Source organism: Aquarana catesbeiana, linkage group LG04 (assembly GCF_042186555.1).
Source record: "Aquarana catesbeiana isolate 2022-GZ linkage group LG04, ASM4218655v1, whole genome shotgun sequence".
Taxonomy (NCBI): domain Eukaryota; kingdom Metazoa; phylum Chordata; class Amphibia; order Anura; family Ranidae; genus Aquarana; species Aquarana catesbeiana.
The window spans coordinates 236,437,478-236,498,425 of record NC_133327.1 but is presented as its reverse complement, the minus strand read 5'-3'; the positions used below and the strand labels follow the sequence as shown (position 1 = coordinate 236,498,425).

General features: G+C 43.8%; 1 protein-coding gene and 1 pseudogene across 2 annotated transcripts; both read right to left on the bottom strand.

The window, feature by feature from the left end:
* Nucleotides 1-648: 648 nt before the first annotated feature.
* TTC14 (tetratricopeptide repeat domain 14) lies at nucleotides 649-51,086 on the bottom strand. Of its 2 annotated transcripts, XM_073626276.1 has the most exons (12): nucleotides 50,816-51,078; nucleotides 31,704-31,828; nucleotides 29,854-30,053; nucleotides 29,685-29,769; nucleotides 27,926-28,055; nucleotides 24,026-24,178; nucleotides 20,143-20,214; nucleotides 19,929-20,048; nucleotides 14,019-14,141; nucleotides 6,484-6,601; nucleotides 5,346-5,455; nucleotides 649-1,479 (listed from the first exon to the last, which is right to left on the bottom strand). In XM_073626276.1, the coding sequence occupies exons 1-12, from the start codon at nucleotides 50,947-50,949 to the stop codon at nucleotides 669-671; spliced, it is 2,181 nt and encodes a 726-aa protein (XP_073482377.1). In that variant the 5' UTR covers nucleotides 50,950-51,078; the 3' UTR covers nucleotides 649-668. The 2 variants fall into 2 exon arrangements, with proteins under 2 accessions (XP_073482377.1, XP_073482378.1); XM_073626277.1 differs by lacking the exon at nucleotides 649-1,479 and having other exon boundaries at nucleotides 5,346-5,438; nucleotides 50,816-51,086.
* On the bottom strand, nucleotides 41,069-41,187 carry LOC141141696 (5S ribosomal RNA; annotated as a pseudogene).
* Nucleotides 51,087-60,948: the final 9,862 nt, after the last annotated feature.

Below are 60,948 nucleotides of genomic sequence, written 5' to 3'. Positions count from 1 at the left end.
GTGCTGATGAATATAATTTAAGCTCACTACACTTTAAAGCGGAGTTCCACCCAAAAAAGGAAGCTCCACTTATCTGCGAGGGGAGGGACCTCTGGTGCCCCATTTGGCACCTTTCGGGGGGAGGGAGGAATGAGCACCTGGTACCCATCCCCACTTCTGTGAAATCCCACCGTGGCGTGGTCCCTCGGAAACCAAGCCCCCCTCCTCCTTCCTCCGCTGCGCCAGTTAGAAAGCAAAGCGCACTTCGCACATGCGCAGTAGGGAACCGGCTATGAAGCCAAAAGGCTTCCCTTGCCAAGAATGGCGGCGGCAGCACCCGAGAGCCAATCCAAAAATCTGCTGGGGTGCCGACATTGCGGGATCCCTGGATCCCTGGACAGGTAAGTGTCCTAAATATTAAAAGTCAGCAGCTACAGTATTTGTGCAACTCTGCTTTAATTTAGCAGCCCCCTCCTCTTCTATGGATACAGCAGCATACTAGAAAAATAAATATTGAGTACATGCCCAATATAAGCCACACGTGTACAGGTTTTACAAAATACGCTAGACAGACAAAAATTACAAAAAAGTCCAAGTACTTAGGAGAGAAGTTGATTTGCTTATTTGTTTTCGAACAAAATAGATTTTTACATTTTAAAATAAAAGTCATTCTAAAAAAGCAAGAAATTTTATTTACATTTTTGTTTAACACCTTTTTCCTTCTCAAATTCAGAAATCTGATGGAGAATATTCAGTAAATTCCCAGGCAAAGCCTTGTTGGCAGCTGAATGAGTGTTCTGTGCTTTGTCATTCCCTTCTGTTCCATCTTGTTGAGATCTTCCGCTGACGTGGGCAGTTTGTAGAGAAGACCGACTGCTACTTGAACTATGCCTTCTTTCTGTGATGTCATGTTCTGATCGATACTTACTCTGAAAAGAGTCCGACTTGCTTCTGCAAGGTTTTTGTGTTTCTTCACGTCGATTAGAGGAATACATTTTCTCTTTCCCTTCTGGTCTTTTTTGGCACGAATCCGTAGAATCTCTCCTTTCAGACTTATACTTACTAACTGAAGCTGTACTGTAGGACAAGGCACTGCTGGCCTGAGTCTTTACACTGCTGTAAGAATCTCTTGAATCTTCAGACCTACCTCCCCCAGGATCCATACATTCCAAGGAAGAGGAGGACAAGGAACGATACCTAGTTTTGCCATCTATAGATCTACGTTGACTAGGTCTATCCCTTTCTTCATAACCTCTACGACTGTCTACTTTGAGAAATGAGGCAGAGGTGTCTGCAGGAGGGGTACATATTTCCTCTTGGTTTTGGGGTGGCACATTAGAAGAAGGCTTCTTTGAGTGACTGGATGATTTTGAATGCTTTCTACGTCTCTTCCTCTTTTTTTGTTTTTTATGGCTGTCAGAAGAAGTATCTGAGGAAGAAGAGTCTGAAGAAGAACTACTTGAAGACAAAGATGAAGATCTTCTTTTGCGTTTCTTCTTTCTATCACCAAAGCAATTAAAAAGCTTAGTAACCAACATTTTTTTTTTTTAAAACATGCTCAAACTTAAAAGATCCCCAGCTAAAAGACTAAGAATACCTCAGAAATACAAACATTGGATCTCTAAATATATAAACTACAGCTATCAACTCTGTATTTATTATTACTACTAGGTTTAAAAAAAAAAAAAAAAAACTTAAAATGTTAAAAGGGGAAAGTTTCAAAAAATAAAAAACACCACACACGTCATACCTGCAGCCCTGATCCTTCTTTTCTAGGCTGCCCTATAGCTCCTAGCCTCTCCCTCTTGCCAAGTGCCCCCACAGCTTGCTCTGGGGATACCAAAGCAGGCTCGCTCCCAAGCTGCTGCTCTGCAATGGCTCCCACTGCTGTCTCAGCCAAAGAGGGAGGGAGGGTCCCCTGAGAGCCGAGGCTCTCTTGCACATCGCTGGACTGCGATGGGGCTCAGGTAAGTATTGAGTAATGCATGAAGGTAAAAACTGAGTCTTTAGAACCACTTTAACATTAACCTTTAGAGGGAAGTATTTCTAAAAATAGCAATTCTTGTAAATATCAGACACCAACATTGCTTCTGTTTCCGGCTTTGCAGCTCCTTCCTAACAAGCTAGTAGGATAGCTAGTCTATCATGGAAATAGGCCAACATTGAAGCATGTCAGGAGGCAAAGGGTGTGACAACACCAGTAGTAAAAACTTTAGTCTGTAAACCGCTTTGCAGAGCACCCCAGGTTTTGGAGTTCTGGTATGCTCTTATTGGGTATGCATTTACACCAGATGCTACTGAAAGTGACTCTGTCACGGGGAAAGATATCTTAAATAATTACTTGCGTACACTTTAAAACGAAGGTGTCCCTACTGCCAGTAGCAGTAAAATGGAGGAGCATTTCAGTAATGGGAAGAGATCCCAGGGAAAGTTGGTATAGAGTGACCCCAGACAGTATTCTGTATAAACAAAACCTAATTTTATTGGACTCAAAGTATTAGTCAAAACAATGAAATGTTGCAACCCTCCAAACACCAAAATAATGTTAAAATTATACACACACACGGCCCATAGGCACGACATAAGTTGGAACACGTAAATTTGTCCTCTATTCAGGAAGGGATATTTAACTAATTGCTGTAGGGATTTGAATTGTGTAAATAAGTTCCGTACAGTTCCCCCTTTGGTGGTGTCGGGTGAGGGCATGCTGGTCTAACAAATAGATGAAGCGTGTAGCAGACACTTAGGGGGTTAATGTTGGGACTATGCATCTGATAATATAGAAGTTGGTTACTGGAGCCAAAAAGTTCAGTCTGCAGCTGTACTTGCTCTGGAGGAGCCCGAGTCATGCATGAATGTGTTCTGAGTTGGCCGGCTCAGACAGTGTGCGGAGTGAAGCTGGGCTACAGGTCTGTAGTAGGCACAAAGATGTCTGTTAGAGGGAGTGTATGAGTGTTAGTCGACTTAGTTGAGCATACACCGGTTGTGGAGGAGCTGCAGCCACTCTCAGTGAAATCTTTCTGGCTTCATGCACTGCCCATTGGCCCTGTGTTCCTAGATTACTGGGTTTGCCGCTGTGCACCCCCCATGGCCTCTGAAGCACAGCGTCTCACAGTGCGAGGGTGAAGGAACTCAGCAGCTCTAGGAAACAAGACTATTACAGGAGCGGAACCTGAAGCTGAGAACACTATGGATCAGGGGGAACCCAGTAATCTAGGAACACTGTGCTGACAGGCAGTGCATGCAGTCGGGAAGATTTCACTGAGAGCGGCCGTGGTTCCTCCACAACCTGCGTATGCTCAACTAACTGTAAGACATCTAACGCTCATGCACTGCCTCTAACAGGCTCAGACAGTCACTGTCTGAGCCGGCCAACTCAGCACACATTCATGCACGACTCTGGCTCCTCCAGAGTAAGTACAGCTGCAGACTGAACTTTTTGGCTCCAGTGACCAATTGCTATCTTATCAGATGCATAGTCCCAATAATAATCCTCTAAGTGTCTGCTACACGCTCCATCTAATTGTTAGACCAGCATCCCCTCACCCGACTAAACCGAAGGGGAAACTGTACGGAGCTTATTTACATTTAACTAAAGTGTTATTGTAATACTCATTCAAATAACCTCTGCAGCAATTAGTTCTAATTGAACAAGTTTGTCACTACTCCCTAGGGATACAAGATTGATACTGCTCAGTTGAGAAAATCTCTCGTCTGATACCCCTTCTTGAATAGAGGACAAATTTACTCGTTCAACTTATGTTGTGCCCATGGGCCGTGTGTGCATAATGTTATCTAATAACGTTATTTTGGTGTTAGGTGGAGGGTTGCAACATTTCTTTGTTTTGACCTTATTACTTTGAGTCCAATAAAATTAGATTTTTTTTTTGATACAGCATACTGTCTGGGGTCACTTTATACCAACTATCCCTGGGAACTCTTCCCACTATTCAAATGCATGCAATTTCACTGGTATGTATACCCACCCCCATTGTTACGGAAACAAATGTTTAAAGAAATCCCACTTTTATTCCCCTGAACTAAGGGTGAGTCTTCATTTCTTTGCTGATTATATGTAAAATAGAGGAGGGTTGCAGAGTTCTTAGATTTTACATGAGATGTAAGTTAATCTGAGGTTTTGTTCTTAACAAATCAGTTGGTGTGCCATATGCACATTTTTTATAGCAGGACTGACATACATACATACAATCTTTATTGTGTCGGAAATGTAAATAGAGCGACATTGGGAGTTTCTCACATAGATGCACAATTGGGTGGACACCAAGCAACTTAAGCAACACAGCTGGCACTGCCAGATTTTTTTGTATGTGGTGCATAGCTAATCACCTCATTTACAAGGGTGCAGATGCTCCTACAGCATTAAAGCGGTAGTAAAGTCTCTTGCTTCATTTCAAAAAAAAAAATGGTCCCCCGTGCAGGCTTAAGGTCATAATGTACTAGTATGCACTGCATACTAGTACATTATGACACACTTGCCTGCAGACGGGCCCTCTCGTGCTGTGCTGACACAGCTCTCCTTGGTCTCCGGCGGTTTCCATCTTAGCCCGATCTTCCTTCTGGGTTCCCAATCTTCAGGCGCTTGAATGGCCGGGCCGCAGGTGACACCCCTCCCGCGCATGTGCACGGGAGTCACATTGCCGCGGCTCACAGAGCGAGCTGTAAATGTGGTCTGAGTTACACATGTGCGGGGGGCATTTATGACAGAAGAGACCACTAAGGTCTCTTCTGCTATAAACAGCTTGCCTGTCAGCAGATTTTTAATTCCAAGAGTTTACTGCCACTTTAATGAGGCATTTGTTTTAGCATTCATCACTGTCTGGAGCTGCCTACAGGCAGCCTATGTATACACAGCTCGGAGCACAGAAAGTGTGCATTCAGGGCTGAACATCGCCTCTGCATACCCGTCAAACATTACTGTGGATGCAAGTCGGTACAGCAGCTGCATCTGTATACATTTACATAAGCTGCCAGCATGCAGCTCTGGGTGACAACAGGCACATAAACAAATGCCCCATTTATACCGTACAGGCCTCTGTGCCCATGTGAATGAGGCCCATAGATAGACTGATACCCTGGGTCTAACTAGTGTATATTAGACAACTTCACCTTTAGTACATTTTTAGTTAATTTCATTAAGCTTCAATAAAGTGAAAAACAAAAAACAAACCTGTAATAAAGTGCGTTTCGTTCAGAAAATGCTGATAGGTCAGTTTAGGGGAAATATACAGCCCAACAGCCACTTGGCTGCTACATTAGAATGAATGTCTAAAGGAAGATACACCATCAATAGGTGCTACAGACAAACCTTTGCTTGGACCCTCCGTACCAAGTTTAAATATCTGTACCTTTTCTCTTCTTTTAGAAGTTTACGCAGTTTTTCTGCACTCGTTTCTATTTTCTTTTCTTTGGCCTTCTCTTCCTTCTCATCAGATTTCTCTCTTTTATCCAAAGATTTCTTTTTTTAAATTCAATCATCAAAAACATATTATTGACATTAAAATATAACAGCCAATATTTACAAGTTCCCACAATTCATAAAATAAAAAAAGACAGTGTGTCATTGTTTAAACATGCAAAACACACAAAAAATATAGGATAGATGTAAGACAACATAGCGCATAATTTCATAAAGTGCGAGAGAGACCGATACATAAATTCCCAGTTAATAGTTAAGAAAACAATCAATTTTTTGCACCCATTGGCACGCAAGCATGAAAGTACACAAGTACCAGTGTGTGCAGACAGGGTAGCATCAGCAAACCCATAAGATTAACAGTTACAAAGTTTTATAGGTTGTCAACAGAAAATTGAAAGTAGAGATAATATATTTCATACAAACCAGTTTACATAATCCAGGTCCAATACAGTTGATAGTTTTGAAATCGCAGTCCAGTTGCAATAGGGTAGAGCAATAATGGATATTCACAGCACCAACAGTTCAGAGCAGAGGGAGACACATGCATAAAGACATATAATCAGTATTACAAGATAAAACATTCTTACATGATTAAGAAAAATCACATTTACAATTGATAGAATGAAAAGAATGGATTGAAAATGACATTAAAGCATCTGTCTATTGCCAGTTTAGTTTTGTCTACTGTACTGCTTACTGTATGTAGCAGTGTAGAATCCTTGAGTGTGCCATTTACCCTAGGTTCCAAAACTTAGCTGCATCCCATACCCCTGTGAATGGGGATATACGATTCAGCTTTATTTACACAGTTAGGAATTGAAGCAGCACATGGATGCGTACTATATGGGTGTAGTCTGCATGCCTGATGCCACTGAAGACAAGCTGTCCCTATATACAGATAAAGGATGCAGCTAAGGACACTGCCATTCCACTGCATTGTGTCTTCTTAATGGGTAAAATTAGGGTTAATTCTTTAAACTTCTGAATAAATGTCATGTAACAGCAGTGCAAATGGTGCACCTATTTGTCATTTGCTTGAAGAGAAAGAACAGAAAATAAAGGATCACCTGTATACACTGTCGCACTTTGTTCAATGCCTCCTCAGCGTCTGTAAAGGTATTGTCTATAGTCAAAGCTTTACTATAGTAACCCTCGGCATTCATAGGTTTATCTTCTTCTTCAAGCCTAAAGTTAAGATGTATCAAACGTTAATGTTTACACTGACTAAATGAGAAACGGATACAGCCAAATACACTTAATTTAAAACTTGGTATGCATAAAAATTTTCAGAATACACTCCGAACATGCCAGGAAAGAAATGTACCATTACATTTAAAATAACTCTTAGATTGCAAGCTCTAAGGAACAGGGCCCTCTGATTCCTACTGTATTAAAGTGTATTGTATTTGTACTGTCTAAGCTCTAGTTGTAAAGCGCTATGTAAAACTGTTGGCGCTATATAAATCCTGTATAATAATAATAACTATTATACCCACACTTTCTATGTGTATTTATAAAACATCTAGTAACGGTCAAGGGTGGAGAGAAAGGGGAGTGAACAGAATGTCAACTAATTCTTCTTGTTCTGGCTGTCCAGTTCTAGTCGACCCAATAGTAGCAAGGCCAATTAAAAATACAGAACAGTGGTACTCAACCTCCAATCCTTGAGTGCTACATACAAACCAGGATTTTGAAATAAGGGAAAAACATTTTTACTTTGTGAACCACACTTAATTCACTATTGTCCTAATAAGAGCCCAACAAGAGAAACCAAGACAAAAAGAAAACCTATAAGCATTACACAGCCAATCTGCAGAACCTTTAATCAAAGCTTAGAGAATATACACTATATTGTCAAAAGTATTGTGACGCCTGCCTTTACAAGCACATCAGCCTTAACGTCATCCTAGTCTTAGTCTGTAGGATTCAATATTGAGTTGGCCCACTCTTTGGAGCTATAACAGCTCCAACTCTTCTGGGAAGGCTGTCCACAAGGTTTAGGAGTGTGTCTATGGGAATGTTTGACCATTCTTCCAGAAGCGCATTTGTGAGGTCAGGCACTGATGTGGGCGAGGCCTATAATTCATCCCAAAGGTGTTCTATCGGGTTGAGGTCAGGACTCTGCACAGGCCAGTCAAGCTCCTCCACCCCTAACTCGCTCATCCATATCTTTATGGACCTTGCTTTGTGCACTGGTGCGCAGTCATGTCGGAACAGGAAGGGGCCATCCCCAAACTATTCCCACAATGTTGGGAGCATGAAATTGTCCAAAACATCTTAGTATGCCGATACTTTAAGGGTTCCCTTCACTGGAACTAAGGGGCCAAGGCCAACCCCTGAAAAACCAACCCCCACACCATAATCCTCCCTCCACCAAATGATTTGGACCAGTGTACAAAGCAAGGTCAATAAAGACATGGATGAGCGAGTTTGGGGTGGAGGAACTTGGCTAGCCTGCACCTCACCCCGATAGAACACCTTTGGGATAATTTAGAGAGGAGACTGCGAGCCAGACCTTCTTGTCCAACATCAGTGCCTGACCTCACAAATGCGCTTCTTGAAGAATGGTCAAACTTGACCATAGACACACTTCTAAACCTTGTGGACAGCCTTCCCAGAAGAGTTGAAGCCGTTATGGCTGCAAGGGGTGGGCCAACTGAGTATTGATCCCTAGGGAATAAGACTAGGATGCCACTAAAGTTCATGTGCGTGCAAAAAAGGCAGGCATCCCAATACTTTTGACAACTGCATTGCATCCTAGCACAATATGTGAAACTTACCTACAAACTGCAGCCATCCTCACCCGTCTTTAAGGGCCCGCGGACTCCAGCTGTGTGACTGACCGATGCAGCGGGACGTCACTCCCGCGCATGTGCGTGGGAGCCGCCGGTCACGGCACATGGCTCTGAAGAGACGGCATGGGCTGCCATTCCTTCAGAGCCCATGCGCCGATGAAGTCATCGGCGCAGTAGACAGTATATCCTAAACAGTGCACGTTTAGGAGATATTTACAGTACCTATAGGTAAGCCTTATCTATAGGTACAAACATTATAGGAAAGTTTACTTCCTCTTTAAAGCGGTATTAAACCTCAAACCAAAAGATGTATACATTGCGCCTTAAGAATCAGATGCATTCATTTTCTTTTAGGCTTTCCCCCCCCCCTCTCGGTTTTCACCTGGTGATCTGGTCAATAACACATTTCCTGTATTAGTGAGACACTACTCTGGATGAAGAAGCACAAGGGGCATATTCAGACAGCAGCATTGTCATTCTGGGGGAGGGGAGGGTTAGCTGTGCAAGTAGATTTAGATACACTAACAAATTGAAGCTGAACTCCAGCTAAGGCCCGGTTCACACTGGGGTGAGCACGTCGCATGCCCAGTTCACACTTCGGGAGCACATCCCGCATGATGTGTATATATATTAATAATAAAAAAAAAAAAAAAATTGGTTCCCTACGAGAGCCGTCTTAACTGGTCCGACATTGAAAAAGGTTCTTGCACTACTTTGGTCCTACTTCAGCCCATTTAATATCATAGAAGTCGGATCAAAGTCAGATCATCATCTTAACTGATCTGACTTTGGTATTGTGGCTTGTGCTCTATGGATCTGGAGGGGAAACCCCACGCCAAAATAATAAAACAAAAAACTGCGTGGGTTCCCAGGGGCAGGGGGTACGCGCGTACCTTGCACCTCCACTCATGTACACAAAAGAAAAAAAGTGTCAATAATGAATAAAAACCAGTGTCTTCTCCCTCCGGTTCTTCTCGCTGCACTGATGTTTTCTTCCTCTCCCGGTTCTTCCTCCAGTTCTTCTCCCAACGCTAGCTGCCTCTGTTTCATCTCCCAGCGTGTGCCATTACTTGTATAGCCATGGGGCGTGGCCACCCGGTGATGTCATTCGGAGGCCCACCACTTGTGACATTACCGCCCGGGCATGATGTGGCGTGACATCACAAGGGGCGGGGCCTCCGAATAACATCACCGGGTGGCCACGCCCCAGTGACTATATTAAGTAAGGGCACACGACTGGAGCCAATGCAACAGCGGGAGCTAGCATCAGAAGAACTAGAGGAAGAACCGGCAGGGGAAGAAGACAGCAGAGAGAGAAGAACCGGTAGAGGAAGAAGACAGCAGCGCAGCGAGAAGTATCGAAAGAAGAAGACGACAACATGCTGGAGCCACTTTCATAAAGGACTTTGTCAAAAACTTGTGTACTGGTTTTATTTATATTTTTGACATTTTTTTTGGGGTGAATGAGTAGGGGTATAGTCCCCACACATAGGGTGGGGGGACGGGGATCTGGGCCCCCCCCCCCCTTTGTTAAAGGGGGCCTCCAGATTCCGATAAGTCCCCCTGCCCGCAGACCCCGACAACCACCGCCCAGGGTTGTCGGGAAGAAGCCCTTGTCCCCAAGGTGCTTTGGCCTGGAGGGCAAGCCCCCCTGCACCAAAGCATCCACCCCCCCCTATGTTGAGGGCATGTGGCCTGGTATGGCCCAGGAGGGCCACGCTTACTCGTTCCCCCCCCCCCCCCTCCTGACCTGCGTCCTTGGATAAGGGTCTGTGGAACCCCACGTTTTTTGTTTTTTTTAATATAAGTTTGGCGTGGAGTCCCCTCCTCAAGATTCAGACCAGACTCAAAGGGCCTGGTATTGTCAGATCAAAGTCGGATCGCGTTTATTGAAGTCGGACATGAAGTCATACCAGTGTGAACCTGGCCTCTTTATAAGCAGTTACAGCAACAGTTTTCTTTTCTTTTGGGATAAAGGTTTTACATAAATAAAAGTTGTTCATTGCAAGAACCCCTGCTGGTGCTAAAGTGTTTGTCTCATCCCTGTAACCAAATCATCATTAGGAGAGCTTGTTATTTAGAAAAACAACAGACTTGCTGGCTGGATCACCAGATGAAAATAAGGAAGCCTAAAAAGAAAACTAAATTCAGCCACCACATCCAGGAATTGGTAAACTACTATATAATAAATGTTTGCTTTTGGGGTTAATACCACTTTAATTATCAAGCAGTAGTGTTTCTCAGTGGACTCTTAGGCTGGGTTCACACATAGGCGGCCACGGGTTCAGTGTGGGAGTCCCTTGCTGTTCTATTCACTGGTTCAGGTGCGATTCAGGTGCAAATTTTTTACCGGAAATGGCACCTGAACCGGACCCAAGATCGCACAGGACCCTTTTCAAAACTGCACCGCAGCCGTTCCGCACATGTGAACCGGCTCCATTGAAAGGCGGTCCGATTCACAGGTGCACACGAAATGGATGCGGTTTAAAATGCATCCAATTTGCATATATGTGAACCGAGCCTTATAAAAGAATTTTATGGTAATAACTAAAATCATCTTTTTGCAAAACCTCCGCTTCAGCATTTCTTTAACCGCTTCCGGATCAGCCGCCGCAGTTATACTGTGGCAGGTTGGCTCCCCCGCGCGAGCTGTCGTAGCTGTAAGTCAACTCTTTAAGATGCTTTAGAAGGCGCGCACAAAACCGCTGGGCACCCGCGATCGCTCACGACAAAGCGAGAACCGGGATCTCCCCTAGTATGTCCCATCCCCCCCCCCCCCCCCCAGTTAGAACACACCCAGGGAACACAGTTAACCCCTTGATCACCCCCTAGTAGGGGTACTGAAATGAATCCCTGCATCGTATTTCGGGTGTTCCCGATGCGGCATCAATGCATACGACCAGAAAAACAGATTGCCGGGTGACGTCATCCCGACTTGCCCCGCCCCTCCCGGGACAGCGCTCCGAGTGTATAGTTGTTAAAATTTCTGTGTTTTAATAAATCCGTGTTACAATCAATGAAGTGACCCGCTGTATGTGCTTTTTAAAAAAATATGCAACTTCATACCTCATTTCTCAGTGTGTTTACAATACATGCCGCTCATGTGACTGCCCGGCCCGCCTCTCCTCTCACGTCTCACCTGACGTCAGCAGGGAATTCTCAGCCCCGCCCGCCTCTCTTCTGATAGCTACAGCCAGCGGGCGGGGCTGAGGACTCTCCAATGACATCAGGAGAGACGTGAGAGGAGAAAGGTGGGCTGGGCGGTCACATGAGCAGCATGTATTGTGCACACACTGAGAAATGAGGTATGAAGCTGAATATTTTTTTTAAAAACACATACAGCGGGGCACTTGATTGTAACATGGGATTTATTAAAGCACAGTAATTTTAACAGTGAGTACAAATGTGTTTGTACTCTTACACCTCATATACGCCCCCTGCTGACAGTTCTCCGGCTTCCCTTTGCACATTCCACTGTGTTAACTCCTAGTACGGGGAAGCCAGGGAACTGTCCGCACAGAGACAGTACAGGGAACTTAACAGGGCTGTTTGTCAGCTGTGGATTGTAATCCCTCCTGACCTTCCAGCAGCAATGTGTGTGAATGCCTATACCCTGTAGTGCACTTTTTAAGGGAGTGAGGTTATTTTTAATTCAAAGCGGAGTTCCAGTCAATTTTGAAGTGGTTAATCCTCTAAAAAAAATTTACCTCAATAATACTTCAGATTAAAAGAGAAAGTAAACCCTGATGGGTTTTACTTCCTCTTTATTTCACTGCAAAGTTAAAGCATAATGGGCTACTATGCATCGCATAGTAGCCCATTATGTGCCACTTACCTGAAAACAAAGCCTGTGATGTCACCGCTGGCTGGAAGCGTCCATCTTCAGTCCTCTAACGGGGCCGCGGACTTCAGTTCTGACTGTCCGAAGTCACGCGACGTCACTCCGCGCATGCGTGCGGGAGCCGCCAGTCTTGGCGCCTTCCTTTTAGAAATGGCACGATCGTGCCCTTTCTAAAGTGCGCTTGCGCCGATGACGTTGGTGCAAACGTATATTGTAAATATCTCCTACACCGTGCAGGTTTAGGAGATATTTCCAACTCCTACAGGTAAGCCTTAATATAGACTTACCTGTAGGTAAAAGTGGATGTACAGGGTTTACAACCACTTTAACGTGATCTGGCCTAAAACCCTTTCTAAGGCGACAACAGTGTTACATAGTTACATAGTTACATAGTAGGTGAGGTTGAAAAAAGACACAAGTCCATCAAGTCCAACCTATGTGTGTGATTATGTGTCAGTATTACATTACATATCCCTGTATATTGCAGTCATTCAGGTGATTATCTAATAGTTTCTTGAAGCTATCAATGCTCCCCGCTGAGACCACCGCCTGTGGAAGGGAATTCCACATCCTTGCCGCTCTTACAGTAAAGAACCCTCTACGTAGTTTAAGGTTAAACCTCTTTTCTTCTAATTGTAATGAGTGGCCACGAGTCTTATTAAACTCTCTTCTGCGAAAAAGTTTTATCCCTATTGTGGGGTCACCAGTACAGTATTTGTAAATTGAAATCATATCCCCTCAAGCGTCTCTTCTCCAGAGAGAATAAGTTCAGTGCTCGCAACCTTTCCTCATAACTAAGATCCTCCAGACCCTTTATTAGCTTTGTTGCCCTTCTTTGTACTCGCTCCATTTCCAGTACGTCCCTCCTGAGGACTGGTGCCCAGAACTGGACAGCATACTCCAGGTGCGGGCGGACCAGAGTCTTGTAGAGCGGGAGAATTATCGTTTTATCTCTGCAGTTGATCCCCCTTTTAATGCATGCCAATATTCTGTTTGCTTTATTAGCAGCAGCTTGGCATTGCATGCCGTTGCTGAGCCTATCATCCACTAGGACCCCCAAGTCCTTTTCCATCCTAGATTCCCCCAGAGGTTCTCCCCCCAGTGTATAGATTGCATTCATATTTTTGACACCCAAATGCATTATTTTACATTTTTCTACATTGAACCTCATTTGCCATGTAGTCGCCCACCCCATTAATTTGTTCAGGTCTTTTTGCAAGATTTCCACATCCTGCGGAGAAGTTATTGCCCTGCTTAGCTTAGTATCGTCTAGTGTTAGCTTAGTGTTAAAGGGCAGGCAACTTGTAGTCTTTGCAAGCACATGTTCTTACACAGATGTTCCTGTACAGCTCCCATAAATCTTAGGAGCAGGCTGTACATAAAGCCTTGGCTCTTGCCCAAGTGAATATTGAGCCCTCTTGCCTGCCACTGTTGAGGATGTCATTCCACTGTCTAATGCCATAATGTAGGTGGGAAGTAGAGGATCTAGCGTTTGAGAGTTGAATGCCAGAGGTGGGTTTAATCTGGACTTGGACAGAAGTTGAGGCCCCATTTAAAAGCATTGGCCTAAGATTTAAGGTGCTTGATTGGACTCGATTTGAAAAACTAAACAGGTGTTTCCATGCACCATAATATGTATGCAATTCAGCACTGTCACCATCTTTAGATCAGGTCAATATCAACTTACAGAAAGGCAAAAGTTGGCACATTGATCAGAATTAATGGTCTGCCTTTATTCCTTTAGCTATACCGATCATGGGCAATACCCTTAATGTTTTCTTCCTCCGGCTCTAGTGTGCAAGGCCCGTGGTTATTTATGAAGCAATTTTAGGATAAAAGCCCCCATCTATTACTCAGCTGTGGTAAAACCTTCATATCATTTCATTTTTGGTCAATTTCAAAATAACAAAGTCAACAAAAAAAAAAAAGAAGAAAAAAAAAAAAAAAAAAAAAAAAGGGTGCTTACTGTCTCCCTCTTTCCACAAGGGTTTGACAAAGGTATTTTCTCGCATTCCTGTGTGTAGGGCAGTTTTCTAGAGCAACTTCAAAATCATCAATTGCTTTGTTCAGACTTCCTTTTGTAGCATATCTTTGAAAAGAAAAACATTTTAGAAACATTATTTCAGCACCAGATGCTATTATGTACTTGATAAATAATAGGCTAATTTATCAATGCATTAAAAAAATGTCACCCAATTAAATAGTGCATTGAGGCCAGCTTGTAAGCTGGAGATCCTGTAAGGATGTTATTTCACTGCAAAGCTTTGTGATATATGCAAAACACTGAAATTTTACTTATCCCAAACTCTATATCATTTAAAAATGGGCTAAAAGTAAGCGTCCCAACACTGAATTTTTGTAGTAGAAAAAGTACTAAAACTGCTGATGGTTGTTTGTAACATGGAAAACTCCTTGTGACCTGGCATAGCACTACCCCATCTTCCCACATTCCACCCTTCATTAATGTCTGAGCTCTGTCTGACTTGTCTGCCCCATTAGGTCTCATGCACACTGGATGTTATAAAAACAGCAGTAACTTTGCAGCGAGTTTTTCAGCGTTTTAGCTTTTTTTCCAATGGGATCAAAAACGTTAAAAAATGCTGGTGAGCCGCATTTGAGTGTTTAACCATTTTGGCCGAATTTTGAACGGAATGGGCCTAATTCTGGCCAATCCACAATCCATTAAAGAACCTGCTGACTAGCGGGCTTAACGCCAGTGGTTGCTATTAAAAAAAAAAAAAAAAGTGACAAGGCCGCCATCTGAACTTTTACTCTCCTGCAGAAACTCCAAGATGGCCGATATGCTTGCAGACACCTTCTTCGTGTCTAACCATGAACAGAAAACTTTCCAAAACTTAACAAATGGCTTGGGTCACTTTCTACTGGAAAGAATCATATTCACTGCCCTGTCTGAGAGCCCCTCAGACACCATGCCGACAAATTCAGGCTCTGTAGTTTTGGCAACAGGACTGAGCCCCGAGACAGCAGATCCTCCCTCTCAGGCAGCATGGGGGGGTTCTGCCGCCAGGCATACAAGTGTGAAACAAACAAACTTTCAGGACCAGGGGAAGAAGTTTAAAAGGGGGAAAGGCATAGCATAGGCGAAATGCCCACTTTTGAGCAAAGACATCTATCCCCTTGGCCCCCCCTTCTCTTGCCAGGAGAAGTACACTGGAACCTTGGCATTTGCCTTGCTGGTAAATAAATCCACCTCTGGAAGGCCCCACTTCCCCGCTCCTAGCTGGAAGATGTCCTTGTTCAGTAATCATTCTGATTCACGCACTTGGTGTCGAAAGTCAGCCAGATGATTGTCCACTCCCTTTAGGTGGACTGTGGATATTGAACACAGGTTTACCTTGACCAAGGAAAAAATGGCGCTCGCCAACCTGATTAAGGACGGATACCGCGTCCCCTCCATTTGTTTATATACGAGACCACCACCACACTATCCGAGAGGACTTGTACATGGTGATAGAGCTGCACGATTAATTGTCAAGAATCATTAATCGCAATTTTTTCCCGTTGTGATCTTGACAAAGGGTTTCCCGATCTTTGGTATGCAGAGAAATTTCTCTCTGCTCTCAGCAATCAAAAGTCAAAGTCTGGGCAGTCTGTCACTTTTAAAAACATTCTATCAGTGGAATGTTAAGTCTAAACATTGTATCAATTTGTCTTTTACATCAAAGGAATAGACGTCTGTATGTAAATTAGGAACGTTTAACCACTTAAACACTAAACCTTTTTCTGACAGTTGTTGTTTTCAAGTTAAAATCATTTTTTTTTGCTAGAAACTGCTAGACATTACTTAGAACCCGCAAACATTATATATTTTTTTTAATAGAGACCCTAGAGAATAAAATGGTGGTTGTTGCAATATTTTATGTCACACTGTATTTGCACAGTGGTCTTTCAAATGCAATTTTTTTGGAAAAAATTACTTTAATAAAATTTAAAGAAAAAAAAAAGCCAACCAGTATAGTCGTTAGCCCAAATTTTTTTTGTATAATGTGAAAGATTTTACACCGCGAGAATAGTGTTCTTTTTATTCTAAGCAAAAAAATCGTTATTCTGATTTTGGCCAGAATCATGCAGCTCTACGTGGTGATTCTTTGGCGTTTGCCCTCAGCGCTTCCCAGATTTCCTGCAACTCCCTCCAGTTGGTTGATTTTTGGGATGGTGTTTCGGCCCAGTGCCCTTGGGCTACTCTTGACCCCCAGTGGGCCCCCCATCCCCAGGCACTGGCATCCGTGGTGATACGGAAGGACACCGGAAAAGACCACTGCAGACCCTCCAAAAGTTTTCCTTTGTCCCTCCACCACCACAGAGACCTCTTGGTCGTCGAGGATAGGCGGAAGGCCCCGTCCAGAGATTGCTGTGTCCTGGTCCCAGCTTCTCAGGATATTGGCCTGGAGATACCTGAAATTGGCCCTTGTCCACGGTACTACTGGGATTGTTGCTGCTAGAACACCTAGACCCAACATGGAAGAACAGACAGATACTGACAGATTGTTCTGAAAAAAGGCTGCTGTTTTTACCTTTTCCACCTTCTCCTCCAGGACATAGACTTTCTGCGTCACAGAGTTCACTAAGAACCCTAGGTATCGCAAAGTGCGTGCCAGGGTCAGGTTTAATTTGTCTTCGTTTATCAACCACCCCAGATCTTCCAGAAAGGCGATGGCCACTTGCAGATCCCCTTGTAGTTGGAGCGAGGAGAGGCAAAAAATAAAAGGTCAAAATATGGGAGGACCGAGATCCCTTTTAGTCTCAGGGGGAATAGGTGCCGCCACTAGGACCTTCGTAAAAATCCTGGGGGAGGAGGACAACCCGAATGGCAGAGCCCTGAACTAAAGATGTCAGACCTTCTTTCCCCACTTGATTGCGACTCTCAAAACATTTTTGTGATTCTTCAGGGATCGGGATGTGCAAATACGCGCCCCTCAGATTGAGGGAAGCAATAAAAAGCAATTTGGAGGAAGAATTGATTTTGACGAAAAAAATTGTTTCCATCCAAAGCTTCTTGTAGACCACCCATCTGTTTCGTGCCTTCAAGTTCAATATTAGGCAAAATTTGCCCGATGGTTTCCGGACCATGAAAACGTGTAAATGGAAACCCTGGTTTATTTCTTGCTGTGGCACGAGAATGAGGACCCGCTGGTCTATCAGGTCGCCAATTTGGGACAAGGCTTTTTTCTTGAGGATCCCTGGGTGGAAAGGTTACAAATGTCCTTGCGGACGGAGTGCCCTTAAACTGAATTAGGTAGCCATCCCCGATTATCCTCAGTAGAGTGAAAAAAAATCCTGGATAGCCGCACTCTGGGTTGAAGACATCTTTATTGAAGTAAAAATCCAAAATACAGTCAAATGCAAGGAAATACAGGGTTGTGGAACCACTAACCACTTATTAACACGAATAAGCATCCGATGATGTGAAACGCGTTAGCGGTTCCACAACCCAGTATTTCCTTGCATTTGACTGTATTTTGGATTTTTACTTCAATAAAGATGTCTTCAACCCAGAGTGCGGCTATCCGGGATTTTCTTCACTCTACTGCAACTCTTGCAAAGCCAGCACCTGGAACAAGTTCTCACTAGGGCGGTGTCATGTCGGATCAAGGAGTGCTTGTGAGCTGCATCTCCTTTTTCCCTGATTATACTCAGTATGAATCCATTTTGCGGTAATCTTTTTCCACTGTGGGAGGAACTGCCCCAAACTCCCTCCCACAGGGACTAAGTTATTGGGAATTTGTGTTTTTTTGTTTCCCCACTGCACTGCTTCTTAGTGGCTGATCCCTTAGTAGTCTGCTCCTGCAAACACCCCCCCCCCCCCCCCGTCATCTTTCAGGGTCTGGGACATCTGATCATGAAGAGACAAGGCCTGTTCTTCCTTAAAAGCCGAACTTCAGTAATTTTCTCATCCTTCCATTGTTTTAACGTTGGATAGGAAAATTTTTTTTTCTGCCAGTAAATACCTTATACAGTTCACTTCCTGTTTCTTGTCTGGAAAAATGCCTAGGCTTATGACGACATGCACAGCTCTCTCGTGAGTTTTCCAGGAAGGGAGGGAGGATGAGTCATAAGAGGGACAATGAGAGCTTGAGGTGTGCCTCCAAGTCCAGAAAGTGAACAGGCAGCAGCTTCAGCTGCCCACAGTTAAAAATGATTACAGCCAGACTCAGTGGAGGGAGATTTCTGGTGCATATTTGGCAAGTACAGAATCACAGTATGTATAAAATAACATGTAAAGTGGTTGGAGGGAAGCTTCAGAATGGCAAAGAGGTTTTTATAAAAAATTATGTGAGCAGCCTGCAGTTCCTTTTTAATCTCCAGCGTCTTAAATCACACCCACCAAGGCATCCAACTCCTTGAGTGAGAGCCTGTATCTAGGTAACTTTTTTCCTTGACTCAAAATGTCTTTGGACGATGTTGCTTCACTCAGCTCCTCCAAAGAATCAGATTCCCACCCCCCTTCAAAATGAGGGGTACTTAGGCTGGCTGTTTAGGGGTCTCAAGGTTCGACAGCATAGATTTAAGAGACTTCATTTCCTTCTTCACGCCAGAAATCAAGTCCTTACATGCCCCCATTGCCTCCTTGTATACCAATTTATCTATACCAGACTTGCGGAGTGGTTTGTTCCACCCTTTTTAAAATGTTTTCATGCAAGACGGACACCTCTTCTTCACCACCCACCCCCCCACCCGACTTCTCTAGTCCTTTGGGCTGAGCCTAAAGCAAGAGGAGAGAAGAGGAGAAAGGGGGGGGGGGGGGCAAAACAAAGGACATGCTGCTGTCAGTTACCTTTGTAAAATAATGAGCGTGCCTCCACTGACCGCTATTTGCACCCCCACCAGCCGTGGACAGATAATTCGCAAAGCTCTTTAGCCTGGATCCGGTCACCAAGGGGGGTGAGGGGGTGTAATAAAGGAAAAGTGACCTGCACTGAGTCCACTGCACCACCACCACCACCACCACCCCCCCGTAGGCCAAACGGCCCCAGTGTCTGCCTACCTGAGCTGGGCCGGCACCACCGCCACTCTGCTGGGTCCATATCCTCCTGCAGCATTGCGCTTGTTGGTGGATCCAGGACCACCAGCTGACAGTGGCTGGCGTTAAAAAATACCGCCGTGGATCCGGCGTACACGCTTTTCACAAGACCCGGAAGTGACGTGCCGGAAGTCCCCGTCCCCCTCCTGCGTTCTGAAGGTTGGAACTCGAAGCCTTCACCCACCCCCAGCCATACTCACGCCGGAATTCAGTACCCGGCCAGCAAAGGAAACAATTCCCCTTGCCGCAAGCCCATGCGGAGAGCATCCAGCCCTCCCTGGGCTGATCTGGAGAGAAGGCACCAGTTTCAGCTTGCCTTCAGCCTGACTGGAGGACCCTGTTATATACCCTGCAAAATACAGCAGACCTTCCTCACTCCCTAGGCAGCTTTCCTAGGTTCTGGGGGGGGGGGGGGGGGTGGGGCAGGAGCCAACCAGCCTCTTCCTCTGGTGGAGGTAACAAAAGACTGGGGGACAGTAGCCGCCCTTTATGGATTTAACCCTGTGTGTTTCCTGCCTCTGGAGGTGGAGCCTCTCTCTCTCTAATGCTGTCCTGGACAGACGACTAGAGACAAACAATTATTTGGCTTACACAACAGGTCAAAGCACTGCAATATTTATATTTTTTCTGATTATGGAGATATTCCATGAGGGTGCTTCACTTGCTGTATGGTTATCTTATTAGGGCACTGAGTAAAGGCTCTCCATTTTGATTTTGCAGGTTGTATTTTTTCCATCGTTTATTTTCCAACCCCAAAGTCTGTCACCAAACTGGGGCTGGTCAATAGGTGATCAATACATGAAGGTAGTGGATAAAAAGACACCCAATACTCACAGTGCACCGCGTGCTACTAAAGCTTCAACGTTTTTAGCATCAATCTCCAAAGCTTTGTTATATTCGTTCATAGCATCCACATGCCGACCCCACTTAAAGTAATCAACACCTTGTTTCACACTATGAAATAAAAGTAAAAACAAAACCATCAAATAAAAACCATCCTGCTGCCCTTTGTGGTGCTTTTAAATAAAGTGTATAAAACCATTCTTACCACTTTAACGCCCAAGATGATGACTGTTTTTTCCTTAAGGGTGGAGCATAATCTTGATCACAGAAATTTGCTCTGTGCATAGAAAAATGAAAACAAAAAACATGCATTATTTCACCAAAACTCAAATGCTAAACTGAATACACACAGTTAGGTCCATATTTATTTGGACACAGGCACAATTTTAGTTTTTTTTCCAGGCATTTACCAAAACATTAGGGGTGTTGAATTAAAATCGCAGCATCGCAATTTGGTCATCCACGATTCGGCATCGATGCTGCGACCGAAATAAATCGATTTTGGGGTGAAGTCATTTGCGTGCCACGCTGTGCCCTGCCTCTCCGAACGAAGCTGAATGCAGCTGAAAGGCACTGTGCCCTTCCTCTCCACATTGAGCCGTGGGCGTTAGCCGCACCCTTTTTTCCTGCCACCCACTGACATCATCCCCAGCCGCCTCTCCGTGTGTTTAGCTGGCTGCTACAGGAGAGGAGACATGTGGAGCGAGTGTCCCCGACTCCCGGTCTCCAGAGAGAGAGTCTTCCTCCTCGGCTCACTGTCACGCAGGCTGCTGCGGGAGACCTAAACCAGAGTCCCACACTTGTCCTCCTCACAACAGGCTGCTTCGGGCAGTGGGAGACCTGAGCAAGCCAGAAGAATACTGGATGGTCGCGCTTGTCCTCCTCACAGGCTGCAGGGGGAAACCAGTGCACACGCTGTCATCATTATCAGGTACTTAAGTCAGACACATATCTAATGCACCACTATGTGCAAATTTGCCAAATTATGACCGTAATTAAAAACTTGATGGTGGACCTAAACATTAAAGCGATCATGCCATTTCATTAATTATGGTTTATGCACGTCTTAGTGAGTGATTCACATCACAACTTCCTTGATAGCTTTTTTTTTGAATGATTTATGGATTTGCTCATCACTGCCCCACATATGCAATGCATGGCTGCATGTGTGGGGTCAGTGATGAGCAAAACCATAAATCATACATTAAAAAAAAAAAAAGCTATCAAGGAAGTTGTGATGTGAATCACTCACCAAGACAAGAAGACATGCATAAACCTTATTTAATGAAATAGCCTACATTGTCGTTTGGGGGCATGTTATGGGGACATTGTCCGCAGTCCCTGACCCTCTCCCGTCTCATGTCCGCAGTCCCTGACCCTCTTCTGGATCATGTCCGCAGTCCCTGACCCTCTCCTGGATCATGTCCGCAGTCTGACTATCTCCTGTAGTCATTTGGGGCAGTCTAGAGCTCCTCTTTAAATTTGTCTGCTGTGTTTACACTTTGCTACATGCAGGGAGTGTTGTTTTTTTTTTTTTGTTTTTTTTTTTTTAAGAACAGATAAAAGTAAAAAAAAAAAAAAAAAAAAAAAAAAAAAAAAAAAAAAAAATTGAGCTCTTCTGACTGCTTGAATTTTTTGGATGAAAACCGCGCGCAGTAATCGTGATGCATCACGGAATCGAATCGTGGACAGGATAATCTAAATTAAATCGTGAGGCCAGTGAACATATTCAAGTTATAGTTATATAATGGATATGGGCTGAAAGTGCACACTCTCAGATTTAATCTGAGGGTATGTACATCCAAATCAGAGGAAGGGTATAGGAATTACAGCTCTTAAAAAGGGGTCGGGTCGTTAACCCACTAGGTGAAAAATTACACCATCTTCTATGTATTAATGCACCCTGTGTCTTTGTAACTCTTAGCGCTGCATTTATATTTATTTGTATTTTATTGCACGGTTTACTACACTGTTGATGCTGCCTAATACTTAAACAATTTTTGTTTTTAGTAGCGCAACTTTATATTTTTTCTTTTGTTTGCACATTACATTAATACATTGAGAGGATGGTGTAATTTTAACTTTAATTTGAGCAGCAGGTCGGGAGCAGAGCGGCACGGGGCTGATTGGGGGGGGTGGAGGGAGCACAGAAGAGGACAAGAGAGAGGGTTGCAGATGACGAATGCACGTAAACGGTGTCAGGGCTCAGCACCCATGATACACCATGGTCAGTTTGCAGGGGGAGGGTATAGCCAGGCAGGATCAGCCAGGTATTACAGGTAGCCAAAATGACACAGCACAAGCACTGTGCTGTATAACTTGCTTTAAGAGGAACAGGATTTATTTTTAGGGTTAACAAACACTAAGAATAGCCATCCCTTTTTCAAGGGACCAAAAGTAATTGGATTTTAGTTTTTTTCCAGGTATTTACCAAAACATATTCAAGCTGTAGTTATATAATGATATGGGCTGAAAGTGCACACTCCGGTTTAATTTGAGGGTATGTACATCCAAATCAGAGGGTTTAGGAATTACAGCTCTTGAGAATAGCCAACCCCCTTTTTCAAGGTACCAAAAGTAATTGGACAATTGATTCAAAAGCTGTTTCATGGCCATGCGTGGGCTACTCCTTCGTTATTTATTCATCAAATTAAGCAGGTAAAAGGTCTGGAGTTGATTCTAAGTGTGGTATTTGGAATATATTGCTGTGAACCTAAATCATGCGTTCAAAGGAGCTGTCCATGCAAGTGAAACAGGCCATTTGTAAGGCTTAAAAATTGCAGCACTGGTGAGCTCAGCAACATAAAAAGGCCTGGACGTTCATGGAAGAGAACAGTGGTGGATGATCGCAGGATCCTCTCTATGGTAAAGAAAAACCCATTCTGTGAAGGACACTCTCCAGGAGGTGGACGTATCATTGTCAAGTCTACAATCAAGAGAAGACTTCACAAGAGCAAATGCAGAGGGTTCACCACAAGGTGCAAACCATATTCATAAGCCTGAAGAATAGAAAAGCCAGATTAGACTTTGCCAAAAAACACATCTAAAAAAGCCAGACCAGTTCTGGAAATGCATTCTTTGGATGGATGAAACTAAAATTAATCTGTAGCACAATGATGGGAAGAAAAAAAAAAAAGCGTTGAGAGGGCTTGGAACAGCTCATGATCCAAAGCACACAACGTCATCTGTAAAACATGGTAAAGGCAGTGTGATGGCATTAATGGTTTCCAGCGGCACTGGGTCATTGGTGTTTATTGATGATGTGACAGAAGCAGCCGGGATGAATTCTACAGTGCTTAAAGATATACGGTCAGCCCATATTCAGCCAAATGCAGCAAAGTTGATTGGACGGCGTTTCACAGTACAGATGGACAATGATCCAAAACGCACTGCAAAAGCAATCCAGGAGCTTTTGAAGGAAAAAAAGTGGAATATTCTGCAATGGCCGAGTCAATCACTTGATCTCAACCCAATTGAGCATGCATTTTACTTGCTGAAGGCAAAACTAAAGGCAGAAAGACCCACAAGCAAAGAACAATTGAAGACAGCTGCAGTTAGAGCCTGGCAAAGCATCAGAAAGAAGGAATAAGTAGAAGTAAAGGATTCTCAACAAAATATTAAAAATGAACATTTTATTTAGGATTATATTCATTTATCCAAATACAATGTGAGCCCCTGAAAATGGGGGACTGTGCATAAAAATGGCTACAGTTCCTAAAATTTGTACTGGATATTTATGTTCAACCCCATGAATTAAAGTGCACTTCAAATTAATTTGAATTGTTTCATTTTAATTTTATTCTTTATTTCATTTTATGCCTAAAAAAAATGTGACCTGCACTGAAATGGAAAAGCCCTGGCAGCTAATGTGGAATTTATAGCAGTTTATTACTGAATAGTTTAAGTGTAACAGTTACTAAAAAAACAAATAAAAAAAAAAAAAAAAAACCACAAGAGAGACATATTATTGCAATCTTTTTACATAAACAGTATTATAGGTGTAACACACTTTTGTAACTACACCATTACACTGTACATATCACTTTACTTTTTGTGAACCTGTCATATACTTTAATAAGCAATATTACCTCTGAAGGCCTCGTATTAAGGATGGTGGGTTAGACTCAACAATTCCAAGAGAATTCAGAAGAAATTCAACAGTAGATGGATTTGTGAATGCTAAGGATTGCCTTAACACCTTTTCATAAGTGTCATTGTTGCGTGACCGAGCAGCACTTTGCCTTTAAAAGAAACAATTGGAAAGTCATAAACATACTGCCCATTGTGATAGTTTGTATATATGTATATGTATGCCCACCCAACGGACATGTACTTCCACTCACTCCAATGGTAAATACCCTCCTTGACCTTGTATTCTCCCATCTCTGCAACCCTGGCAACCTCGCAAACACCCACTTTCCTTTCTCTGATCACAACCTTATTAGTTTCACTGTATCTTTGCCTCCAACCACCCATCCCTCCAAGCAGCAAACAATTACTTGTAGGAACCTTCGCCACTTTAACCTTTCTCTTCTCTATTCTGCTACTGACCACCTATATGACATAATCTCTCCCCTGTCCTGTCCTGACCTGGCCACCTCTGTCTACAACAGTTCACTCATATCATCATCACTAGATGCACTTGCTCCTCTAACCACAAGCAGAATCAGGCCCCGACCATTACAACCCTGGCAAACTGACAACACTAGAAATCTCAAGAGACATTGCTGTGCTCTTGAACGACTGTGGCGTAAAACCAAATGCCTGCAAGACTTTACCCTATATAAATCTGCCCTTCTAAAATATAATTCATGCCTCCATGCTGCCAAACAAGCCTACTTTGTCTCTCTTATTAATACTTTGTCATCCAGTCCCCATTGGCTCTTCTCAACCTTTAACTCTCTGGTTCGTCCCCCACCCCCCTCTACCCACTAACTGACTCACTGCCCAAGAGATTGCAAATCACTTCAAAGACAAGATTGATGCAATTTGTGAGGACACCTCCACTGTGCATACATCTTCCCCACTCAACACACCTTGCCTAAGAGCACATTTTACACTCTCCTCTTGTGAATTGGCTACTAGTGAAGAGGTTACAAAACTTCTCAGATGCCCACCTAACCAACTGTCCCTTGGATCCTCAATAAACATTCCCATGGCCTCCGAAATTCTGCTCTATCCTGGTTCTCAGCCTATCACAGCGCTCCTTCAGTGTCACCTACAACTCGGTTTCCTCCTCTCCATTGCCCCTTTCTGTGGGGGTCCCCCAAGATTCTATTCTTGGACCCCTTCTCTTCTTTATCTACAACTCCTCCCTTGGTCACTTGATAACCGCCAACAGCTTCCAATACCACTTATACGCCGATGACACAAATCCGTCTACTCCTCACCTCACTCCTTCAGTCTCCTCTCGGATTACTAACATATCAGCATGGATGTCGCACCACTTCCTTAAACTAAATCTCTCTAAAACTGAGCTATTAATATTCCCCCCCGCCCGTGCCCCCCACCATGACTTTTCCATCAAAATCAACAATGCAACGATCGGTCCCTCCCCTCACATCAGGGTACTAGGTGTAATCCTAGACTCTGACTTGTCATTTCAGCCCCAAGTCCAATCGGTGTCAAAAGTTTGTAGAATTCACCTCCGTAACATCTCTAAAATTCGCCCCTTTTTAACAAATGAAACCACCAAGCTCCTCATTCTCTCCCTTGTTATCTCTCGCCTTGACTATTGCAACTTGCTTCTCATTGGCCTGCCTCTCTATAGCCTATTCCCTCTTCAGTCTATCATGAATGCTGCTGCCAGACTTATCCACCTTACTAACCGCTCAGTGTCTGCCGACCCTCTCCTCCAATCCATACACTGGCTCCCAATCACCCAGCAAATTAAATTCAAAATACTAACCGCAACATACAAAGCCATTCACAACTCTGCCCCGAGCTACATCACCAATCTTGTCTCCAAATATCACCCAAATCATCCTCTCCGCTCTTCTCAAGACCTCCTACTTTCAAGCTCTCTTGTCTCCTCCTCCCATGCTCGTCTCCTGGATTTCTCCAGAGCCTCTCCCATCCTCTGGAACTCGCTACCTCCACCTGTCCGGCTATCCCCTACTCTTGCTACCTTCAGGGGATCCCTGAAAACTCATCTCTTCAGGAAAGCCTATCACGTCTCCAACTAATCTCCTACCACTTCCATCAGCTCATTCCCCACGGTTACAACCTTTTGTACCACCTGCCCCACCCTATTAGATTGTAAGCTCTTCTGAAGCAGTGCCCCCTTAGCGCTGCGCTATATAAATCCTGTATAATAAAATAAATTATATATATATATATATATATATATATATATATATATATATATATATATATATATTTTTTGGACACCTGCCTTTACACGCACATGAACTTTAATGGCATCCCAGTCTTATGCCCCGTACACACGGTCGGACATTGATCGGACATTCCGACAACAAAGTCCATACATTTTTTCCGATGGATGTTGGCTCAAACTTGTCTTGCATACACACGGTCACACAAAGTTATCGAAAAATCTGATCGTTCTGAACGCGGTGCCGAAAAGCACGTACGTCAGGACTATAAACAGGGCAATAGCCAATAGCTTTCGTCTCATAATTTATTCTGAGCATGCGTGGCACTTTGTCCGTCAGATTTGTGAACACACGATCGGAATTTCCGACAACGTATTTTGTTGTCGGAAAATTTTATAGCAAGCTCTCAAACTTTGTGTGTCGGAAATTCCGATGGAAAATGTGTGATGGAGCCCACACACGGTCGGAATTTCCAACAACAAGGTCCCATCACACATTTTCCATCGGAAAATCCGACCGTGTGTACAGGGCATTAGTCAGTAGGGTTCAAAATTTAAGTTGACCTACCTTTTGAAGCTATAACAGCTTCAACTCTACTGGGAAGGCTGTCTGCAAGGTTTAGGAGTGTGTCTACGGGAATGTTTGATCATACTTCCAAAAGCACATTTGTGAGGCCAGGCATAGATGTGGACGAGAAGGCCTGGCTCGCACTCTCCACTCTAATTCATCCCAAAAGTGTTCTATCGGGTTGAGGTCAGGACTCTGTGCAGGCCAGTCAAGTTACTCCATCCCAAACTCGCTCATCCATATCTTTATGGACCTTGCTTTGTGCACTGGTACGCAGTCATTATGGAACAGCAAGGGGCCATCCCCATACGGTTACCACAAAGTTGGGAGCATGAAATTCAGGAACTAATGAGCCAAGCAAAAACCCTGAAAAACAACCCAGCACCATAATCCCTCCTCCAAATGATTTGGACCAGTACAAAGCAAAGCAATTTTGAGGGAACAATTTGGGGATGGCCCTTTGCTATTCCAACATGACTGCGCACCAGTGAACAAAGCAAGGTCCATAAAGACATGGATAAGCGAGTTAGGGGTGGAGTAACTTGACTGACCCGCACAGAGTCTTGACCTCAACCTGATAGAACACCTTTGGGATGAATCAGAGCGGAGACTGCGAGCCAGGCCTTATCCACATCTCCGTGCCTGGCCTCACAAATGTGCTTTTGGAAGAACGACCCCCCCCACAGGGAGAGCTGCCGATCGGCACTCCCTGTCAGTACGAACCGAGGAATGCCGTTAACCAGCACATCCTGGTTCACGCGAAGATCAGCTGTGACTGGTCACAGCTGATCACGTGGTAAGCCTCTGTCAGAGGCTTCTCACACGAGCAGAGATGCAGCGTGTCAGACTGGCACACCGCGATCGTGCAGGCCGGCATGTTATCCTGCTGGACGTCATATGATGCCCAGTCAGGATAACAGAACCACTTGCCGGCCATCATTCTGCTAAAGGCCGGGCAGGAAATGGTTAAACTTAGATTTACATGTTGCTGCACAGACTGCAGATTGCAGTAAAATTTAGTTATAAGAGCTACAACCTTATTTTTTTCAGGATAACCAATTCATAATTACATTAAATTGTCCTTACTTGTAGTATTCAGGCATATCTTCAGAAGTTATAACTCCCATCTTGACATCAGATAGGTGAGTAGGCAGTGAAGACTTATGCAAAGACAATGTGATCTTTTCATGATAACGGTCAATGTCTTTTACAGCAGCTAGGAGGCAAAATACAGCAATGGTAAGACCAATAATCATTTATACTGTAAATATATAGTTGATTTTTTAGACCAACACGTTAAATATTACTGAAGGTATACCATATTTGTTTAAACCCAATAACGCACTTTTGTGAACTAAGTGAGTTCAGTGATTATTTTTACACTTTGCTGATTTAATAAAAAAAAAAAAAAACATGTAGTCGTTATTTTATAGATCTAAGAATGTAAACAAACAAAAGGCTCATTAGCTTGCAATCCGCAGTTTTAGGTTTGCTGCATACAGTCAGAACAGGTGTTGACAATTACATTCCGGATCATCTACTAGAAGAATTTTTTTTAATGTAGATTAGTTTGGTGTAAACTATTTTTCACTGCAGAATTCCTCACTGGACTTCAGAGGAACCCTATGGCTGTGTCACTGAAGTCTGATGCATTGCACCACACATTAAATTTGTTTTTTCCCTAACCACTTTGTATAATTACATTACAGATTCTTACGGTACCACAGAACAAATCTATACAGTAAAACATAGTTCATTATCCAAATTGTCGATATTTAAAATAAGTTACACATAAAACAATGTTAATATAGTCTACTGACCCCCCCCCCCTTTACCTGGCAATACAGTGGACCAAGTGTAGTTTTTTTTTTTTTAACGCATGACAGTGGCCGACGAATATAAGTGAAAGGACTCACTGTCAATCAACGATAGAGAACGGTAAAAATTTAGGGTAAATTAGATTTTGGAATCCAATTTAACAGCCTAGCATGGATTTGAGTTTGAAAACTGTATATTCAGTTGATTTTCCTCCATTTCCCCTGTGCTTGCCCTAAAGAGAGATGTGCAGCTTCACTTTGACACATGTGCATGTATCCAATAAATGTATACTAGAATTTAGTTTTTAAAATTATATTTGATTGCCTTATAGAGTCATCCCTGGTGCCTTCCTGGGGTAGTTGACTATCCTGCACCCACAAAACACAAAGAGAACACTTTCACTGTCTACATATGGGAAAAAATTGGTATGTGGAGACACAGTGGAAGTTATTCAGATTTCACATGTCGAACCATTAAATCAGTGGTTCACTGAGAAGTCAGTAGACTAATATGTCAAACATTGTTTTATAAGTTATTTTAAAATATTTTTTTTATTTGCTATCCAAATGGAAAAACCTATGTTTTTCTAAACACATTTGCGTTTTGGTACTCTGAAAGTCCATAGTGTTAAACCTGGTACACACTTTTTACGTTCAACACAGTGGGTTGAACGCAAAAAAACTGTCAGCTCCAGTCGGAGCTGCTGTACAATGCAAAGTTAGAACAGCGACCTCTCCCGCTGAGCTGCTGTGTTTTGACAGGGGGATGGCCCTCCCACCAGACCACTCCAATCAGCACGTTCCGCCATTGGCTGAGAGCACCGATCGGGAGTCAGTCGGCTGCTGGTTATCCAGCATGCTCGTCCGACATACACACAGGCCGAATGTTGGCTGATTCTTTTGCAACTAGCCACTGTCTGACATTCGACCCGTGTGTTTTTTTTCCGGATGCGGTCCCTGAATAAGCCACCAACTAATACAAACTGTATTCATCCCTGGTCACGCAATAATTGCAGAAGTTAAATTACCTTTGATTAGGTCTCCAATTTGATAATAAGATAAGGGATCGCCATGGCTACTCTGAGAAGGCACATCTCTTACAGGACACAATGCCTAGTAGAAAGAAAATGCAAAAAGTGTTCAACTTAATATAGTCTAAAATAAAATATATATTCAAAGTTTTACTTATATGCTTACACTTATTTCTAGTGTTTCTATATCTCTTAAAATGCCACTGCCCATAGCGATAAGGACCACAAAAAATCCAAAGTCACGAATGGAAGTTATCCTTCCAATTACAATATCCCCTCGTTCAACATCTCGAAAAAACAGTTCCTTCTTCTGCCCACTGGGAACCTCCATGAACTGTTCCAAAGGTGGCATGACAGCATAGCAACCTGGAATAGAAGAAGAAGAAAGTCACAAACTTTAAATATTTAGAAAAATATTTTAACCAGCGTTAAAAAAGTAATACTTCTGATCCAGTTAAAGAATACTGTATGTAAAACCAACATTTCATATTCCTGATTTGTGTCTACTGTACCATATACTTGTATGAAAAGTATTCTGTTCTCTTTGTATGGCTTCCTTTGTGTGAAATACCTGGTGTTCCTGCCAGTCCCTCTGCTTTCCTATTAAATATTGATTACACCAGGCATGAGAGCACAAAGTGGTCAATTCATTAGCTATGCTGGGAATTCAGCCTGCTCCTCTCCAATGATCAGACTTTTCCTGACATACCACTCACGTACAGCCATTCACTGAGGAGCTCAGAGTGCTCCTGTTTCTCCTCCCCCCAACTCTTATGCAGCTGAGTACAGAGGGAATGTGATCACTTCTAAGGAAAAAAAAAAAAAAGTCATAATTTGTTTGTTTTTTATATATCTCTATATACAAAATATTTTGCACTGAATGTGTTGTTTTACAAGATGTGGGTTTACAATCACGTTAAAGAATAATTGGAATCCTATTGTTTTACATACTGCAACACTAGTTATTAAAACTTTTGCAAGTTCACACAAGACAATGCCATAACGCATGTTAATGAGGTTTATACAAGCTCCATACAGTCCCAGTCTAGGAGATAGCCATGGCAGTCTCTAGTTCCTTTCAGGGCTTCCAAGTAAGAGATGTATCAGCAATCTTGGTAGTAAGGAATTCTGCATGTTACTGTAATGTGCATCTACAATAGGGCATGCAACTCCACAATGTTGAAGCAGAGAATTCAGGGGCCAGATTGACAAAAATGATTTTGGGTATTATACAGATAGGCCACCAGGTGTTCTATTTTCATCAGCAAAGAAAATTCCTATACCCAGTCTTTTATGGTGGTGGACAGCCAGTGCTCCACATGGCATAAGTGTACACATGGCTGAGACAAAATAAGTGGAGTAAAGTGCAAATTTAAAAATGATGGGCAGGTGGAAACCCTTTTGTTCTGGGAGGACATCATATGACGCTCTCTGGAGAGATATGTATGTCACCTGCTGTGTCCACCGAACAGAGTGGATGACTGATCAGTGTACCGGCCACCTGCCAGTACCATGTAATTACTGTGACCAATCACAGCAGATCACATGACAGTTGTAAACAATGAATGGCTTCCTTTCATGCCATTCATTATATACAATTGTGTTGCGAGGTGTGATTGGTCAGTGATCACATAGTACAGACAGGGCCAATTACAGCCCATATGTGCCATGTGATTAGCTGTGGTCAATCACAGCTAATCACAATACAGAGTGTCTACACACTGTCATTGAGTAAAAATATTTGCTTATAGCAGTTAAACACTGCTATATCGTGAAGAGAAAGTCTTGTTTGTCATTAAAATATATGTATTTGTTATCTTATGTGACAAAGTTACTGCCACACAAATAGGCCCAGAAATGGGGTGTGGGTGAGAGCTGAAGCAGTTCCAAAAAAAAAAAAAAAAAAAAAAAAAATTGACGAATATAAATTTGAACACATTTTTTAAATATGTAATTTGTAACATTCTTACATTTCTGACTTGTGCAAATTTTAAAGACTTCACAACACAAAAGTACCTTCTGATGGTTCATGTGATTTACTATTTCCTTGTACAGTGGACTTCCAGGACTCTGAAAACAGAAGATCAGCTTTCCTTGCAATAAACTGTTGAATTTCAATGTTCTCAAGATTTCTCTCCTTCCTAAAAAAAAAAAAAAAAAAAAAAAGAAGAAGAAGAAGAAGAAGAAAAGAAGGATGAAAAAAAATAATAAAATTCATATTTCGTAGGACCCGAGTAGTGCATTTCACAGCTTAAACGATCGGTCATCGTATCAGGAATCTCCATGTTAGACAACCTGAACATTAGTCAATTTTCTTTGTTCAGTTGCATGGTTGAATGAAAATTCCCACATCCACGGTGGAAAGGGGAATCCTTCCAGCTGAGTTATTGTAATCTGACAATAGGGAGACTTCCCCACCTTCTGAATACAAACGATTAGTGCTGCCGGCGGCACTGATCGATCTGGAAAAATCGGGGACAGCACAGCTTCCACTGTATTTCTGCCACCCTGCCAACTTGAGCACTGCATATATGATGGATACCAGCCCTGGTGACATGCCTCCTCAGGCATCTTTTCTTGGCCATTCACAAAATGCAGCCTTGAATATCGTCTCGTGTGTTAAATATACCACTGAATGTGTTTTGTTATATTTGATTGATAAGTGCAAAAAATACCTGTTGATTCTGCCAGAAATCTTGAACTCATGGCTTTCAGCTCTCTGCCTATAGCCGTGCCCAAAGAGTTTTGAGAATGACACAAATATTAAATTTTCACAGTCTGCTGCTTCCGTGTTTTTAGATCTTTATGTCAGATGTTACTATGGCATACTGAAGTACAATTACAAGCATTTCATAAGTTTCAAAGGCTTTTATTGACAGTTACACTAAGTTTATGCAAGGAGTCAATATTTGCAGTGTTGACCCTTCTTTTTCAAGACCTCTGCAATTCGCCCTGACATGATGTCAATCAAATTCTGGGCCACATTCTGACTGATGGCAGCCCATTCTTGCATAATCAATGCTTGGAGTTTGTCAGAATATGTAGGGTTGTATTTTTTTTTTTGTTCACTTGCCTCTTGAGGACTGACCACAAGTTCTCAATGAGATTAAGATTGAGTGTTTCCTGGCCATGGACCCAAAATTGTGAGGTTTTGTTCCCCGAGCCACTTCGTTATCATTTTTGCCTTATGGCAAGGTGCTCCACCATGGTGGAAAAATAGGATTTTTATAACAGCCTCTTTGAAGTACATCATGGGACACAGAGCCATAGTAGTTACTATGTGGGTTATAGGCCACCTTCAGATGATGGACACTGGCACACCCTAAGACAAGAAGTCCACTCCCTATATGACCCAATTACTGGGAGTACCTTAGTTTTTGTAACAAAGCATAAACATGTATACTAGAAAGAGGGGCGGGACCTCTGTGTCCCGTGATGTACTTCAAAGAAAAGTATTTTACAGGTAAGCGGTTATAAAAATCCTATTTTCTTATCGTATATCACAGGACACAGAGCCATAGTAGTTACTACGTGGGATCTCCCATAGCAATGCCAACTGAGGGGAGGGAGACAACAGAATTAGGGCAACATGAAACTAGAGGAGTTATACTGCTGCCTGCAGCACACTACGCCAAAAGGTGATATCCTCATGCCTTTTTACATTCACCTGATAAAATCTGGTAAATATATGGACTGAAGACCAAGTTGAGGCCTTGCAGATTTGAACCATGGAAGCTTTTTGATGCACCCCCACAAAGCACTAACAGCCCCTGAGGGGTGTGCTTTAATATGAAAAGGTGGAACTTTCCTCCTTAAAGCACAAGCTTGAACAATCACTTGTCAAATCCATTTAGAAATAGTAGATTTTGATGCTGCCTGTCCTCTTTTAGGACCTTTAAGAGGAAGTAAACCCTAATGGGTTTACTTCCTTTGTTTCCCTGCAAAGGTAAAGCATAATGGGCTACTATGCATCACATAGTAGCCCATTATGTGTCACTTACCTGACACAGGAGCCTGCGATGTCATCGCTGTCCCCTCTGCTACGGAGCGTCCATCTTTCCGGGTATCGTGGCTCCGGCGCTGTGATTGGCCGGAGCCGCAATGACATCACTCCAGCGCATGCACACGGGAGCCGCCACTAACAGCATATCGCCGTAAGCAGCGGCATGCTCAGTGCGCCAGCACGCCGCTGTCTACGGCGCATGCGCCGTAGACAGCGGTGCCTGTCCTTTTGCAAAACCTACACGGTTTAGGAGATATTTCTTGGACCTACAGGTAAGCCTTAATCAAGGCTTACCTGTAGGTCAAAGTGGTCTGTAAGGGTTTACAACCACTTTAAAAGGCAACACAAACAAAACATCTGTTTTTCGAATCTGAACAGTCGTTCTTAAATAGATTTTGACTGCTCTCACCACATCGAGAGAATGTTGTGACTTTTCTTCCGCAGAACGGGGTTCTAGGAAAAAAAATCAAGTTAGACTTACCGGTAACTTGTTTTCCATGAGTCTTTCAGGACAGCACCTTGAGAGCGTGGCTCCACCCACTTGACAGGAAACACACCTCCACCAAACTTTAAAAAGGAGGCTCCTTCCCACTTATCATCAGTAGTAGTAGAGAACCTCCGGCCCAAGCTGGAACACATAATCAGAATATGGTTAGTCACAGCATAGTAATTTAATACAATAAGGGCGGGTTGCTGCTGTCCTGAAAGACTCATGGAAAACAAGTTACCGGTAAGTCTAACTTGATTTTTCCCTTATCGTCTTTCAGGACAGCACCTTGAGAGGATAACAGAGACTTACCCACTTAGGGAGGGACCACAGCCTGCAGGACCTTTCTGCCAAAAGCCTGTTCACTGGCTGACAGAAGATCCAGTCTGTAATGACGGACAAACGTAAGGTAACTTGACCACGTAGCCGCCCTACAAATCTGATCTGGGGTGGCACCAGCCATTTCTGCCCATGTAGAGGCCTGAGCCCTGGTAGAATGTGCTTTAATTCCCAGCGGGGGAGATAGCCCCGACTGAGCGTAGGCTGCTAGAATAGCTGATTTAAGCCATCTAGCTATAGACCCCTTAGAAGCTTGTTGGCCCTTCTTTTTACCTGAAAAAAGTATAAATAGAGAATCCGAGGATCTAAAGTTACTTGTTACCTCCAGATACTGTAATAAAGTCCTTCTTACATCCAAATTGTGGAATTTGCCTTCTTTTTCCCCCGAAGGGTTAGAGCAAAAGGTTGGCAGGATGATTTCCTGCGACCTATTGTGTGCTGACGCTACCTTTGGCAAAAAACCTGGATCGGTTTTAAGTATAATCCTATCTGTGTAGATGGTTAAAAAGGGTCTCTTAACAGATAGGGCGTGCAGCTCACCAATTCTCCTTGCTGATGTTATTGCAACTAAGAACAAGGTCTTAAGAGTAAGACTCCTTAGAGAGATTCCTTGTAGTGGTTCAAAAGGTTCCTTTGTAAGGGCTTGCAGGACCACTGATAGATCCCAATTGGGAAAGTGCTTAGCCGGAGCTGGTCTAGATCTGGTAAGTGCCTTGAAAAATCTTATAACCAAGGGCTCAGAAGAGATTGGTCTTTCTAGAAATACTCCCAAAGCAGCTACTTGAACTTTAAGGGTGCTGACTGACAACCTTGTCTGCCCCTTCTTGAAGAAATTCCAAAATTGACACTAAATTTTTAACTTTTCTCTTAGTCAAATGACAAAAAGAGTTGAAGACCTTCCAATATTTAGCATAGATTTTTCTGGTCACTATTTTCCTACTGGAAAGTAAGGTAGTTACCAAGGGTTGTGACAGACCTTTGTTTCTTAACAACTGCTCCTCAGAAACCAGGCCGTGAGGCTTAGACTGGCCACTCCCGGATGCTGTATTGGACCCTGTAGGAGCAGGTCCTGCCGGAGAGGCAGCCGCCAAAATGGTTTGACTGCCATCTGTAGAATGGTGGAAAACCATGCCCTTTTTGGCCAAAATGGAGTAATTAGGATTACTTCCACCTTCTCCCTCTGTATCTTCCTTAACACCAACGGGATAAGTTGGAAAGGAGGAAATGCGTAACCCAGATGGAAGTTCCAGGGCTGGATTAACGCATCTGTCCCCTGGGCCTTGTCGTTTCTGTGAATAGAGAAAAATACTGGGAGTTGTGTATTTTCCTGTGATGCAAATAGGTCTATTTGCGGTTGACCCCAGGCCCTGGTAATCATTGCAAAGATTTCCGGATTCAGGCTCCATTCTGATTCCTGAATCCGCCTTCTTCTTAGATAATCTGCCACTACATTTAAGGTGCCTTTGAGGTGGACTGCTGATAAGGACCGAACATGCTTTTCTGCCCAAACCAGGATCTTTGAAGCTAGCAACTGAAGTGTTTTGCTTCTTGTACCCCCGTTTGTTTAGGTAGGCTATGGTAGTGGCGTTGTCTGAGAGGACCCGGACATGAGAACCTTGAAGGATGGGAGAGAAGGCATCTAAAGCTAAGGCGACTGCTTTTAGTTCCCTCCAATTTGAGGACCTCCTTGCCTCTGTCCGAGACCACATTCCTTGCGCGAAGTCTTGGTCTAAGTGAGCTCCCCAACCCCATACACTGGCATCTGTCGTTACCACTTTTTCTATTGGAAATGACCAGAGCAGGCCTTCTGACAGATTCTCCTGTCTTCTCCACCACCAAAGTGATCTCTTGACTTTGGTGGGTATCTTTACCTTTGCTTCCAGAGATTCTGACCTGTGATTCCATATTCTCAGGAGAAAGCTCTGGAGAGGCCTGAAATGTAACCTTGCCCATTGAATGGCTGGTATGGTTGCTGTTAGGGTTCCTAGGGATGACATCACTTGTCGGACTGATAATTGCTGGCTTGCCTGCAAGGACGCTACCACCTTCAGGACTTTCCCCTTCTTCTCTTCTGGGAGAAAAATCTTTTGTTCCCTTGAACAAATCTGATACCCCAGGAATAGTATTTTCTGGGCTGGAACGAAATTTGACTTCTGCAGATTTATGATCCAACCCAGGGTTTCTAGATGACCTCGGGTCCTTCCGAGGTTGTCTAGCAGTCTTTCCCTGGAGGGGGCAAAAAGGAGTAGGTCGTCCAAGTACGGAATTACCGCAATCCCCTGCATGCGAAGAGGAGCAAGCGCTTCTGCCATTATTTTTGTGAAAATTCGTGGGGCAGAAGACAGGCCAAAGGGGAGGGCCCTGAATTGCAAGTGCAGAACCTCTTTTCCCAAATTTATCGCCAATCTTAGGAATTTTTGGGACTGCGGGGCTATAGGGATATGCAGATAGGCATCTCGAAGGTCTATTGATGCCATAAAGCATTCCCTCGTCAATAGATTCTTGACCGTGAAGATGGAGTCCATACGAAACCTTTTGTATTGGACTGATCTGTTCAGCGGTTTCAGGTTTAGGATTAACTGAAAATCTCCGGATGGTTTCTTTATCAGGAATATACGGGAATAAAATCCCTGATAAAGCTCCCCCTGAGGGACGTAAGTCATAACCCCCTGATCTATCAGATCCTTTAATAGGCTCTTCATTGCCAGGGATTTTGTTACATCTCTTGGAAGATTTGTCACCAAGTACCTTTCTAGGGGGAGATCTGAAAATTCTATATTGTAACCCTGGGCTAGCATATTCAGGATGTACTGGTTTTCTGTTATGCTTGCCCAATAGGGGAGAAAGTCTTGTAGTCTTCCCCCTACTTGTAACCGACTGTCATTGCGTCTTGCTGGCTGACTCAGGAGGATGGAAAAGGACATTTCCTCTGCCCTTACCCCTCTGCCCTGACCAGCTTTTCTTTTTCTCTTGAGACTTGTTCTGTTCCTGAGCCCTTTGAGGACGAAAAAACCGTTTGACTGGTTGTTTCTTCTTTTTGACAGGAAAAGATTTCTTTTTATCTGCAGTCCTGTCCAGAACTGAATCCAAATCAGGGCCGAACAGTAAGTCTCCTAGAAAAGGGACCCCGCATAATTTGTTTTTAGATGCTGTGTCCCCTTGCCAAGTCTTTAGCCATAAAGCCCGTCTAACCGAATTAGCAAGGGCTGCCGCCTTAGCTGTCATCCTGATAGACTCTGCTGAGGCATCAGAGACATAGGCTACGGCTGCTGAGAGGGTAGAAAAGGAGTCAAGGATTTCTTGTTTAGGGGAATCTGCTATTATATGAGCTTTAAGCTGATTTACCCAATACTCCAAGTTCCTGGAGATGCAAGTAGCTGCCATTGCTGGCTTAAGGTTGCCCATAATGGATTGCCAAGTCCGCTTGAGCTGTTGATCCATTTTTTTATCCATGGGGTCTTTTAAGATCCCCATGTCCTCAAATGCTAGATCAGTAGATCTTGACACCTGAGAAAAGGCTGCATCAAGTTTTGGAACCTTATTCCAAAGAGCTGCTGGGTCTTCATCAAAAGGGAACCTTCTCTTATGAGCCCTAGAGAAAAATGGTTTCCTATCAGGGTCAGCCCATTCTTTTCTGATTGTTTCAGAAATCACTGCATGGACTGGAAAGGTACGGGACTTAGCCTCACTAAGCCCTGCATACATCTTGTCATGTAAAGACATCTCCTTATGCTCTTCCTCAAGCCTAGAGTAGCATAAATAGCCTTTAAAAGGCCATCCACCTGATCCAAAGACAATTTATACTTGGAAGACATATTTTCCAGCTCATCACTATCCTCATTCGATTCATTGGAATGGGATGGGGAAAGCCCTTCCCGGTTCAGAGGACCCATTTCCGCCTCTACTGCCGGGACTAACAGTGAGCCTTGAGAGGACTGTGAGGTAGTGGGCTGACTTGCAGATGGATAGGTGAGTGAGGATCTGAAGGATTGAATGGTAGCATCCAATTCCTTTTTGGCAGATGCGATTAGATCACTGCATGCGGAAGTGGTTTCTTCCCTCACCAAGGAGTCAATACATGCTTGACATAAAGCCTTTTTCCAGCCTTCATTTAACTTAATTTTGCATGAAGGGCATTTCTTTCTAATCCCAGGGTCAGAGCTCTTGGCCTGCCATGATAAGGGAAAAAAAGAGAGAAAAAAGACAAACCATCTTTTAGAGTCAGCCTGATTACTCAAGGTTGCTCACCACAGGTGCACAGTGAGAAAAGCTATCAGACTCATGTGCCCTGACAGGCCCCTCCGCCACCAGGGGGAAAAAATACCCTCAAACTTCACTAACATTTAGAGAGAAGAGGGCTAGAGAGAGACCCCACAGTAAAGCTGAGCAGAAACTACAGTCTGCTCCTTACCTGGGCCTTGCTGGTGCCTGTGCCTGTTCCACTCGCTGCGGTTCCTGAATCCATGCTGAGGCAGCAGCGTGATGCTTGTGGCGAAAAACGCCGGTTCCGGACTCCAATAGCACCTGTGCGCCGGACCGGAACCGGCAATAAATAGGCACCAGACCTATTCCTCCCTCCTCCCCCTGCGCTTCCGGCGGAAATGACGCCTGGCGCCTGCTCCATGGATGCCGCCCCACTTACGGATACCTCACATCCGGCGGATGCAGTCCTCTGACTGCCCTTCCCAAGATGGCGGCGGCGTCAGGGAAAAAACATGTGCAGGCAAGAAAAAAACAAACAGAAATGCCTGACATGCCCGACGCCTCCGCCTGGGAGCAGCAATACCCGGAGCAGTCCTGGCTCTCCCCGAGCACTGACGAGGGAGAAGGAGCCCATCCACCCGGCACCCGTAAGCCTGTGGAAAATGGGAGGAATCGGCTCTCCTGAGGTAGGTAAAAATAGTGGAGTAGGGAGCCTGTTCTCTCAGGACAGAACCTTGAGAGCTCCAAACTCCCACATGTGTTCCCGCCGGAGGAAACACATAAACTGATGATAAGTGGGAAGGAGCCTCCTTTTAAAGTTTGGTGGAGGTGTGTTTCCTGTCAAGTGGGTGGAGCCACGCTCTCAAGGTGCTGTCCTGAAAGACGATAAGGGAAAAATAAATTAAATAATAATAATAATAATAGGTTTAAATGAAAACCTGAGACTACCCTAGGTAGAAAATTAGGATGAGGACACAATACAACCTTATCCTTGTGAATAATTAAATATAGCTCTTTACAAGAAAGAGTAGCCAACTCTGATACCATTCTTGCAGATGATATGGCTACCAGCAAAACTAGTTTCCTTGTCAAAAAGCATCAAGGGAATATGTTGTTTTGGCTCAAAAGGCTGTTTCTCTAATGCCGACAGAACTAAATTAAAGTCCCAAGGGTTCAGGGGTGACTTAACTGGAGGTTTTAAGCCATATTACCCCCCTGAATAAAGCAACGAACCAAAAGAGTGTGAAGCAAGTGGTCGCTGAAAAAATACAGATAAGGCCGAAACCTGGCCCTTGCTAGTACTCAAGACCGGCTTTAATTCTAATCCCATCTGTAGAAAGTCAAGGATTCTACCTATGATATATTTCCTGGGGTGTCAACCCCTGGATTCACACCAGGAGACATATGTCTTTCAGACTCATAACTCTAGAAGCCGGGTTCCTTGCATTAACCACAGTAGACTCCGCTGAACCTGACAGCCCACGCTTCTCCAGAATATGGGTCTCAATAGCCAAACCGTTAAATTTAGCGTTTGTAAAGTAGGATGGAAGACTGAACCTTGTGAGAGAAGGTCTGGCCGTGGCAGTAGGGTCCATGGGTCCCCTACCACCATCTTTACGATCTCTGCATACCAAGATTTCCTGGGCCACAAGAATCACTGACTTCCTTACCTGCTTGATCTTGCGAAGAAGTTATGGACGCAGGCAGAATAGGAGGGAATTCATAAATCAGTGAGAACCGATTCCACTGGAATAGCAAGGCATCTGTTCCGCATGCTAGCGGATCCTTTGTTCGACACAAAGTTGTCGATTTCTTTGTTAAACCTGGATGCAAACAGATCTACGTCTGCAATCCCCCATCTTTGACATGAAGATATCGGGGTGAAGGAACCATTCTCCCGAGAACAACTGCTGGCGACTCAAGTAGTCCGCCTGCCAATTTTCTATTCCTGGAATGAAGACTGCCGATAGACAAAGTACATTGTTTTCTGCCCAAGATAGGATACGATTCACCATTCTCTGGGCCACACAACTTCTTGTGCCCCCTTGGTGATTAATATAGGCCATTGCTGTGGCATTGTCGGATTGAATCAATCCTGGCAGGACAATTCCGTAAACTGAACATTCAGGCCCTCAGGACCAAGTGTTCTGCCTGAATTTCTAGAATGTTAATGGGCAAGGCCATTTCTGATCTGGGCCACTTCTCTTGGACAGTTGCATCTTCCAGCACTGCTCCCCAACCCAAAAAAGGTTGGCATATGTTGTTACCACTTCCCAGGTAACTGAAGGAAGGATTTTCCCCTTTGCAGATTTTTGGTTATTGACCATAAACTGAGGCTCCGGCGCACCCAGCCTACAGCACCTGGTATTTTCAGGTGGTCTCCCATCCAGTCACTAACCAGGCCTGACCCTGCTTAGCCTCCAAGATCCGACGAGATCAGGCGCTTTCAGGATGATGTGGCCATAGGCTTTGGAGTCAGACACATTGGAAATCTAGAGCTTGAACCCTTTGTTCCAAGCCGATAGGATACTGTTTTGCAGCAGTCTCAAATGAAACTGAGCATAAAGAACGGCCTCGAATGAAGCCACCATCTTTCCCAACAACCTCATTCATGCAAAGCTGAATAGAAGAATTCATCTTGCTTCGACCACCTGAATCAGTTCCTTTTATGGTGCTGATCTTTGCCTGGGGCAAGAATACCCTTTTCTGGGTGTATCTATGTTCAGACCCAAGTATTTTAGCCTTCATGGTTTTAAAGAAGATTTCTTCTAGGTTGAGATTCCGACTTAGATATTCTAGGTAGTTGAATGTGGTGACCATACTTTGGTCTAAGCGGGCTACCGACTGGTCTATCAAGAACAGATCATCTAGGTAAACCATAATCGTTATACCTTGGGCCCTTAATCTGGCTAGAACAGAGACCTGAACCTTTGTAAACACTCAAGGTGCAGTAGCTAGACCGAAAAGCAGAGCTACACACTGAAAATTAACAGTTTCCACCTTGAATAGTAGATAGCGAGGAAATAGGCACATGGAGGTATACATCTTTGAGGTCGATTGGCGCAAGAAGTTCCCCTCTTTGTAGGATGGAGATAACTGATTGGATTGACTCAAATGCGAAAAAAAAAAAAAAAAATGGTTATATTCAGGAATTGAATTTAGATTTTTGAGATCCAGAATGTCCATTCGGTTTTGTAAAAAAAGGTTTGAACCAAACCCCAACCTCTGCTCTTACATGGGGACCACCATGATCATTATTTGCCAAAAGATGGTCCAATGCTTGAAAGACCTTTTTCTCTGGATCCTTAGGAACATTTGATCTGAGAAAACGAAAAGACGGGAACTCTCGGAACTCCAGTTTGTACCTTGGAGCTATTGAGGAAGTCCCCCATCTGTGTCGACACTCTTCCCAGATCCTTGAGAACTGCAGAAGAATTCCCCCTATTCGAGCAAGCAGGGGCGCCTCCTCATAAGGAGGCTTCAGTATTTTGTAGGTTTCCTCCCCCAAGAGCTTTGTCCCTGGGGATTGCCTTTTGAACTTGACGGCGGAGGCATTCATGACTGCCTGGAGTTTTTTTTTAAAATGAAAATACATTTACTCCTTTTCTTAAATGGCAAAGAGGTACTTTCTCCACTAGAATTTCTTTGGATGTATTACCCAAATCATCCCCAAATAGCTACCGCAAAAGGAAAACTAGCCAGGAGCTTCTTGCATGGTGCTTAGCGAAGGGCGCAGGGCCTGAAGAAGGATAGACTCTCTCATAGCAACTACTGCAAACAAAGCTGCTAGTAGCTTGCCAGATCCTGAGCCTGCTAAGCAGGATAACCTTGAACACCTGTTTAAACTGGTCTCTCAATGATTAACCAATTACTATCAGGCTGAGACACTCAATCTGCCAGAGAAAAAAAGTTTTTTTTTTTTTTTTTTTTTAATAGGAATTCCAACTTTTTATCCGTTGGATCCCTAAGCATTTGAGCATTGTCTGCCGGACAAGTCAAACTCTTATTCCCAGAGGATAGAGCAGCGTTAATTGCTGGTATACCCCACTTTTAGTGAATTTTTTCCACCATAGGATAAAGTGTGAAAAAACTTTTTAGGAGGGGAAAAAAAAATGCTTATCTGGATGATCCACTAAGATACATAAAAGCTTTTCCAGCAATTAAAAAGGTATGCACAGCTTGAGGAGGCTTTAGCGAACCCAAACACTCAGTTAAGGGTACATATAGTGGAGCGGACCATTCAGCAAGAAATTGCACCATCAATCTTACAGATTGTGAAAGCTGATCCACCCCCATTTGACACCTCAGAAGAGGAGTCATCAGCCTCACCATGGTCCCCTGAGGGAATTCATCTTCTCCTGCCCCTAGTTCCTCAGTTTGAGGATCCTGGGTAATGGAAGAGAACCTGTCTCATTTTGTCCCACACAGGGATGCAATTGAAGCTGCTTTTTTTTTTTTTTTTTTTTTTTTTTTTACAATCCAATCATGGCTGAGGAAAAAAGACCTTTTTAGTAACATAAACAGGGGCTGCAATGTTGAAAACAGTTGCAAACATTTCATGGCCCCAATGCTCACTCTGACCAGGTATCCCTCTTTCAAGGGAGGAAGTCATTGTAGAGAGGAGTAGGCTTTCCAGAGCTTAAGGGAGACCCTTTTACCCCTTTTTTGGAGGTGTTTCAACCCCCCCTCTGACCTTAGCCCGATGCACAAAAGCAGATACTCTATCAAGAAATTGCATCAATTGCTTGAACAAAAGTTCAGCCACTGCCGCTGCTATTAATGGTCAGCCTGATGCAAATAGTAATGTGTGTCAAATAGGAAATGCCTGTGTCACCAAACTTCTTTCATGGCCCTCTTAGCTTGTGTCCCTCCGACTACTTGCAGCCAGCACAAATGGAGTTTTTACAACACACTCCCGCATGGAGGACGCCAACGCCACGCTAAACCACACCCCCTCCGTCGCATCGTGCCCCCTTTCTCTTTTCAAAAAAAGAAAAAAAAAAAAAAAGATAAAAAAAAGCTTTGCCGCGCAGGGCCTCTGATCTGCCAGGATCAGCTTGTGTGGGAGGGATGACTGGGAGGAGACCTGAAAGCCACTGCCGTGCTAGGGGCGGTGGAAGAAAAAAACGGCATAGCCGATCGTTCTTTAGCTCTCTCCTAATGTTCAGCCTCGTGAAGAGGGGTAGAGTTCAGCCCAGGTGGGGGGTGTCTGGTGAAGCAAAATCCCCTCCCACCCCAAAAACTTACCGGAGGTCTGCCTGCTAGCCGGAGGAGAAAAGCCTGCTGCTTCTGTGACACAGCATGAGGAAAGCATGAGAAGGTACATGCTCCATACAGCCCCCAGTGATGACACTTAGGCATGACATTTTACTTTAAAGGAGACATTTCATAAGAAAATTTTCAAAATTTCTTAGAAAAACTCCACTTGCCTTTCCCACCGCAGGGTTTTCTGTGGTAAAAACCAACAGACCCAATCTTCACCCTTCACGGTGGGTTCCATTAGCAAGCCTTCGGGAACCAGGGACCCCACACTCTTGGCCCTGTAATAGCACCCCGCCAGTAAAACTTTATGGCTCTAAAACACCAAAGTACTGGATCCCTGGGTCCAGCTCACTAAAAAGAGAAGCACTACAGTTAAAACCTTCATTCTTCGGATACGAGGCCCGGGTACCAATCAATTCGGCCTAAAAGACACTTTGAATGGATCTGGCTGCATAGCTAGCCCCCAGCAAGGATTGCTCCAGTGGAGCTCAGCACAGCACATCTTTACTCGTGACCAACACCTTAGACACTGGCGAAAAAACTGAGGTACTCCAAGTAGTGGGAGGGGTTATATAGGGAGTGAACTTCCTGTCTTAGGGTGTGCCAGTGTCCATCACCTTAAGGTGGCCTATAACCCACATAGTTACAACTATGGCTATGTGTCCCGTGATGTACGATAAGAAAGGCATTGTTCATCACCCAACTGTTCTTGGATGGTTGGGAGAAGTTGCTCTCAGGTATTTTTGTGTCAATCTTTATTCATGGCTGTGTTCTTAGGCAAAATTGTGAGCAAGCCCACTCCCTTGGCTGAGAAGCAACCCCACACATGAATGGTCTCTGGATGATTTACTGTTGGCATGACACAGGACTAATGGTAGCGCTCACTACTTGTGACTACTTTGCTGCCCTTCTTGACTCCAGGCCATCCTCCAAAAGTCTTCACCTCACTGTGTGTGGAGATGCACTCACACCTGCCTGCTGCCATTTCTGAGCAAGCTCTACACTGGTGGTGCCCCGATCTCACAGCTGAATCAACTGTAGGAGATGGCCCTGGTGCTTGCTGGACTTTCTTGGGCGCCCTGAAGCCCTCTTCACAAATGCAGCGGAAATGCTTTTTATGCGATTAGGTTCATTTTCATGGCAAAGAGGGACTTTGCAATTAATTTAAATTCATCTAATCACTCTTCATAACATTCTGGAGTATATGCAAAGTGCCGTCATAAAAACTGAGGCAGCAGACTAGCGCCTTTTTTGGTCATGGCTGTATACTACATTATCAGCTAGCATTGTTCCCAGCAACTACAGAGCACTTCCCCAATCTTTTATATAGAGAAGAAATCCCTCATTCACAGAAAAAATAAAGTTTTACAGTCACCACATCCCGAATATATAGACAAAAAGGAACCCCCTAGGAGATGGGACTTTGAAAATTATATATATATATATAATTATATATATAAATCTCCAGAAATTTCCTTAGGGAAAACATCACACAAACACCTACCAAAAAATGAAGTAGAAGGGAAAAAGTATAACCCAAGAAGTGTAGTAGCACAAATCTGCTTTACAAAAGATAGGGGCTATATTAAGTCCTTCAAACCAGGAAGTATACCTGTGTAAATAGATAAAAACCATGAAGATATCGTACTCTGCAAAAGTAAAGGCTAAATCAAACAAATAAGGAAAAAAAGGGGGTAAAAAATGTCCCATTATATGAGGTAAGTACCTGTCAGTAAAGGTGGCCGGGAAACCAGTACGTATCTCCTGAAGAAGCAGAGCCGCAGCAGCTATGTGTGTCAGTTCCGTGAGCGGCTCTGATATAGTACACAGGAGAGCGCTCATGTATGCGCAGAAGCTAATCACTGACATCACTGCGACCATGAAGTGAATGGTCGTACGTAAAGAGCGCAACCACGCTCGCGCATGCGCAATGGCATTGCAGCGCTGTGATAAAAACATATGCGGGTGAAGGTCACTGAGCGTGCGCAGGGAGGATCCCCTGCTCGAGGAGCGCAGGGCCCAGCCCTGAGTCCTGCGCTGAACTAGCACCAACGCAGATTCACCGTAGGGCAGTGAAAATAAAGGACGGGCGCGCCCAACAATTGAGCATCGGAACACACCCCCCCTGCGTCGGGTGGAAAAGACCATTGAGCGAGGGGAGGAAAAACAATAGACAAAAATGGGCAAACTGGTGTGTCATGTGAGACAACATCCGGATATATAGAAACCAATGGAAGTTGAGACAAGGCAACATGAAGGACATATGCAGCAATAGTGACAAACAGCAAAATGGTGTAAATACAATCTTAGTTATCAAATCAGAGCCACCATGTAATAGAGCATAAGAATACATCTAGACACATGCAGAACATGATAAATAAATTGTTCTATGCATATGACTGCAGACACATATCTAATCCAAGAGAAATTATAGGAGTATTGGACAAAATTAATTTAATCTTCTCATCCCCTGAAGAGAAACCTTCTAGAAAAGGCCGATAACTTATTATGTCGTTAAGACCTGGAGCTATAGTTGCATTCAAATTTTGAATCCATCCTGATTCGCGTTGTAGCAAGGTCCTATTTCAATTCCCCCCACAGGGGTTGAGGTGTACTCTATCAAGGATGAGAAATTTGATTTTTGGAATCCTACTTCCATGAACATCCCTTATGCGTTGACCTAAGGGTAGCTCTGGGCAGGATTTTTTCATGGTAGCAATATGCCTAGATACTCTCTTATAAAACTGCTGCTTTATCTTGCCTACATAAAATGAGCCACATTGGCACATTAGCATGTAGACAACACCTATGGTCTTACAATTGGCGTAATGAGTTGGTTTAAAAGGCCTACCATTGTATAAAATTATATCATCTCCAATATACATGTATTGGCACAAGTTGCAACCACCACAACAAAATGTGCCAAGTCGTTTGCATGGATCAGAGCGAAATTCACCAGTGAATTCCGCTCTGTGTGAGAATATCTTTCAAAGATTTGGACCTGTGGTAGGAAACAGAGGGTTTCGAGGGGACAAGGACTCACACGGGTCAATATTCAAAAGGTGCCAGTATTTTGAAATGATTTTATTTATTTGCCGATTTTGTTTGGTGTATTGAGTGATAATTCTCAAGGTGTTGGTTTTATCCTCATTCCTATTAGAACTCTTAGATTTGTTAACCCCTTCTCGCCGAGCGTACGCAGATGTGCGTACTCGGCTTTCCGGGGTTATACCGGGATGATGCCTGCAGCTGCAGGCATCATCCGGGTACCATGTTGTAGAGCGGGCAATTGGCTATGCATGTACAACAACAGATGCGGCTAAAAGCCGCTCGGCTGTTATACCGGAGGAGCAGGAGGGGACGCCCCCCCCCTCCCGCCGCTCTTACCGGGCCTCCCAATCCACCGGGAGGCCCGATCGATGATCAGCCGCCTCCGGCGGCTGCTGACAGTCTGTAACGAAGCCATGCATGACTTCGTTCCAGCCTTCTAATTGTAAACGCGGAAGCGACGTCATGACGTCACTTCCCGTTTACTCGGCTGCCAATGGTGCCGGTTTTAAAAAAATATACGGTGTTCAGAATCGCCGTTTTCAGCGATCTGAATACTGTGAAGTGCAAAGGAGGGATCGGGGGTCTTTTAGACCCCCGAGCCCTTCTTAAAGAGTACCTGTCACCAGGGATGTTTACATTCCTTGTGACAGCAATAAAAGTGATCAAAAATTTTTTTTTTTTAAAAACACAATTTCTAAAAATAAAAATAAAATAAATAAGAAAAAAAAATACAAATTTTAAAGCGCCCCCATCCCTGCGACCTCTCACAGCAAAGAAAATGCATACGGAAGTCGCGCCCGCAAATGTAAACGGTGTTCAAATCACACGTGAGGTATCGCCGCGATCATCAGAGCGAGAGCAATTCTAGCCCTAGACCTCCTCTGTAACTCTAACCTGGTAATCGTAAAAAAAAAAAAAAAAAAAAAAGTAAAGTCGCCTATGGAGATTTTTTAGGTACCGTAGTTTGTCGCCATTCCACGAGTGCGTGCAATTATAAAGCGTGACATGTTTGGTATCTATTTACTCGGCGTAACATCATCTTTCACATTATACAAAAAAATTGGGCTGACTTTACTGTTTGGTTTTTTTTAAATTCATGAAAGTGTCCCTTTTCCCAAAAATTTGCATTTAAAACACTGCTGCACAAATACTGTGTGATAAAAAATATTGCAACAATCGCCATTTTTTTCTCTAGATTCTGTGTGTGTGAGTATGTGTGATACATATATATATCTATATCTATATTTGGGGGCTCCAAGTAATTTTCTAGCAAAAAATACGGATTTTAACTTGTAAACACCAAATGTCAAAAATAGGCTTAATCATGAAAGGGTTAAATAACAAATTTCGTCTTGGCTTAAAGATCGCCCTCTTGAAGGCCTTCTTCAAACAGGTAGGGGAATAGCCTCTGAGAGGTAATCTCTCAGGCTATTGCCTCCTTCCGAAAAAAATTAGTCCACTGTACAGTTGCGACGTAATCCCAAGTATTGACTAAATGGAATGGATCGAATCAGAGGCGTAGGGTGGGCACTATCAGCGTGCAAAATAGTGTTACAGGCTGTATCCTTGCGGTACAGTGAGCTAGTCAAAGTGCCGTTTGACTCTTTTGAGATGGTAATGTCAAGGAAATTAATAGAAAAAGTGCTGTATGTCATAGTGAAGTTTAAATTATAAGAATTTTGGTTCAGGACATTAATACAAGAGGTTAGTGACTCAGGTGAGCCTCCCCAAATAATAAAGATGTCATCTATGTAACGATGCCAACTTATGATCATCGCAAGGATACAGCCTGTAACACTATTTTACAAGCTGATAGTGCCCACCCTACGCCTCTGATTAGATCCATTCCATTTAGTCAATACTTGCGATTACGTTGCAACTGTACAGTGGACTTGGTTTTTTCGGAAGGAGGCTAATAGCCTGAGAGATTACTTCTCAGAGGCTATTCCCCTACCTGTTTGAAGAAGGCCTTCAAGAGGGCCACCTCTAAGCCAAGACAAAATGTGTTATTTAACATATCTAAGAGTTCTAATAGGAATGAGGATAAATCCAAACACCTTGAGAATTATCACTCGTTATCAAAGACCTGGACCTGGTCTTTGATAACGCCCTGTAGGTTGGCGAAACATGTTGACGAATTTCTGGTGGCACTGACGTCATTTCCTGCTCCTTGGAACGCACTTCCTAGCTTCTGGAACGCACGCCGTGAGCACCGTCCGGATCCATCTCTAATCCCTTTACAGGCCTGTTTTTATCGACCATTTTGTAAGTACCCATTTGTATATGGAATAAATCCCTTTTCAAATGGTACTTTTCACTATCAGTTCCATTTTTTTTATCCTTTTTTGGTGCCTGGTGATTCTGCTGAGAAATTCTAACAATAAATCTTTTGATCTGATGTGCACAACACCACTCCTGAGCTTCTCTGGATACCATCACATAAGCCTGAAGTGACCCCCAGACTGCAAAGATGGGGGTCATCACCATTTGGTGAGTGGGGACACGTGGGGGTGGCGTTTCTGCACCAGAAATGTCCTACGGTGTCTGTGGTCCATTGCACTTCAAAAGTTTTTTTCCCATTGTGGATCAGAACATTGAGCACATTTATTTGGACTTTATTTACATTTTTTTTGCTTTGTATCTTCACATCTGCACTCGGTCACACGTTTAATAACATTTGTGAGCGCCACATTTCCATAATTTTACATTTCTAGTGAGTAGCACTTTGTGTGTGGCAGCTGCTTTAGTTTTCTTTTTCACTGATTTTTCACCATTCAGCGAGAGTTTAAATTTTATATTATTCACAAGCAAAATCAAATGACGCGACCGCCGGGGGGGGGGGGGGGGGGGGGGGGGGGGGCAGGACTGAGACATACACTGTGTGTCTATGGACGCAGAGTGTATGAGACGGGAGCGCACCCGCAAGGTAACCCCCTCAGGAGAGAGCTTCCCGAGGGGGTTAGCTATTGCAGGGAGGAGCCGAGAGAGCCCCAGTGGGACCCCAGAACTGGTGGATCGGGGTCACTCTGTGCAAAACGAGCTGCACAGTGGAAGTATGATGTTTGTTTAAAAACAACCTTTACAACCACTTTAACCGTATTTGTTCTCTTTACTGTTATCATGGAAAGTGAAAGAAAATCCCAAATTTTGGGTTGTCACCAGCACTGGAATAAAATCTTCCAATTCACTAACGCTGGAGACAACCAGGAATTTGCTCACTTTGAAGGGATTTCGTATCACTTCCTGTTGGGGCAGGAAGTGAAGGAAAATCTTCCCAATGGGACACAGATGGCAAAAAAAAAAAAACCAAGACAAAAAAAAACTGAAAACATGTCCCTGCTTAGGGCTTGTTCATGTGCGGCAGCCCTCTGAAAATCAAGGTGCAGTGGATTGCTTTTAAGAGACATTTGACAGGCAGAAAAGAGGCGAGATGTTGCTGTAAATGCTGCGACCACCATCCACATGCATTACACCTGGTAGTGGCGCAGCCTGTACCATCAAACGTGACAGGCTGGTGTCATTTTTGCGTTGGCTGAGAGGCAAAGGACACAGATGCAGCATATGTACGGCCATGAGCTGCTGCAAGGCCTTCTTTTAGATGGGGAGTGAGCCCTTGCTCTGTCCAAAATAAAGAGCCAAGTTTTCCCTGTATCTGTAATGGAGCAGCTGTAAGGACACGTCTACACACGATGGAAGCAGCAACAGTCTGCACACACAGGGCGGGCCACAGTGTGGTCACATGACTAGTGGCGGTCCAGACCCCCTATACTGCCCCCTCATTACCTGTACTGCGGCCACTTGGACAGGTCCCCCAGCAGCTGCTGGAAGCCGGCGTGCTCATGCTGCTCGCACTTTAGTAAAGACAGAAGGGCCGGCCCGTGGTAATTGAGACTTTGGCGGACCAGGTCTTTATCCATCACAGCCCGGACTAGACACAGACTGTGCACACACCTCCACCGCTCAGCACACGGCGACCGCCGCCATCCCACAACAGGACGTCACGTGATCATCACCCTCACGTGACCTTTGCTAGGCGGAGACCGGGACTGGGTCATGTGATGGACGGGTATTCTATTAGCTAGCCGCTACCCGGCCTACTACGCATGCGCGATGCGCAGCTGAAGCGACTTTGCCTTGCGGCCATCTTGGTACACCCGCACTCATCCACAGTAAGCCTGTCGGCAAGCTACTTATGCACCCGCTGGAGTCTTGCTTTGCACAGTTATTTTTAACAGTAAACTCAGCTTATATAGTGAAATGCAGCATTTAGAAGTCAGTAACACTGTTTTGATGTTTAATTTTAAAAGCAGCGGTGTTCAGTCACGTCAGCAAACCCATAGCTCCCAACTGGCCCAGATTTCGAGGGACTGTCCCTGATTTGGAGCAATGTCCCTGTTTCCTTCTTTCCTCCTCATTTGTCTCTCATTTTGGTCTGATCTTTATAGTTGTTTATAAAATGCACTTTTTATCTATCAAAAAGTGTTTTCCAGCGCTAAACCTTTCATCGGATTTCTAAATTGCTGCATTTGTAAATTCCAAAAGCCAATATAAAGGAATATTAGTGGTAAAAAAAAGCACTCGTGGGTTTAAATCTTTTTTTTTGTACAATTCTCCTATAAGGGGGCATGCCAAGGGGTGTGTCCTATGCCTGCATACTTTTGCTGATAGGTGTCCCTCATTCCCATCTCAAAAAGTTGGGAGGTATGGCAAACCTGTGAGATCAGAAGGCTTGCCGCTGCTTTTAAAATTCAACATGGGGCGACCCATTTGTAACGGATGTGACGTTTCGTCGACGCCATCTTGCTACACCCCACACTCCTCCACAGTAAGGATACAGTGAGCAGGCAGCAAGCGGACATCTTGTTACACCCACTGGCATAGCTCCCAACTATCCCTGATTTCAAGGGACTATCCCTGATTTGGAGCAATGTTCCTCTGTCCCTCTTTCCTCCTCATTTGACCTTCATTTTGGTCTGATCTATATAGTTGTATATAAAATGCACTTTTTATCTTTCAAAAAGTGTTCTCCAGTGCTGAACATTTCATCTAAATTATAAATTGCTGCATTTGTACATTTTAAAAGCCAATATAAAGGAATAGTAGTGGTAAAAAAAAAGCACTTGTGGATTTAATTAACCTTTTTGTGGTTAATTTTCCTTTAAGTGGGTGTGGCAGGGGGCGTGTCCTATGCCTACATATGTTTGTTAGTAGGTGTCCCTCATTCCCATCTCAAAATGTTGGGAGGTATGCCCACCAGAGTCTTGCATTTCACAATTATTTTTAACAGTAAACAGAGCTTATATTGTGAAATACGGTATTTATAAATCCCTCTGACTATTTACGTGTTGAATTATAAAAGCAGCGGCATTCTGTCAGATTAGCTAACCTGTGAGATCAGTAGGTTTGCCGCTGCTTTTAAAATTCAACATGTAAACAGTCCGTCGGATTTCTAAATACTGTATTTCACCATACAAGCTCTGGTTACTGTTAGAATCAAGTGTGAAATACATGACTCCAGTGGGTGTAACAAGATGTCCGCTTGCCGCCTTCTTACTATATCCTTACTGTGGAGGAGTGCAGGGTGTAGCAAGATGGCGGTGACAGAACAGCACTTCATTACAAATTCTGACGGGTCGCCTAATCTGATGAAACAGCGGCAGGTTGGAATGTGGAGGGTGCTTTGCTGGGAGCTAGACTGAGTGCTGACTGCAGATCCCACTCAGGTCCTGGGGTCTCCACACCTAGCTGGTCACGTTGCTGGAGGGTTTGGGTAAGGTTTAGAACAGTGGTCTCCAAACTGTGGCCCTTTTCTTGCTTTTATCTGGTGTTCTGTCAAATTCTCCAACTCGTCAAAAACTCCAATCACGTCACTTCTGGTTTCTTTAAACCATCAGTAATGGGAGATTTTGATGAACTGCTGTTTGGACACAACAACGGTAACCGAATACAGTCCAGTACAGAAAGATTTTGCTGTTTTTACAGCACATCGGCTAATGAGGACAAAGTTGTCACCAACTCGGCAGTGGCCATTTTGTTGGCCAGTATCGGTGCGGAGTAACAATCTCTGCTCATAATATCATGCACCAGACTCTATTCTGTTGTGTCCAAACAGCAGTTCGTCAAAATCTTCAATTACTAATGGTTTAAAGAAACTAGAAGTTAAGTAGTTGGAGTTTCTGACGAGTTGGATATTTTGACAGAACACCAGCCCTTGGGGCCATAATTCCCTCCACTGACACCAACCATTCCTTTTAATGAGACCAACAATGGGACCAATTGACACCAATGATGAGGCACGATGACTTCCACTGAAACAAATGATAGGGCATTATTTTTTCCCGCACTTATGTCGGGACCTTTTATACTTCCAGTGGCCACAGTCCGGCCACCCTAAAGCCTGAAGGACAGTTAACTGGCCCTTTGTTTAAAAAGTTTGGAGATCCCTGGTTTAGAAGATTGGAAATGTGCTCAGCAGGAGAAGGCAACCTCAGCACTTCAGATGTGGTGAGAGACTATATATCCCATCATGCCTCTGGGAGTCCTGCAATGCAGCATGGGACTTGTAGTTCTACAACCACTGCAGTACTGAGGTTATCTACCCTGCTGGGAGAGTCCAGAGTCACACTTTACACTCCATGAACAGAGCTCCCACACAAGGAGAAGGTTCTCTGATTGGTCAGTCATATACCGTATTTGAATGTACGGTAAAACCTTGGTTTGACAGTAACTTGGCTTGAGAGCATTTTGCAAGACAAGCAAAATTTTTGAATACATTTTGACTTGATATACAACACAAGCGATGTCTTGACATACAAGTAGCAGAAAGAAAAAATCCCCTAAAGTGGACTTTTAAGGCACATAGAAGTACAGTTGAAGGAGTATACAGAGTATTTATAGTACAAAAAAATATTAATAATTGAACACAATCACTAAAAATTTACATATATAGGTATGAAACGATGGAATGTTTAAACAATTTCTGAAATTGTCACTATATTTGTAAACACATTGTTGGGGACTACTGATGTGAGGGGGGCTCCGCTGGGGACTCCTGATGTGAGGGCAAGCTCCACTGGGGACTCCTGATGTGAGGGCAAGCTCCACTGGGGACTCCTGATGTGAGGGCAAGCTCCACTGGGGACTCCTGATGTGAGGGGGGCTCCGCTGGGGACTCCTGATGTGAGGGCGAGCTCCACTGGGGACTCCTGATGTGAGGGGGGCTCCGCTGGGGACTCCTGATGTGAGGGGGCTCCGCTGGGGACACCTGATGTGAGGGGGGCTCCGCTGGGGACACCTGATGTGAGGGGGGCTCTGCTGGGGACTCCTGATGTGAGGGGGGCTCTGCTGGGGACATCTGATGTAAGGGGGCTCCGCTGGGGACATCTGATGTAAGGGGGGCTCCGCTGGGGACATGTGATGTAAGGGGGGCTCCGCTGGGGGCACCTGATGCAAGGACGGACTCTGCTGGGGGCACCTGATGCAAGGATGGATGGCTGGTGGCAGGCGACGTGGCAGGTGACACGCTCAGGGATCCCACTGATTCAGAATTATGGTGAGTTGAATGATTTCATTTTATATTACAATGTAATAATAGAAATAATGCACTTCAATCATCCTGACACCATAACAACCATGGTGCCGGGATGATTGAAGTGCTAATACCAGGTGTTGGGAGTATCTTTATCTGCTGATTGTTACACTTTCTAGAATACATATATTTCCATTGTTGTGTAGGATCTGGGGCTCCTGTCTCTCCATCCCTCTCTATCCCTCTCCCCCCCTTTCCCTCTCCATCCCTCATTCATCTCAGACTCTAACCACACCCCCTTTGAGCCACACCCATTTAAGACACGCCCACTATTTCACATAAACCACGCCCATTCTTCGCCGCAGCGCGATTCGCACGCTGCATTTTTGCTTTTCCCCTGTGCCAAACACACAAATGCATGCCCCGCCCCCTAATTATAACAAGCCAAAAAAGTGTCCCTAAAATTTTTTTTACAGTGTTGGCAACTATGGTAAAACTGTCCACATAGACCATCCTCCTCACCGCCATTGACGTCGTCCCTTCCACGCTGCGCTCCAAGAGCAGTTCAAGCCACCCTCTCAGATCGCTCTACTGCAGAATAGTCTTCTCGGTCACGATTGCAGACTGCCAGCGGTGAGAGCCGGGGGTGACGAGGATGGTCTATGTGGACAGCTTTACCCCGCATGCCTGCATACTTAGATGTGCCTGTTTTAATCATCAACTGTGTGAGTTGCTAAATGTTGTACCTTCATTAAATGTAACCATATTTGTACACCTAGAGGCGCCTCTCTTCTCTTTTATATTCTGGAGCTCCTGCTGGATTTTGCTTCTAATCCCCTTGTGGAGGCTGTTATTTGTGGATGAACATTTTATGGTTACACAACCTATCACATTGCTATAATCTTTTTATATGGACTATAAACTGAAGGATTTATGAATAAATGTTTATTCAACAAATCATTTGAGTTTCCATTATCAGAATCTGAAGCATCTGAGCATGACAACCAATCAGCTTCTAGCTTTCATTTTCAAAGGTTATCCACTTCCCAACCAGTTATACTGCAGCAGGTTGGCTCCCCTGGGTGAGCCATCGTAGCTATACGTCACTATAAAACTAGGGCGCACGAGTGATGACCGCCGGGCACCCACAATTGCTCCACACAGAGACAGAACGGAGATCTGTCAATGTTAACAGACAGATCTCCATGCTGTCAGGGGACTGATCTGTTGTTCATACTAAGTATGAACAACGATCGGTCTCCTCACCCAGGCAGTCCCATCCCCCCACAGTTAGAATCACTCCCTAGGACACAGAGTTAACCCCTTGATCGCCCCCTAGTGTTAACCCCTTCCCTGCCAGTGTCATTTATACAGTAATCAGTGATTTTTTTATAGCACTGATCGTTGTATACAGTAAATGTCAATGGTCCCAAAAAAGTGTCAAAACTGTCTGATCTGTCCCCCACAATGTCACAGTCCCGATAAAAATCACCAGATCACTGCTATTACTAGTAAAAAAAAAAAAATTATAATAAAAATGCCATAAATATAGCTCCTATTTTGTAGACGCTATAACTTTTGCAAAAACCAATTAATATACCCTTATTGCGTTTTTTTTTTACCAGATATATGTAGTATACATATTGGCCTAAACTGCGGAAGAAATTTTTTTTTTTTTTTTTAAACATTTTGGGGATATTTATTATAGCAAAAAGTAAAAAACATTGCTTTTTTTCAAAATTGTCGCTCATTTTTTTGTTTATAGCGCAAAAAATGAAAATTGCAGAGGTGATAAATTACCACCAAAAGAAAGCTTTATTTGTGGGGAAAAAAAGGACATCAAATGTTTTTGTACAAAGTCGCACACACGCGCTATTGTCAGTTAAAGCGACGCAGTGCCGAATCGCAAAAAATGTCCTGGTCATTAAGGGGGCAAATCTTCCGGGGCTGAAGTGGATAAAGGAGTTGAAAAGTCAGAAGGTCTTTTATCTTAATGCCCGATCCTCCTCTTCTCAGGTCCCCCTCCAGCGCTCCTGGCTCCTCCCTCCTGCCCAGTGCCCCCAGAGCAAATGGCTTGCAATAGAGTCACCTAAGCAGGTTCGTTCCGGAGCCACGGCTCTGCATGCCCATTCACACACAGAGCTGCAGCTCAGCCCACCCCCTCTTCCCATTGGCTCAATGGCTCCCACTGCTGTCTAAGCCAATGAGGAGTGTGAGTGCCTGGAGAGCCCAGACTCGTGTGCAAGTCACTGGATTGAGATAGGACTCAGGTAAGTATTGGGGGGCTGCTGCGCACAGAAGTTGTTTTACCTTCAGGCATAGAGTGCACACAGATAATCACACAGGGGATATGCACACAGGGCACTGATCATCAGTGCAGCCCCATCAGTGCCATCAATGCTGACCATCAGTGCTGCCTATCAGTGCAGCCTTTTCAGCGCACATCAGTGAGGGAGAAAAATTACTTATTCACAAAATTTTATAACAAAAACTAAAAAAAAGTTTTATTTAAGTACCACCAAAAAAAAAAAAAAACTCCATCTGTCTCAAAAAAATGATAAAAATTTCATATGGGTACAATGTTGCATGACATCGCAATTGTCGTTCAAAGTGCGACAGCACTAAAAACTGAAAATTGGCCTGGGCAGAAAGGGGGTATAAGTGGTTATATATACCTCTGAATGATGTTGTTTGTACATTTTACACATACATACATTTTAAAATATATTTTACTAACTTAATATCCTTAACCCATTGTATATGATTATAACTTTTTTCTCCTATTTTGGAGACAGTCTAATTTTTAAAATAGGACATATATCAGCACAGAGCATAAATGACAAACAATAAACTAAACGAACATTAGAGGGTGCTAACACTAAGAAAAGTACTAAACAGAACTATAGTATGACTAATATAATTCCCGCATTGTACTTCAAACATATATAGACACATCAGTTTCATTTTAGTATTTAATCATAAATGGCAGACTAATATATTAATAAGGATAACGTTTTAAAAAATATCCGATCAAGGGGTATATGAATCACAATGTATCCAAGTAAGGGCGGATGTGAAATAGTATCTATTAGCTATGACGTCAAGGCACCCAAAAGGAAATGAGGTAAGAGGAAGTAGTAGTAGGTGTAATGGATCATTTGGGTGTAGTAGGCAGAGTTACGAGTATATAAAGATGGCGACAAACCAGAAATCCCCACCCCTTAAGATGCCTGATTAGCCGGTGAAACGCGCTGGACGGGACTTTCCGGCCTGTGGAACGCACGCTGTGTTAGTGTTTTGGGATCTTATCGTGATTTTTATATAAGTGAATGCAATGGAGATGTTTTTAAACTGAATTGTTCCCCTGCATGGTGTTTGAGGACACCTGAAACAGCACAGAAGGAGAGCACTGGGAGAGTTGAAAAGTGAAGTAGAGGTGAAGCTGATTATTCCTGCCAAGGCATGGAAGGGTAATATTCACAAGCTTATGGAGACTTTGTAGCTGAAAAGCAGAAAGTCAATGACATCTGGTGAGTGTTATAGAGTAGGGAGTGTTGCATGAAGCACTAACAAAGCATAGGAACTGTACTGGAGCACTTTCCTTATGAAGCACTTTAACCACCTCAATACAGGGCACTTACACCCCCTTCCTGCCCAAGCCATTTTTCAGTTTTCAGCGCTGTCGCACTTTGAATGACAATTGCGCGGTCATGTTACACTGTACCCTAATGAAATTTTTATCATTTTTTCCCCACAAATAGAGCTTTCTTTTGGTGGTATTTGATCACCTCTGCGGTTTTTATTTATTGCGCTATAAACAAAAGAAGAGGGACAATTTTGAAAAAACACAATATTTTTTACTTTTTGCTATAATAAATATCCAATTTTTTTTTTTTTTTTAACAAATTTTTTCCTCAGTTTAGGCCGATACGTATTCTTCTACATATTTTTGGTAAAAAAAAATTGCGCTAAGCGTATATTGATTGGTTTGCGCAAAAGTTATAGCGTCTACAAAATAGGGGATAGATTTATAGCATTTTTATTATTTATTTATTTTTTACTAGTAATGGCGGCGATCTGCAATTTTTATTGTGACTGCGATATTGCGGCGGACATATCGGACACTTTTGACACATTTTTGGGACCATTCACATTTATACAGCGATCAATGCTATAAAATTGCATTGATTACTGTGTAAATGTGACTGGCAGGGAAGGGGTTAACACTAGGGGGCGCTCGAGGGGTTAATGTATTACCTAAGGAGGTGATTCTAACTGTGGGGGGAGGGGACTGACTGGGGGAGGTGACCGATCGCTGTCCCTATGTACAAGGGACACGCCATCGGTCTCCTCTCCTCTCTGACAGGACGTGGATCTGTGTTTACATGCACAGATCCACGCTCCTGCTCTGTTACCCGGCAATCGCGGGTGCCCGGCGGACATCGCGGCCGCCGGGCACGCGCACCGGGTCCCGAGCGACGCAGCGGGCACGCGCGCGCGCCGCCGGCGGCGCGCGCGCGCCCCCTAGTGGCTCGGAAGGCGAGGACGTCATATGACGTCCTCCCAGAACAATAGAAGCCTCGTCCAGCCGTCATATGACGGTGGGCGGTGGCTTAGCGGTTAATATGAACTATTTGTTTTGGGACTAATTACATTAGCACTTTATATTGCTTGATCACTAATTTGCACATGATTTGATTAATATCATACATATTTTGTTGTAAATGGCGTGATATTGTTTTAGGACAGCGCTGTGGATTGATTAGGGTAATATGCAACAAGTGGCTACCATATGGTCACCTGGTGAACAGCAGCAGTCCTGATAGGAAGACATTCATGAAAGTTGACAGTGCTGTGGAATATTACCATTTACACTTTGCATAGCGGGAACACACATTCCTGCTTGGTTTTTTTTCTGCCCTATGTGCGAGAAACATGCCAAAGAAGCACCTGTACCAAATTTTGGCAGTGAGCCAGGAGCTTTCGCCCAGGATTTTCACGAGTCAAACATGACAAAATCACACCACATTTAGTGTGGCATTAGGAAATAATGGCACCACAAGCGCATCACGCATTTTGCAGTTTTTCTGAAAACGCGTGCAGAAATGTGCAATTCTGTCCACATTTTCAGAGCGAGCAGGTGTGAATGGAGCCTAAAGCCTCGTACACACGATCGGATATTTGTCCAGGAATTGTGTGATGACAGACTGTTTGCCTAAAATCCGACCGTTAGTACGCTCCATGAGACAATTGTTGGCCAACTTTCCGCCAACAAATGTTGGATGGCAGGCTAGTAAATTTTCAGCGGACAACGGTCTGTTGTCAGATTTTCGTATCCTGTTTACACAAGTCCATCACACAAAAGCCCAAGTACAAACACGCATGCTCAGAATCAATGCTCACCAAACAGGCAGGAGGTGCCCAAAGGGTGGCGCCCAAGAGCTGAAATTCCATGTAGTACTTCACTACATTTATGTTTGTTGGCGGACAATTGTGTACCGTTTTTATGCAAGACACGTTCACGGCACACGCCCTTAGGACAAAAGTCTGATGCTTTGCTGCGGAAAATCCGATCGTGAGTACGAGGCATTAGAGTCCTGATCAAGAGTTTTCAGCCTCTTTTGTTTTTCTGGTTGGGTACCTTTAGCATCCAATAGAGTACTTTAGGGCTGATGCATGGTAGAGTGTAATAACATCAATCCCTAGAAGAACCCTATAATAATGCTTTCAAGGATAACTAACTCTTTTTTCCTTTTTCTTTTTTTATCAATTTTTTTTATTTGAAATAGAAGTTGACAGTTACAGAGTAATACAGAAAATTTGTGGTACAAAATCAGCAGTTTGTAATGATGTTAGCCCATTTGAAAAAAATGCTAGTGTAGTGTAATAGACTCACAATACTTTCCAACAAGGAAGGACAACTGTTACGAATCATATTATAGTTGTTAATAAGAGTAGTGACAGAAAGGAGTCAGACTAGAAATGAGTAGAAATAGAAATACAAGAAAAGAGGTAGTTGAGAAAGGGTTGGGGGGGATATAAGATGGAGTCGGCTAGAGGTGGTCCATTGTGCCAATGTGTGCAAAACTGCAAATCATTACTGTTCTGGGAGGTGATGATCAGAGTCTTGTGGAAAGTAGTAAGAGATTCATAGAAAGGGATGGGGAAGAAGAGGAGCTTATGCCGCGTACACACGACCGGTTTTACTGTCAGAATAAATTCCGAAGGTTTCTCCGACGGAATTCCATTCAAGCGGTCTTGCCTACACACGGTCAAACCAAAGTCCGACCAAAGTCCGACCGTCAAGAACGCGGTGACGTACAGCACTTACGACGGGACTAGAAAACGGAAGTTCAATAGCCAGTAGCCAATAGCTTCCGTCTCATAC

Coding starts and splice junctions, on each gene's coding strand:
- TTC14 (XM_073626276.1), bottom strand. CDS start 50,949: ATGGATAAAGACCTGGTCCGCCAAAGTCTCAATTACCACGGGCCGGCC. Junction 29,770..29,853: donor TAGAAACACTAGAAATAAGT/GTAAGCATATAA, acceptor TCTTTCTACTAG/GCATTGTGTCCTGTAAGAGA. Junction 20,049..20,142: donor TCATCTTGGGCGTTAAAGTG/GTAAGAATGGTT, acceptor TTTATTTCATAG/TGTGAAACAAGGTGTTGATT.